At 43.0% G+C, this 72089-nt stretch overlaps 1 protein-coding gene across 1 annotated transcript; it reads right to left on the reverse strand.

The window, feature by feature from the left end:
• Window positions 1–17554: 17554 nt before the first annotated feature.
• LOC144263729 (centrosome-associated protein ALMS1-like) lies at window positions 17555–55284 on the reverse strand. The gene is made up of 3 exons (XM_077814701.1): window positions 55209–55284; window positions 22922–23056; window positions 17555–17936 (listed from the first exon to the last, which is right to left on the reverse strand). Exons 1-3 carry the CDS (start codon window positions 55254–55256, stop codon window positions 17712–17714), a joined length of 408 nt encoding a protein of 135 aa, XP_077670827.1. The 5' UTR covers window positions 55257–55284; the 3' UTR covers window positions 17555–17711.
• Window positions 55285–72089: the final 16805 nt, after the last annotated feature.

The following is a 72089-nucleotide window of genomic DNA, read 5'->3' on the forward strand; positions in this document are numbered from 1 at the left end:
CTCTGGAAGAGAAAAGAAAAGAAAAAGAAAATGTTTCTCTGGTAACATTTATTTTCAACACCAACATTTTCTGCCTAAAAGAAACAAGCTTATTTTCCGCCTAAAAGAAACAAGCTTAAAGATAGGACTTCTACATGAGAGCAAACAACTAGGATTTAGCAACACATACATCTGAAGGTACTACCCAAATAGTTCAAGCAGATATTTTAAATCCTTAAAAACAGGGTAATTTACATTAAAAAAATTATTATTATATCCCTATAAATAATGGTTTGGAAATATAACTACTATGGTTCTAATGAGCATGTCAGTGTTTTCCACCAGTTAGGACCCTCTAACTCTCTTTGTATTCATAGGTCTCATTTTTGTTAATAGTTAAAAAATGTGACAACTATATATTGTTTAGAAATGAATACCCTACACAGTATTCGTTTTAAAAATCTTCCAAGTTAGGACTTCAAATATTTTTCAACGAGGATATAAAATAGGCCAGGCCTGAAATGAACACCAGGGGTTGCAACAGTTAGGAGACTGCCACAGATTTCTTACATTTTTGTCTTCACCCTGAATTATTAAATGCCTTATTTGCTTTTGATAATCATTCTTCTATGAGCTTCAATCCACGGTGCATACAATAGTTCTTCAACATTCATTGGAAGATCAATTCCAGCTGAATCCACAAAGTCTTAAATCACATGTTATTAACCAGTAATGAAACAGTGACACTTGGCACTGGGATACAACATACTTTTTTCCTTCCTCATGCCTGGATTCTTGTGTCATGTAACCTAAATACTGACAACATTGCAAGGAGACTGCATGCATCTATGTCTTGAAACGCACATTTTTTTAAAACAGAGTACACTCCTTACCAACATCACACAAGAAGAATCATTTGTTTTCCTTCTGAACAAAGACTCTCTAGGACAAGAGTTTTAGTGAAATGTAAAATGCAATAGGCTAAAATTTTAAGGCCCCTTTGTATAGCCAGAACAATGTAAACTGGCCTTAGTGAAAAGAGAATTAAGACCTCATCCCTACAACACAATCATAACTGCTCAAAAGTAGAGCTAGCCAAAAACCATTCATTCAGTTTTAGAAAAAAATTCGAAGTTTCAGAATGTTTTGTTTCACATTAGAACAAGAACAAGACCTTTTCTACACTTTAATAAAAAAAACATGAAAGACATCTCCACTCCAGCATAGCCAGTAGCCTAGTGGCCAGGGCACTCACCTGGGATGCGGGAGACCCAGGTTCAAATCCATGCATGGAACTCAGGTAGAGGAGAGATTTGAATCTGGATCTCTCACAACCCAGGTGAGTGCCCTAGTCACTAGGTTACTAAGGAACTAAGTGCCTTGCATAATGACAGGTTTCAGAGTAACAGCCGTGTTAGTCTGTATTCGCAAAAAGAAAAGGAGGACTTGTGGCACCTTAGAGACTAACCAATTTATTTGAGCATGAGCTTTCGTGAGCTACAGCTCTAAGGTGCCACAAGTACTCCTTTTCTTTTTAAGGAACTAAGGTCTCACACACTCACCAGAAATCACATCCTGGACCCAAGAAATATTCCCAATGTCAATTTTCAAGAATTAACATTTTCTGACAAAAAATGTCTTATTGAAAAATTCACAACCAGCTCTACTCATAAAGATTGATCAATCCATATTAGCGTCCATGGGGCTGGAATATCAGACAGGGCCCTGGGGAACGAGAGAGTGCCTCATGCCATTCAACTGTGATTTCTCTCAAATGATTAAGGAGACACAGAATGACTCAAAAGGGGTTTTGGCCAGTCATCCTCAAGAAAGGGGTTAAAATGAGGAGAAAATGGAAGGACCAGTAAAACGGACAGGCTTTTCCCCAAACAGAACTCAAGGATATCTAATCAGATTTTATCCAGTTTCTGTCCTGTCCATCTACTAATGTGATCACTTTAATTCATTGTGCCATTAATACAAACTATCTGCAGCAAATTCTACTTAATAGCAACCTGGATACTAACAACTAGTCCTGTCCCAATGACTTTAATGTTAAGGGATTCGGATATTGGCAACAGCATGTGTTTATTAAGAACATCTTGTGGAAGAAAGGCCCCAACTACAGGCAGATTTGCAAGGCTGCACCCAGCAAAAGAAGTACTGGGATGTGCCTCCCTTGCCTGCAGTCCCGCAAATTTGCCTGCGGCCAGTGCTCAGCAACTCCTGGAGCTTCCTTCTGGTGCTGCAGCCCTGCAAACCTGCCTGTGCAAAGGACCACATAGGAGGTAAGGAGCTGTGGGCTGCAAGGAGACACTGTGGGCAAGGCAATGGTGGGAGTGGGGTTGCAGCCCAGGTGTCAGAATTGCACAGGTTTCAGAGTAACAGCCGTGTTAGTCTGTATTCGCAAAAAGAAAAGGAGTACTTGTGGCACCTTAGAGACTAACCAATTTATTTGAGCATGAGCTTTCGTGAGCTACAGCTCACTTGCACAATTGCACAGTATCTCTCCCTGCCCTCTCCAGGTTCCACCCTGCGGGAGGACTTTACACAGGGAAGGAAGCACTGTGTCGAGCTGACTCCCGACCCCTGGAGAGTCCAGGGAGAGGTACCAGGTAGCTCCATGGTAGGGGTGCCATTTAGGTGGGAACAAGGGGGTGCTCCTGCCCCCCTCTGAGTTTCGTACAGGAGGTATGCTCCCAGGCAGAGCTCTTAACTGCACAGCATTAGTGTGGAATGTGAGTTCTGCAGAGAGGTGCTTCTCCCAGCCTGTGCCCCTGGGGCAGGAAGCCAAACAGAGGCAGGGTGATTAAGATAAGAAAGGGCTGGTAATTAAATTAAAGATCTGGAAGTCTTTAGATGAACCTGTAAAACAGGAATCCCACTGCAGGGGATGGGGGATGCTGAAGAAATCCCCCCACCCCCTGAGTCTGCAGGGGACTCAGAAGAAATACAGCCAAGCCCTCTGAGCCAAGTTTACATTTAGAAAAGAGGGAGATGTGAGGAGCATAGGTGAAAAGAAGGGGCCAAAACCCAGGGAAGGGCTAGCAGTGGTATAGAGAAGTTCCCACTCTACCTATGGTACTTATGTGGCCCCATCACTATAATATCTGAGAGCCTCACATCACAGCCCCTCAGTGAGGTAGTGCTGTTATTCCCACTGCACAGATGGGGCACCGAGGCACAGAGAGACTAAAGGCCAGATTTTCAAAGGTATTTAGGCACCTAGTGGGATTTTCAAAAGCACCTAGGAGGCTTGGTGCTTTGTAAACCCACTAGATGCATCTTTGGGTTCCTAAAAATCTTTGAAACTCTGTGCATAAGGCACTGGCCTGAGGTCATACAGGAACTCCATTGGGGGAGTAGAACCCAGGTCTCTCAGGGCTAACTCCCTATCCACTGACCAGCCTATCTCTTGGCTTCATGCTGAAAAAAGAGGACTCTGATAGATGGGAGCGAAACCAAGGAGGACAGTTCTCCGAGACTCCAGCAATTGGGAAGGATGTCATGGTTGACAGTATGAAAAGTAGCACAGCGGTCAGGAAGGATGAAGAAAAGAGAATGAGAGTCAGATGAGAGGAGAGCACTTACCTGCCAAGGGGGGCAGGTTCTGTCCCATGCTGGGTTGTAGAGCAATGCCTGCTGTGCAATTTTAGATTTTAACTGAAAAGTATTTTGTTTTGTCGTTTTTTGTTCTAAGTTCGAGAAAAGAAAGGAATGAGAAAGTGTCGTATGAGTATCAGATGTGTTTATGCCTCAAATTCTTAGGGTTTCAGCTGTATCCAGGCCAATTCCAGAACAAAAAACAGAAATTGCATCCACGGAGTCCATAAAGTCGACGATTATTGTCATTATTTGTATTATTCACTGGGCACCATCTGTGTGCTCAGCACTGTACAGAATATGCCAGAAAATGTAGTCTCTGAGTAAATGCGTATAGGATGTGTAACTCTGGATAAGATGGCTCAGATATTTAATTACGAAGTGTATAGTTATTGACCACGTTATCACATGTTCACTGTGATGTTAACATCTGTGAGTGGTGGCGCTGATGGCAATTGAAATTTTACTTGATTAAGGACTAGAAGATTTGACCATCCAACTTTTTTTCAAGAGGAAGAGCTGCCCAGAGCACCTGTGCCTATTTATTTTCCTTTCCTGCCTGCAGTGTCCCTGACATACCTCAGGGGTCTCAATTTTTTTCTCAACTTTAAAACGTGGAATTTCTTAGGGTTTGGTTTTAAATATTCTCCTGTGAGAACTGCAACTAAATCACTATAGTGTTGTGTTTAAGAGCCTTCTGGAAAGTAACTAACCTTTAAACAGAAGTGAAAGCAGTGCTGCCAACTCTCATGATTTTGTTATGAGTTCCATGATAATTATTATTTTCCTTGAAGCCCCAGCTCCTGGAGTCGAGTGGATATGTGATGATTTCAGCCATCATTCTTAAAGAAAAATGAAGTTTCTAGCCCTCGTGGCTGTGGAGAAAGCTTCAAAATATGATCTCAGTGCACTCAAAAGGCTCAAAAAGCAGAAGGCAAATAAAAATAATACCAAATCTATTATTTTTACATGATATGATGATTTTAAAGCTAATCTCATGATTTTTGGTGAGCCTGATTCATGATTTTTGAACATTTGGGATTGGCAATAGTGTTAATGTGAAAGTATCAGCTTCACTCCTGTTTAAAGTCAGTTTCTAGTATATTATTTATAGTAGCGTAACACCCCTAGAGCCCCAGGCACGTGCAGTTTAAACTCACGGGGCCCTGCCCTAGTAGGATGTTTCCAAAAGTTAAATGATCTATTCCAAGCTTGGTGAACTTCAAAAAAGTAATAGAAAGTAAGCTAGATTTTTCTATAATTGTTGTATTCAAAAGTTAGTAACAAAGTAAGAATATATATTAAAATTTTAAACCTAACCAATGTCCCTTAAGTGAGTTGACAAGACGTCAGAACATGTTAGTTTTAGAGTCTAATATTTATTTAATTTTCTTTATATAGGAATTAGATACAGTTCTCCTGTCAGATAATAATTTTTAAGTTATTATCTGCAAAAAAAATGAGAGTTTTCAGGTGCCTAAGTAGCCCCTGGAATCACGGTTAAAATGCCCCCCCCCACACCAAAATCTGAAATGGCACCCTGCTTCGTGGGGCCCCTAGCACCCCCACGTACTGTAGAAAGCCCTAACATCTGGGCTGAAGCCTCTTATCCTGCCACTGCCCGGCTAGCAGGCAGGGATGGCACAGCCCAGCACTTCCTTCCCTAGCTGCAACCTCGCAAACCTGCCTTCCACTTATTAGCAATCCCCAGACAATGGTATCTTTTTGCTAGCAACAGAGGGGTTGCTAATAAGTAGATTCTACTGTATCTGGAAATTCGTTGAATCACAGGCACATAGAGAACATATAATGCAGAGAATTCAAACAACACACAGGAACTTCATCCCACCTTAGAGGAGCAAAATCCAGCTCAGTTTGCTGAAACAGGGTATCATCCAAAAACTTCTGACCTTGCACTGAATATGTCATCAGTAGTGGGAGACAGGGAGAGAAGCGACTGTCCTGAATTTCTGTTAAGAGTAAAAATATCATGATGATGTGGTAATAATGCAATAGTCATGGCTTGCTAAGCAACCCCTTACTAATCCAACTGCCCTGCCATCTGGCATAGCTTGCAAGGCTAAAAAATGCCAATTATGGTAAAAAAAATTACATAATCCAGCAATGCTAGTGACTGAAGTAGGTGAATCAAAAAGAAACAATACACATTTCAAAGAAGTTGGTAAGGAAGATCACATTATGATTCTTTATACAGACATCCAATTATATAGATGATGGAATTTCAGAAATTAGATGTTTAGAATCTTAGAAAGTAGAGCTAGAAAAGTACTCATAAATCAATCTACCTACCCACCCAGCATGCCCAATTCTCAATGCAGCTTCAATATCCTGGTCAAAGATCCAATCCAGCTAAATGCCAAGCCCCCTCAATTCCCAGTGAAAGGGCTCAGCACTTTACCAGATCAGTCCCTATAGTAGGCTGATGCTTTGCTTTACTGAGCAACAAAGGACAGTCAAGATCCCACTAATCTTCAAAAAAATAGCATCTATGTCTCTGTTTTAGGATCTAAATTACAAGAAAATACCAAGTTTGACAAACAATATTTAAACTTCTATTGATACAGTCTTCACTTTGAATGATTTCAAAATGCTCTAAAAATTGCACAAAGGATCAGATCACTCACCCAAAACTAATATGCACCCACCTCTGGAGACACTCCGGCTTGACAGAGCACACCACCACCACCACAATACATTTTTGCAAAGGAAAGTAAACAATAGCTACTACAACTACAGGGGGAACTTAGTTGAAGTGAGCTGTAGCTTACGAAAGCTTATGCTCAAATAAATTGGTTAGTCTCTAAGGTGCCACAAGTCCTCCTTTTCTTTTAGTTAGACAAGAGTATAATTACTCAAATTGGAATTTGGCTCAAACAGCAGAGCTAAAGCTCTTACAATTGCAAAAGTGCCATGGGATTGTCAATGATCACAAGTGGACCCAGACTGTACACCTAATTCAAAAAGTCATCTTCCTTGACTGTTGATTTGACCACATGACCACCCCCGTCTGAATCCTTCTAGTGGTACCAGTCCACTCTTGCATCAAATTTAAGCTTTTTGTCACCAAGTTCAAAGTGCTATATATTTTGACTTCTCCTACTTGTCCTCCATTGTTAAGCTTCATGTTTCCCCCACCACCTCTGCTCCAATACTCCCCAGCCTTGTCCACCCATTTGCCAGCTTCTCATATAATCACTTCCAGGAAGCCCCATGGTATGAATTCCCATAGCTCATCTACAAAGACCCTGTACAATCCACATCTGAATCCTTTTTAAATATCCACTTCTGCCACACCACTTAGTGAACTGAGCTGACTTGTATGTAAATTACCATTTATTCCCCTTTCCCTAATCCCTGTCTGTCCTTAGACTACAAGCTCTGTAAAGTTGGGACCATCCCTTAAGTGTTTGGAAAGTACCTAGTACATCAAAGTAGCTACTGTAAATAAATTATAAACATTAAATAGAGGCAGCGGCTACATAAGTCCAATTACCCCAATATTGACTTAATGGGAAGAGAGCCACTGAGGCGATGTTTCCACAGCAACTGGGAAGTGGATTCCCAGCATAGGTAGACAGATTTGTGCTAGCTCAGCTCAAACCAATGTGCTAAAAACAGCAGCATGGACGCTAGGCCACTGACAGGAGTTCAGACTAGCTACCTGGGTGGGAGCTCGGGCAGCTAGCATGAGTCACTGCCAGCGCTGCAATGTCCACACTGCTATTTTTAGTGCACTAGCTCTAGCTGAGCTACCACAAGTCTGTCTACCCGGGCTGCGAATCACACCTCCCACCTGCAGCGTAGACTTCACCATGAGTAAAGGCAACTCCTTGGACTTGCACAATGGTGAGTTTATAAAAAGTAGTACCAAATCACATATTTTTTTAGATGGATTTACTAGACAGGTGGTTTCCCTTCCCCACTCAATCAGAACATATCTGGCCAAAGAGTGCTATCTTGGTTAGTTGTCTCTCTACTTGTATTTAAAGCAGAAAGGGCCAAGTGACCTAGTAGATCTTTTCCATCTCTAACTTTTATGATGTTGGGTTTTAGACTTATTTGCTTATTTGATCCCTTTCTATAAGAAATGGGACTTCTAAACCTCTACTGTAATAGCATAAAATAACCAAAGCCCACAGAATGTGCTAGCGTTAACATCGATTACTATGTCAAGCACTGTTATATTCTCTAGCAGTAAGCGTTTGATTCTCTGGCACATTTGCTTGTTTTATATGCCAATGGTCAGTTTACCCAGTATGAAAAAAACTTTGCACCTATACATTATTTTTCATTAATTATCAACAAAAGCAGATATGGATGTTTTATATCACAAGAAACCAAACAGCATTTTACAAAAGTTACTTATTTATACAGTAGACCAGCAGAGGCCTTTTAAAAACACACACCCATTTTGATACAGGTAATATCTCCCATCTAATATGATAGGTAAGCAGATCTCTGGCATTTCCAAAGTATTAAATTATAAAAATCCACCTGGAAAAAAAAAAAAACATTAAGAACACATTGTATCATCAGTCAGGGTGAGAGATTACTGATTCAAATCCTATATAGTATTTTAGACTTAGTTTGTGGTTTTGTTTATTTGCTAGATAATCTGCTTTGATCTGTTTGCTATCACTTATCACTTAAAATCTATCTTTCTGTCGTTAATAAACTTGTTTTATGCTTTATTTTAACCCGTGTATTTTGAGTGAAGTGTCTGGGAAAAATCTCAGCTTGGTTAACACAAGCTTGTTGTGCATATCTTTCTCACAGAGAGAGGAAGGTGAACTATATTAATGAGCTTACATTGTATAGATTCCTGTGCAGTGTAAGACAATATAATTCTGGGTTTACGCTATAGCAGGGGGTGCAAGCCTGGGGAGCTGGGAAACTGGCTGTCTGTCTTTGAGTGGCTTAGGTAAAGAACTGAGGTAGCTCAAAGAAAAGGAGGACTTGTGGCACCTTAGAGACTAACAAATTTATTTGAGCATAAGCTTTCGTGAGCTACAGCTCACTTCATCGGATGCATTCAGTGGAAAATACAGTGGGGAGATTTATATACATAGAGAACATGAAACAATGGGTGTTACCATACACACTGTAAGGAGAGTGATCAGGTAAGGTGAGCTATTACCAGCAGAAGAGTGGGGGGGCGAGGGGGGAAGAGCGACATTTTGTAGTGATAATCAACGTGGGCCATTTCCAGCAGTTGACAACGTCTGAGGAACGGGGGTGGGTGAATATACATGGGGAAATAGTTTTACTTTGTGTAATGACCCATCCACTCCAAGTCTCTATTCAAACCTAAGCACTTACATGAGAGGAAAGTGATCAGGAACAGTCAGCATGGATTCACCAAGGGAAGGTCATGCCTGACTAATCTAATCGCCTTCTATGATGAGATTACTGGTTCTGTGGATGAAGGGAAAGCAGTGGATCTATTGTTTCTTGACTTTAGCAAAGCTTTTGACACGGTCTCCCACAGTATTCTTGTCAGCAAGTTAAAGAAGTATGGGCTGGATGAATGCACTATAAGGTGGGTAGAAAGTTGGCTAGATTGTCGGGCTCAACGGGTAGTGATCAATGGATCCATGTCTAGTTGGCAGCCGGTGTCAAGTGGAGTGCCCCAGGGGTCGGTCCTGGGGCCAGTTTTGTTCAATATCTTCATAAATGATCTGGAGGATGGTGTGATTTGCACTCTCAGCAAATTTGCGGATGATACTAAACTGGGAGGAGTGGTAGATACGCTGGAGGGTAGGGATAGGATACAGAGGGACCTAGACAAACTGGAGGATTGGGCCAAAAGAAATCTGATGAGGTTCAATAAGGATAAGTGCAGGGTCCTGCACTTAGGACGGAAGAACCCAATGCACCGCTACAGACTAGGGACCGAATGGCTAGGCGGCAGTTCTGCAGAAAAGGACCTAGGGGTGACAGTGGACGAGAAGCTGGATATGAGTCAGCAGTGTGCCCTTGTTGCCAAGAAGGCCAATGGCATTTTGGGATGTATAAGTAGGGGCATAGCGAGCAGATCGAGGGACGTGATCGTCCCCCTCTATTCGACATTGGTGAGGCCTCATCTGGAGTATTGTGTCCAGTTTTGGGCCCCACACTACAAGGAGGATGTGGATAAACTGGAGAGAGTCCAGCGAAGGGCAACAAAAATGATTAGGGGTCTGGAACACATGACTTATGAGGAGAGGCTGAGGGAACTGGGATTGTTTAGTCTGCAGAAGAGAAGAATGAGGGGGGATTTGATAGCTGCTTTCAACTACCTGAGAGGTGGTTCCAGAGAGGATGGTTCTAGACTATTCTCAGTGGTAGAAGAGGACAGGACAAGGAGTAATGGTCTCAAGTTGCATTGGGGGAGGTTTAGGTTGGATATTAGGAAAAACTTTTTCACTAGGAGGGTGGTGAAACACTGGAATGCGTTACCTAGGGAGGTGGTTGAATCTCCTTCCTTAGAAGTTTTTAAGGTCAGGCTTGACAAAGCCCTGGCTGGGATGATTTAATTGGGGATTGGTCCTGCTTTGAGCAGGGGGTTGGACTAGATGACCTCCTGAGGTCCCTTCCAACCCTGATATTCTATGATTCTAAGGATCTACAACCTATCCTGAAGGACGACCCATCACTCTCACAGGTCTTGGGAGACAGGCCAGTCCTTGCTTACAGACAGCCCCACAACCTGAAGCAAATACTCACCAGCAACCACACACCACACAACAGAACCACTAACCCAGGAACCTATCCTTGCAACAAAGCCCGTTGCCAACTGTGTCTACATATCTATTCAGGGGACACCACCATAGGGCCTAATCATATCAGCCACACTATCAGAGGCTCGTTTACCTGCACATCTACCAATGTGATATATGCCATCATGTGCCAGCAATGCCCCTCTGCCATGTACATTGGTCAAACTGGACAGTCTCTACGTAAAAGAATAAATGGACACAAATCAGACGTCAAGAATTATTACATTCAAAAATCAATTGGAGAACACTTCAATCTCTTTGGTCACACGATTACAGACCTAAAAGTTGCAATTCTTCAACAAAAAACTTCAAAAAACAGACTCCAATGAGAGACTGCTGAATTGGAATTAATTTACTGGATACAATTAACTTAGGTTTGAATAGAGACTGGGAGTGGATGGGTCATTACACAAGTAAAACTATTTCCCCATGTTTATTCCCCCCCCCCGACACCTCCCACTGTTCCTCAGATGTTCTTGTCAGCTGCTGGAAATGGCCCACCTTGATTATCACTGCAAAAGGTTCCCCCCCCACCCCCCCGGCTCTCCTACTGGTAATAGCTCACCTTACCTGATCACTCTCCTTACAGGGTGTATGGTAACACCCATTGTTTCACATTCTCTATGTATATAAATCGCCCCACTGTATTTTCCACTGAATGCATCCGATGAAGTGAGCTGTAGCTCACGAAAGCTTACACTCAAATAAATTGGTTAGTCTCTCAGGTGCCACAAGTCCTCCTGTTCTTTCTGCGAATACAGAGTAACACGGCTGATACTCTGAAACCTGAGGTAGCTCAGTTGGGTGTGTGGCGCCACCTGCTGTTGTGTTGATTTTTTGCCAGAAGCTGGGAATGGGCGACAGGAGATGGATCATTTGATGACCACCTGTTCTGTTCATTCCCCCTGGGGCATCTGGCACTGGCCACTGTCGGAAGACAGGATACTGGGCTAGATGGACCTTTAGTCTGACCCAGTATGGCCATTCTTATGTACTTACGATAAAAGGGCATGGTGAGGCTGTCTGAATCTCCACCAGTGAGAGAAAAGGGCCAGCACAACTGGAGGGTTAGAGCCCACAGTGGTTCCCACAGCACCCAGACTGGAACTTGGGGGTGACAACCCATCACAATACATTTTAGAATTGATGTAGGGATTTTAATTTTTTTTTTTTGTGGGGGGGGGGAGAGAAGTGGAGGCAAGGGTGGCTCTATTATGCAGTGAGGAGATGATTATATGGACTGAGATAATTCCACAGCCACAAAATCATAGACCAAAAGCGGCCCAGAATATGGGTCATTCCCCCCATCCATAATAATAATGTGATCACAAAGCAATTTCAAATAATTCATTGCATCTCAGCTGCTGTCTCTACTACGGTACAAAACACTAAATACCTCAGTCCATGCCTCAGAGCTTACAGTCTAAACAGATTAGACTGGGACACCCACAGAAAAGTTCTGTCCTCTGCCCCCTCCATTCTCTCTCTCACCCTAATTTTCAGTATAATGTTAAGAAATACCAATTTTTCTACCATGGTTTACTGTGTATGACTGTAGGAACTTTTGAGATAGCATTTGGAAGTACAGTGGGTATGTGCTTGGTGCTCTTTGATAGCACACAATGCCAGGTGCAGAAGGCAGCTTGAAAGAAGGCAAGACAAGTGTGTGAGAAGGGAGAGGTGATATGGAATACATGGCAGTTAAAAAGGCAAAGGGCATGTAATGACAGCAAAGGATCTGTTTGTGGGGGATCATCAGAAATATCCCAAAACATCTCACCGTACATGTCTGTTTCCCTGGCTTTAAAGTTATTGTGACTAATTATTAAGTCTACAAGCTGGAATACACTTTCATTTTCTTTAAATTGGCCTTGCATTGAGGCATCTCAATTTATTACTATGAGAGGAGTAATAAACAGAAAAGTTTTAAGCAGAAAAGTAAACTCTGTCTTGTTCTCCCTACCTCTAAGTCCTCAACTTCCCTCTCTCTCTCTGCTTCCTACCTCCCCACCCCCTGCCTTAAAGCAGTCGGCCACCTCTGAGCTACTGGCCTGTTCCCTGCATGGAGTGACTCTTCGCTCCATGTCAGTTCTTTCCTGGGCTGGATGACCAATGCATCTCATTTCCCCCATAGGTGTCCAGCCTTAGGGGACTGATGGCAGTGGTCAGTGACCAGCAGCAAACAACTGAGTGGGTCAGGGAGGCAAGCTAGAGAACAAGTGGCAAAGGAAGGAGAAATTCTCAGCAAAGAGGAAGAGGAGCCGGTCAAATTTAGTATAGTCCGATCTTAGAACCATCTTCCAGCACCCTGAATCCTTCCTTCCTCAATACAGTGCCCCCTAGAGGCTAACTGGAAACCAAGGAAGCTGGCTGGTTAAACACGCCCCAAGGGGTTAAATACCTTGCACTAAGTCAGTGTTCTAAGGGTTTAAGGCTACAGAACTAATTCCTTACACAAACACAGTCCTATCAGTTTTAAAAAATGCATCTTCCTCTCCCCTCAGTATTTTTTAAGGTTTTCTAATTTTATGCTGCCTGAATCATCACATTTTTGATCACTTATTTACTTCAGGAACAGAAAGATCATCACTATCATATTCTGGCTGCTTATGATGATTTAAGGGATCATTACACCAAGATGTACCCTAGGTTTTGTGGGCAGAAAAGCAGGTGCATGATGCTCAAAGCAGCAAGTGACGTCAGCGCAACACTCTTTGAGTATCTTGTGTCAAAACAGTAATTCTTCCTGCTGTCACTCTAAAGGTCAAAAGCCTTCTCACAGTTGAATTTACCAAGCAAGCAAACATGGGCATGCTACTTTATCTTACAGTCTACTGACAAATCTGAATGCCAGAATCAAATTGCTGTTCATGGAAGATTAAAGAGAAAGGCAAAAACAAAACAGAACTTTCTTGGCTTTGTCAGTTTGCTCTATATGTAGATCAGGTGACCTCAATACAAATTTCATAATGGCATTTAAAAGGAAGCTGCAAGGCAGAGTTACAGATTCAAAACACTTTTAAAAAAAGAGAAATGTTGTTGTTACAACCAATATTGTTAGAACCAATATTTCCCCCCAATAAAACAATTCTGAAAATTTAAGCTTGTGTGTTGAGCTACTGCTTAACGTGTATGGTATCAACCTATGCACTCTCTACACATGCAGTTTTTTAGTCACTGCTTCCTAAAGTACCTTGAGAGTCTTCAATATCACATCACAATCAAGCTCTGCACTCTCTTATGGACAGTGTAAATAGAAGTAACAGGATAAAATTTAGAAAGAGAAAATTTAGCCAAGTATCAGGAGGTTTTCTTCACGATGCAATAGTCCCCAAAGGTAGCAGAATCTTTGGACATTTATACTGGACAAAGCTCTAGAAAAGTACCAAGAGGGAAATGTTGCATTGGAAAGATGAACTGGAAGGGAAATGAATTGGATAATATAAGCTAATGGGTCTCATCCTTCTCTAACTTCTATGACTTTACAATGAAACTCCATATACTGCAAAATAGAATCGAAGACTAACATGGCTGCTACTCTGAAACCTATATTTATTCAATACATTAAGTTGCAACTTTGGTTATAGTGAACCAGTAATAACGCTGAAAACATATAGCACTTTCATTGTAAGGCTGCTCAAACATTTAATTAAGCCTCACACCATCTTGCAAGATAGAGAAGAGTTTTCTTTACAGAAGAAAAAACTGAGGCAAAGAAATTCAGGTCTGGTCTTCACTCAGAAAGTCTAGAAAGAAAAGGAGTACTAGTGGCACCTTAGAGACTAACCAATTTATTTGAAGTGAGCTGTAGCTCACGAAAGCTTATGCTCAAATACATTGGTTAGTCTCTAAGGTGCCACAAGTCCTCCTTTTCTTTTTGCGAATACAGACTAACACGGCTGCTACTCTGAAACCACTCAAAGTCCATGTTCAGTAATCAGTATAGCTGCATCAATGCCGAGACGTAAGGGCTTACTTACCCTAGGAAATTACATTGCACTAGAATACCATCCTAAGGCGTCACAGTCACTAACAAGAAGTTGAACAGGGCTTACTACACAGTGTGGACACCAAATGCCATGTTTAACATCTTGACAACTGATCATAGTTAACCGTAAGGCACATCAGTAATATACTGAACAAACAAATTACCCTCAGACAATTTCCATGACTCTTCTCCTGCCTCAGCTGAAGAAGACCAAACAAAATATTGGTTCTTCTTTCTACGAAGGATAAAGAGGCAGCCATCATTTTTAAATTTGCTTTACCAGAAGTGTTACAGCTACTGAAGTTAACATAGTACCAAGTTTTATTTGTCAATAGCAGATAGTCTCTACCTTACATCCATTTAATGGAAAACTTGGGTATACTGAATACCCTAGAGTTAAGCCAGACCAACTGACACAATGTTAAACAAAACCATACTTGTTGACAATGAGTGCTAAGTTGTGTTCATCATTACATTTATTTACCACTGCTCCTCAAGGTCATATTCTAACATGATGTATTTTCTCAGTGTAGACCACCTCTCCGTGTAGGCAAGGGCAAGCTGAGTTTGCACCATGAGAGCTAATTTTACTCAACTAAGCACTTTTAGATCCCTGGAATATCACAAAAGTGGATTCTTTTAACATGTCATCCAATTATGATAAATGTCCCTCTACCCGCTAGCACACAATATATTTTTTTCATTGAATGTACTCTTTTACATCCTTCATAATCACCGCATGATTTCTGATGAGATGCTTTCCCCCTAAACAGGTGTAAGTTATTTAATGACAGGTTTCAGAGTAGCAGTCATGTTAGTCTGTATTCGCAAAAAGAAAAGGAGGACTTGTGGCACCCCAGAGACTAACAAATTTATTTGAGCATAAGCTTTTGTGAGCTACAGCTCACTTCATCGGATGCATTCAGTGGAAAATACAGTGGGGAGAGTTATATACATAGAGAACATGAAACAATGGGTGTTACCATACACCCTGTAAGGAGAGCGATCACTTAAGGTGAGCTATTACCAGCGGGGGGGAGGGAGGGAGAGCGGGGGGGAGGAATAAACATGGGGAAATAGTTTTACTTTGTGTAATGACCCATCCACTCCCAGTCTCTATTCAAACCTAAGGATCTACAACCTATCCTGAAGGACGACCCATCACACTCACAGATCTTGGGAGACAGGCCAGTCCTTGCTTACAGACAGCCCCACAACCTGAAGCAAATACTCACCAGCAACCACACACCACACAACAGAACCACTAACCCAGGAACCTATCCTTGCAACAAAGCCCGTTGCCAACTGTGTCTACATATCTATTCAGGGGACACCATCATAGGGCCTAATCACATCAGCCACACTATCAGAGGCTCATTCACCTGCACATCTGCCAATGTGATAGATGCCATCATGTGCCAGCAATGCCCCTCTGCCATGTACATTGGCCAACCTGGACAGTCTCTACGTAAAAGAATAAATGGACACAAATCAGATGTCAAGAATTATAACATTCAAAAACCAACTGGAGAACACTTCAATCTCTTTGGTCACTCATTTACAGACCTAAAAGTTGCAATTCTTCAACAAAAAAACTTTGAAAACAGACTCCAACGAGAGACTGCTGAATTGGAATTAATTAGCAAACTGGATACAATTAACTTAGGCTTGAATAAAGACTGGGAGTGGATAGGTCATTACACAAAGTAAAACTATTGCCCCCCCCCCCCCCCCCGCTGTTCCTCAGATGTTCTTGTCAACTGCTAGAAATGGCCCACCTTAAGTGATCACTCTCCTTACAGTAAAAAGAAAAGGAGTACTTGTGGCAATTGGTTAGTCTCTAAGGTGCCACAAGTCCTCCCTTTCTTTTTGCGAATACAGACTAACACGGCTGCTACTCTGAAACTTCTCCTTACAGTGTGTATGGAAATACCCATTGTTTCATGTTCTCTATGTATATAAATATCCCCACTGCATTTTCCACTGAATGCATCCGGTGAAGTGAGCTGTAGCTCACGAAAGCTTATGCTCAAACAAATCTGTTTGTCCCTAAGGTGCCAGAAGTACTCCTTTTCTTTTTAAGTCATTTAAGGAATTCATTTGAGTGTATTCTTCTACCATAGCAGCCTCTTTGATTGCATGCGTGCAATGACTGAGTTACTAGCAATAGGATATGCCTTGAGGTGAGCACCGCCTGGGTACGGTAGCCCAAAACCCTTCCCGTGTCCCAACCCCCTGCCCTGAGCCTCCTCCCCCACCCAAAGTCCCTCCCAGAGCCCATGCTCCACACCCCCTCTTGCACCCCAACGCCCAGCCCTGAGCCCCCTCCCATACTCAAACTCCCTCTCTCTTAGTTACCTGGAATTTTTGACTTACTGGCATGCCCCACTCCCCCAACATGCTGGATAACAAAGCTTTTACTGTATATCCAAGAGGAATCATAGAATATCAGGGTTGGAAGGGACCTCAGGAGGTCATCTAGTCCAACCCCCTGCTCAAAAGCAGGACCAATCCCCAATTAAATCATCCCAGCCAGGGCTTTGTCAAGCCTGACCTTAAAATCTGATACATTCAAATAAAAAGACTTGTATAAGTCTTACCATGATAAGGTATTTCTAGCTAAAATTCTTGAGAAATAATTATTATTCAGATGCCTTTTGTAACTGAAAATAAAAATCTTATGCAACATTAAGTCATTGACCTAGCTGAAGCATGATAACAACTTATGTTTATACAGCACCTTTCAACGAAAGTTTCAAAACACTATAAATGTAGATTATTTTTCCCACCAGTGAAATGTATTACAACATTGCACAACAACTGCAGAGAAAACGAAGAATACTTTACCCACTTCAGAAGAGAACGATTTTTTACATAGGGAATTATATACGCTTATCGCTTAGTGGTTTACGTTATCAAAACACTATACAAATTGGACTACTTCATCTTCAACCTTGCTAAGGATTACTCCCCCTTTGCAAGTGGAGACAGTGAGGCAAAGAGGTTAAGTGACTTGCCCAAGGTCATAGTGCAAGCCACTTGCAGAAGCAGGATTACAACTCATATGTTTTTAAGGCCTGCAGGAACCATTATATCATCTAGTTAGGAACCCCCAACTCTGAGTTCACTAAACTATACTATCTTTGCCTTTCTAATTATAGTTACCAAGACTGGAATTTTGTTCAAACACTAAAGATAACAGGTTCTCTTGCTAAAGTAAGATACAAGCGGTCAGGTTCCTCATTCCAAAGATGGACCTTGACAACAAAACTACATAGGATTTATTTTGAAAAACCATTGATCAGAGCTGTAGTAAATTAAATCCATGCTAAGGATTGTGAATGCTCAGTAAGCAACTAAGCTTATCTTGTTAAAAGATTATTCAATATACCCAATAGCGGAGTGTGTGCCATGTCGCCTGTATGCTGCCTTCCAAGCTCTTCTGTCGGAGTCAACAAGCCTTCCTCCAGAGTAGGGAACTCTGTCAAGTCATTTCCACCACCAGTCAGGCCCAACCTCATCCCTGATGTTGCCGCTAGATGGCTGACATCCATTTCTACTGGAAGCTGATACCATGACTCCATTCCCTACAACAATTTGGAAGAAAAAGTCTTTAATTTTTCATTAGTCTTACTTTTGCTTCCAAAATCAAAAGTTTAATAATAAGCTATTTGTATTATTATTGCATTAAAATGTATTTTATAGTATAAACAGACTGTTCTTCTATTTAAATGTCTTGAATATATTCCTATCTACTCAGGTATAAATAAAGGCCCCAACCAAAGCAAGACAGTTAAATCCAAATGTGGTAAAGAGAAGCATGCAATATCACTGGTGCATTAAAAACAGACTTCACTCCGATATAAACTTTGAATGTGACTCAACAGCATTACAAATATGGCCCTTGTACCAGCCAACGCTGGTCAATTTCCTTGCAGGATGATTCTTTAAGAGAAGGAAAGCCCTTTTGGGATGTCACATTTTCAAAAGGATCTCCCAACTGCACAATCAAGGATTACAAGGTGAATGTCCTACCCTTTAAGTGTGGGTAACAGAACGCACCAGAAGTCTGACAAAAAGTCACCAACAATGTTCACTCATAATTACTAAAGCGTGCAATGAGCATTGTACTTGGTAGAAGACAGAGCCTCCATAGGGCTAAGACAGAAGGCAACATGAATTGCAGAGGAGGGAAAGGGGTTAAGAAAGGCCTTCAACCAATGTTCCCTCTAATTTTTTACATCCATGTGCGAATGAATTTTGTTATGTGCACCAATATGGAGTTGATGTGTGGCAGGGGTGGGGTCAAGAGGTTCGGACTGTGGGAGGGTGCTCACGGCTGGGGCAGAGGGTTGAGGTGCGGGGTGGTGATGGCTCTGGCTGGGGGTGTGAGCTCTGGGGTGGGGCCTGGGACAAAAGGTTTGGGAGTTGCGAGAAGGGGCTCAGGGCTAGGGCAGACGGTTGTTGTGTGTGGGGGGTGAGGGCTCTTGCTTGGGGCATGGGCTCTGGGGTAGGGCTGAGGATGAGGGGTTTGGGGTGCTGGAGGGGGCTCAGAGCTGGGGCAGAAGGTTGGGATGGGGTGGGTGAGGGCCTCTGGGGTGGGACCGGAGATGAGGAGTTTGGGGTGCAGGCTGCCTGGGGGCTGCAGCAGGGAGAGAGGACTCTCCCCAACCATCTCTCGCTGCAGCAGCCCGGGGCCAGGGGAAGAGGCGCCTTTCCCCGGCCCCAGCAGCTCCGGAACTGGGGCCGGGGGAAAAGGCACCTCTCCCCGCCTGCATGGCCCTTGATAGCCGGCTGCGTGGCCACACAGCTTACAGGGAACTTAGCCTTCAACCCCTTACTGCTAGGTCCGCGGTTTAAGAAAAGGCATGGGAGGTAAGTGCGGGGAACAAAATATTGAGTGAGCACAGGGAACCTGAAGATAAGGGAGAGAGGAACAATAAGTTTTCTTCAAGTTTTCCATCTGGATAAAAGCCTCCAATCCTCCCCAATGTCCAGCATCCCCGTATTCCACTAAGGTACAACTCCCTCCACCAACATACCTCCTACAGATTTGCAAACATTTAGAGGACAGCACCCTGCTTTGATGGGCCACATATTACCTGACTGAGCAAAGGTCCCCTCCAGCAAATCTTGAATGCCAGCCCAATTTAAACAGTGGCACTTTTTATTTTAAGAATCCAGGGAATTTTGTAAACCAAAAACTTTTGCCCCCAAAAAATTAAAGGTTGAAAATGTGTTTCAAAGGAGCCCAGTTAACTCTCCCCCTCAAATACACTTTCTACACAAAAATACTTTTAAAAAAAAAGTTACAAAACCTGCAAATGAACAGTTGAAGTATCCAGTCATTTCCCCCACTACCACAAGTCTCTCATCACTCAATATCACCCACCCAAACTGAACTCTGCCTCCAAATAAAATTTGAAAAAAAAAAAAAAAAAAGCAAAAGGTCAAAAAATAAATTACTGGGGGATTATAAATCTTAATTCTTATTCAAGACATCAATTTCTAATAATTTGTTATTTGACCCTGGCATATAGTTTTGGATATATTTTATTGGAAGGCAACGTTAAGTTTGCAGTGTAAATCAGGTAGGACGGCAGTAAGTGATGGAAGACTATATCGTCTTGGGGAACTACCTGGATTCTTTCTTGTTAGAGGCTAGCTAAAGTTCCCCTGTGATTGAACACACCCCTGTATTCACATCCTACAGACTACCATAATCATCTTTGTACAAAATAGGCCTTGTGAGGTACCACTTGAAAACTCATAACTCACTGATAAATAATATCATGATGAAATATATATAGCAACATTATATGTAAAATTAAATCCCCCTGTATGATGTTATTAGCACATGTTCAAAACCACACAGCCCTGCATGGCTACAACTACACTACATCGCCAACGGTTATTAATCAGATCTGTCCTAAACAAAGTACTGTGTATTTACCTCAATTTACATATAAGTAGTAAACAGGGCCAGTAAGACAGCAGGGGAAGCAGAGCAGATCAAATATGCATTTTAGCAAACAAGTGGGGAGAAAGAGCATGGTGTTTCCTTGATCATCATACTCCATGTCGCCTTCCTCACTGTTTGAATGAACTTTGCTTTGAGAGGTAATCTTCAGAAGAATCCACTTCAAAGTTTCACTAGACTAGCTCGTCAATTTTTCTTGTAACCAATTCTGATTTTTATGTCTTATTACTTGTATTCACTTAAAATCTCTCTCTTTATAGTTCATAAAGTTGGTTTAGTGTTTTATCTAATCCAATGTGTTTGAATGGAAGTGTCTGGGAAACTCAATTTGGGGTAACAAAGTGTGCATATTATTTCTATTAAAGAAATACAGACTTTATATGAATTTGTATTGTCCAGGAGAGGGCTGGGCAATACAGGACATACATTGCTGGGGGGAAATCTAGGACTGGTGGTGTGTTGGGGTCACCATATTATAACCAAAGCTGGTAAGAACCAATGTGTGGCTGGCTACAGCACACACTCTGACATAGCTGGGAGTGACTTGCATGTGGGAGGCTGTTTGTGAGCATTCCAGACTGGAGGCTACAGCAGCAAAGCCGTGTAAAGGGCACCACAGTTTAGAGGGCAGGGGACACACAGGTACTTATTAGTCTGGATTGTACACTGGGTATGTCACAGAATCAACAAAAAACCTCCCCCACCTGAACACCACTATGGCTTTGCTAAGGAAACATACTACAGTAAAAGCTATTTTATCTGGCATGTTGGGGAAATGGGGGGTGCCAGTAAGTGCAAAATGCCAGTTAATTAGGAGGGAGGGAATTTGAGTGCGGGGCTGGGGGGTTTGGGTGCAGCTCTGGGAGGGAGTTTGGATGAGCAAGGGGGCTCGGGGCAGCGGGTTGGGGTGCCAGATGCAGTGGGCACTCACCTCAGGCAGCGACCTATCCTGGCTGCTCCTAGGTGGAGGCATAGCAGGCAGCTCTGCACAGTGCCCCCGTCCTGCCCCAAGCACTAGCTCCACAGGACCCATTGGCTGGGAACCATGGCCTTGGGAGCTGTGGGGGCAGTGCCTGTGGGCGAAGACAGCGCACAGAGCCACCTGCCACACCTCTGTCCAGGAGCAGCTGGGACAGGTCGCCACTTGCAGGGAGCCCCCTGAGGTCAGCGCCCCCACCCCAGATCCAACAGCCTGCACCCCCTCCTGTGCCCAAACCCACTGCCCTGAGCTCCCTCCCACACCCAAACTCCCTCCCAGAGCCTGCGCTCCACACCCCTCCTGTGCCCCAACACCCTGCCAGACCTGTACCAACCGGACTATAAACTGGAATTTCAATGAAGATCAGAAATGCCTGTTTATAGAGTTTTCTGGTTGGCAAAGTGCCAGATAAAACAGTTTTTATTGTAATATGCTGCATGAAACAAACAGCCAGCTCTGTAATAAAAAAAATTCCACATGATCTCTCAACTGTGCAAGCTGGTCATCACCTGACCTATCTGAAACTCCAAAGCCACTTTTGACATCTGTAGGATCTTGACTGACATATGCACAAATGAATAAAGTAGGAAAAAATATTTTTGGATGGCTATCTAGATCATACCTCTAATGGCAAACATTAGAAAAAAATTATTGCTTTTGAAAAATTAGTGTTTTATTTTTAAATTTAAAATAGGGACTTGACAGAGATATTTAAGACATTGCTGTGTTTTAATGTAATACTCACCATACCTACTCTAACAGAAGTATTAGGCTAATGTATTGAGTAATTTATTTTAATAAAGTAAAATTACAGACTTGCCTTATAAATCAAAATGTCCCTGATAAAAATTAAGAGTTTTTTTGGTGTTATTCCTTTCTTTCTATTTATCTTATAATTTACTACAGTTTTATTAACTGTTTTCTACTAGTTCATGTAGTTCTTTGGAAGTAATCATATGGCATTAAAGTGTGTTGCTTTAAAGACTGTTGCATCAATCCACCAGCAAAAGTCTGAACTCAAAGAAGGAAAGAAGCAGAGGGGAAAAAGCTGAAGTTGATTCCATCATGGTAGAATGAGTAAGTCTAATCCAAAAGTCATATTTAGACCAGTGGATGCCCTCCTTTGTGAGAAATAAAAGCTGTAAGTAAGAAAACTAATTTTCTTATTATTTGTATTGTGGAACACCCAGAGGAACCAATCAAGAGTGTACTTGGTACTCAACAAACACTTAAAAACATCATGCTTGACACGAAGAACTTACAAACTAATTTAAGATAACTAAAAACTAAAAATTAACCATTTTCTCATCAGAAAACCCCCAATAGCCAAAAATGGGCCTCTATCCTACAAATACTTATGCATGTGCTAAATTTTACACAGTGAAGAGGACCATTAGTTTCAATGGACCACTAGTTTCAATGGACCACTAACATTATGTGAAGTTAAGAACATGCATAAATGTTTGCAGGATCACAGTCTTTGGCTGTATTCCCAACATGTATCAATTGCATTACAGATCTCTCACCTGGATACACAGGATTTCAGGTAAGTGAACTCCTTGTCTGATTCTATTTGGATAAACAAGGATCTACTAAAGGTATATTTGAAATACCTGATTAACGGCAGATCTCTGTCGGATTGCTTCTCCCAAGGAGATCCCACTGGCAGTTGAAATCTGGGTCCCACTGCTGCTTTGGCTTAACAACTCTTCCTTCCATCCACGGTGTGGTGGTGTTGTAGCAATAGGCTAAAATCATTTTTTTAAAGAGAGAAGTAAAAATTTATTTTCATGATCCTTTGAGGTACAGAGCCATTTAAGTTGTAATGTACTATGCAATATCAGTAAAAGCAGGTAGTTGCTGGCCCAAACTAATGAGATAAGAAACACATGCTGTAGCTGGAGGTGCAAAGGGGGAAAGTTAATTTGTGCATAACATTTCTAGTTTTACACGCTAAAATAGTAGCAATGAAATATCATGTTCTGTGCATAAGACGATTACTTGCATGAGTCAGGAGATTATCTTTCCCTATTCATGCAGCATTGTGCAATTCACAGAGAGCTAAGGAAGCATTGTTCTAAGTCAGCCATAAAAATGTTGGCATACTATGGGGCCATGCGGGTACCCATAGCAGTACCGCTGACTTGAAGGTGTATATAAAGTCCCCAAGTGTGAAATAGTTATGGGTGAGGACAAAGTCACAAAGGTCAGCCACCAGGTTTGCCGCGACATTATCGGGGATACTGTTCCCGATGGCTTGTAGTCCATCTGTGTGTGGAATGTTGGTGTAGAGGAAACTACAATCCATCGGTGATCTTCCAGAAAACACCGCATGGCCCCACAGTACGCTAACATTTTTATGGCCAACTTAGAACAACGCTTCCTTAGCTCTCGTTCCCCTAACGCCACTACTCTATTTGCGCTACATTGATGACATCTTCATCATCTGGACCCATGGAAAAGAAGCCCTTGAGGAATTCCGCCATGATTTCAACAATTTCCATCCCACCATCAACCTCAGCCGAGACCAATCCACACAAGCGGTCCATTTCCTAGATACTACTGTGCTAATAAGTGATGGTCACATAAACACCACCTTACACCGGAAACCTACTGACCACTATACTTACCTACATGCCTCCAGCTTCCATCCAGGACACACCACACAATCCATTGTCTACAGCCAAGCTCTAAGATACAACCGCATTTGCTCCAATCCCTCAGACAGAGACAAACACCTACAAGATCTCTATCAAGCATTCTTAAAACTACAATAACCACCTGCTAAAGTGAAAAAACAGATTGACAGAGCCAGAAGAGTACCCAGAAGTCACCGACTACAGGACAGGCCCAACAAAGAAAATAACAGAACGCCACTAGCTGTCACCTTCAGCCCCCAACTAAAACCTCTCCAGCGCATTATCAAAGATTTACAATCTATCCTGAAAAATGATCCCTCACACTCTCAGATCTTGGGAGACAGACCAGTCCATGCTTACAGAGAGCCCCCCAACCTGAAGCAAATACTCACCAGCAACTACACCCCACACAACACAAACACTAACCCAGGAACCTATCCTTGCAACAAAATCCGATGCCAACTCTGTCCACATATTTATTCAAGTGACACCATCATAGGACCTAATCACATTAGCCACGCCATCGGGGCTCGTTCACCTGCACATCTACCAATGTGATATATGCCATCATGTGCCAGCAATGCCCCTCTGCCATGTACAATGGACATACCGGACAGTCTCCACGCAAAAGAATAAATGGACACAAATCTGACATCAGGAATCATAACATCATAACTGGTAGAACACTTCAACCTCTTTGGCCACTCAGTAAAAGATTTAAGGGTGGCAATTTTGCAACAGAAAAGCTTCAAAAACAGACTCCAACGAGAAACTGTTGAGCTTGAATTAATATGCAAACTAGATACCATTAACTTGGGTTTGAATAGAGACTGGGAATGGCTGGGTCATTACACATATTGCATCTATTTCCCCATGTTAAGTATCCTGACACCTTCTTGTCAATTGTCTAAATGGGGCATCTTGATTATCAGTACTAAAGTTTTTTTCTCCTGCTGATAATAGCTCATCTTAATTAAGTAGCCTCTTACAGTCTGTATGGCAACTTCCAGTGTGTGTGTGTGTGTGTGTGTGTGTGCGCGCGTGCGTGTGCGTGCGTTTTCTTACTGTATGTTCCATTCTATAATCCAATGAAGTGGGCTGTAGCCCAGGAAAGCTTATGCTCTTATAAATTTGTTAGTTTCTAAGGTGCCACAAATATTCCTGTTCTTTTTGAAGTTTATATATGTAACTGTAGGACCCTGAAAAATGTTTAGGATATTTCTTGGGGAAAAAATAAGTTTGCCTTGCGCCTGCAAAAAACACCTGTCACAGGGCTTTTTGCCTTCATGAGACACCAGATGAAGCTATTTTGTGGTTGGAGTCACATTTCTTCTCTATAATACACCAAGAGGGAATCCATGCAGTTGTCTAAGCTCCTAGTAATCCTGGAGCCAGCTTCACAGGCGAGGCAGCCCGTTCCAATCACACCAGCATGAAAGTGTAAAATGAAATCTGTAGTGTATTATACTGAGATTCAACTGAAACAAAATTACTCCCTAAGACAAGAAAAGCACTCGTCCAGAAGAGAAGCATCAAACCCAAGCCGATCTAGACAGAGTGTATTGGGGTGCTGGGGTAGCGTAGGAGGAGTGCTGTTGGAGAGTGTCTGGGGTAGCTGAAGTGCATGTCTGCTGTCTAGGTGTTGCTGGGTTCTTTCTGGGTTAGGGAGGGGCTGAGACATCTGGGAGAGCTAGTGTAGGTTGATAGAAGCCATCTGGGAGGGGAGCTAGGGTCTGTCTGGGAAGCAAGGTTCTGCCAAAAGGGCAGTTGTTTGGGGTCCAGCTGGGATCTCTGAAGGACTGGGGATTGGAAGGAGGCACTCCCAGTGGAGGAGCGGGGCATGTCTCTGGGGGTTTAGGGTCTGGCTGAGGTCTCTCTGGGACTAAGATAAGGGATCTGAGGTTCAGCTGGGAGACAAATTTGGGGATAGTACTGAGACCCCTCACCTACTGTCCTCACCAGACACTGACAGCAACTCCTTTTGTTGCCGCTGATGCTTCAATCCATCAGTGTCAGTAACCAGAGAGGAAGCACACAGGCATCCAAGGGTGTCCAAAAACCATATGTCACAGTGGTCTCTAGTTTCCAGAATGCACAGCTGCAGCTCCTGCCCATTGCTTAGCCCAGCAGTTCTCAAACTTCATTGCACGATGATCCCCTTATGACAACAAAAAATTACTGCACAAGCCCAGGAGGGGGGACCAAAGTTTGAGCCCTCTGGAGCCCCACAGCCCTGGGCAGGAGGGGGCCAAAGCCGTAGCTCAAGGGCTTCAGCCCCACGCGGTGGGCCTGTAAACTGAGCCTCACTGCCCAGGGCTGAAGCCAAAGCCTAAGCCCTGCCGTCCAGGGCTGAAGCCTTCAGGCTTTGGCCCCAGGCAGTGGGGCTCAGACTTTGGCCCTGGGCAATAGGGCTTGGGCTTTGGCTTCAGCAAATCTAAAGCCTGTCCTGGCGATCCCATTAAAACGTAGTCCTGACCCACAGCTTGAGAACCAGTAGATTTAGCCAAATGTGTGACATTCAGGCTGAGCCAGGGCTTGAGTAATAGGGCTGCCAGATGAGTGACAACTGGTACCCAAAGCTGCAAAGAGGCTGAAAAATGCTAAGTGGTCATTTCATGGCTTAGCAGTGAAAAAAGAATTCATCCCATCCTCAAGAGTAGGAGAAGAAATGGCTCCTGATGCAGCACGCCATGTAGACTACGTTCCAAAAACAAAAAGGAAATAACACTGTTTGAATTTGATTCTCTCCCTAGTAGGCTGCAACGATACTGGTTCTGGTGGAACCCAACTGAGAGTGCCAATTCAGAACAAATTGTTTAGAGCAGGGCAGTTACAGCTCAAGGTTGAGGTTCCTTTGCACACCAAGGCAAACCAAATGAGCCAGACAGAGAGGACTTTGGTTTTACTCCACTGGCTAACCGTAAGTCACACAAGCAATTCCCTTAGACGCTCCAGTTTCCCAGTATCACCACCAGTGCCATTCATTATGGGGACAAATGGTTATGAAAACCAATACCCCCATAAAAGAAAAAAGGTTCTCCCTATCCCAAAGGACCAAGCCCCAGACCCAGGTCAATATATTAATCAGATCTTACCCACAAATCACGCTGTTGCCAATCCTTTAGAATCTAAAATCTAAAGGTTTATTCATACAAGGAAAAAAGATATAGATGAGAGCTAGAATTGGTTAAATGGAATCAATTACATACAGTAATGGCAAAGTTCTTGGTTCAGGCTTGTAGCAGTGATAGAATAAATTGCAGGTTCAAATCAAATCTCTGGAGTACATCCACAGCTGGGATGGGTCATCAGTCCTTTGTGTAGAGCTTCCATTTGTAGCAAAGTCCCTCCAGAGGTAAGAAGCAGGATTGAAGACAAGATGGAGGAGCTGCAGCAGCTTTTTATAGTCTCGTCATGGGGCCTTTCTTTCTTTGTTCCAAAGACAATCATTCCAGCACATGGCAAAAAAATACCTTAGAGTTCTGTCCACAGGCATGTCCCTGCATACCTTGCTGAGTCACAAGGTGTATCTGCCTTCTCTCAATGGGTCAGTTGTATAGCTGATGGTCCTTAATGGGCCATCAAGCAGGCTAGGCAGAGCTGACACTAACTAGTCTGGGGTGTCACCCAGAAGCATAGAATAAGTTTGAAATACAGACAGTTTAGAGCCAATATTCATAACTTCAACTACAAAAAAGATACACATATACAGATAGCATAATCATAAACAGCAAATCACAACCTTCCCACAGACACCTCACACAACAACCTTTGTACAATATTTGCTGCAAATATATAACAGTGGTTGCAACAGTGATCTATACGGTTAGAGATTCTGTCAATAACATCACATAGGCTTAATCTCAAAGCAAGAGTTATGGCTGACCTAAGTCCTGGAAAAGGTAATGGAGACGTGTTACACCGATTCTGAGAGCAGTTCATTTACATTAAATGTCTGTGAAACAGTTCTCAAAAACAATGTTAATTTAGAGCTACTGGTCATATGGACAGGGATGGCCTATATGCTCTTTTGTGGCTTCAATTTCTCTTTCAATATCCAAAGTGATTTTCTTTGCTTCTGAAGAGATAAGTGAGTCTGCCACATAACATTTCAGCTGAAAGGTAGGGAGGGACAGTGAAGCTCTGTAGTAGCATTTACTAATTTATTCCGGGTCGAGCAAGCCTGACTTTTCTCTGCAACCGACAGTAGGAAGAAAAAAAAGTCACCTGATATACCAGGGGACAGCAGAGCAGATGCTTCCTACTGGTAAGATAAAAACGCAAACACAAGCTCTCAATGACCTTGTGGAATCTTATAAAGTGCCCTTATGAGAAAATGTCTAAAGAAAGTGCCAGAAAGATGGGGAAAATTGCAACTCCTACAGAAACTTATATGTTATGTAAACATTCAGGACCAAATTCACCTCTGGTGTAACTCAAGTAAAGAATTATTCCAGGGATGAAACTGACCTAGTCTCTTCATTGAGATTTATGGGAAATGGGTTGCGGGGAGAGGAGGATAAACACCTCCACACTAAGACAATCAATTATAACCAAGGAGAAAAAGCTTGTAACTGACTCTGCAGTGAAATTCACAGCTCTGCTCTGGAGCCATATTCAGATACTGTTCTTCTCTTCCCCCTGGCTCCTTTTACTGTAACTGCAGAGATGGGCACAACAGCAACTGGACACAACTCTAGAGTGACACCATGAGCTCCACTATTGAAGCAGATTTTCCTTCCAACCACCCTCTTTGGTTGTTTTCTGAGGAATAACAGCTCCAACAAAACTTGCAGGAATGAGATTCCTGCTTGTGGAAGATGAAGCCTGTCCCCTATCCGCACTCGGGATCAATGAAAGGATGTCTTTCCAAATTCCCAATATTCCCCCATTTCTCTCCTCCATAGTCTGCCATAGCCATTCCCATCTCCTCACTCTCAGACTTCAGTAATGTAACTCCTCAGCTCCATCAGATACAGGCCACCTCGGCACCAGGAAACGATCTTCAAAAAAGAGAGAACCAATGTTTCACATCTTCAGCATGGCATGGAGCACCCCGACTGAGTGTTAGGAGTACTACTTGAGGGTCTGAGGGACTACAGCAATAGGGAATTGTGCATGGCATCTCCATCCTCCTTAACCACCAATCACTGTTCACTCCATATTTTACACCACCACAGAGTATATCAAGTTTCAGAGTAGCAGCAGTGTTAGTCTGTATTCGCAAAAAGTATATCAAGTATAACAAGAGTATATCAAGGAGGTCATCTCTGCCTATCACCCCATCCTCAACCATAATCCTCTTGTAATTATGCCATACCCCCACACCCTCAAGCAGGGCCGTCCTTAGGATTTATGAGGCCCTATGCAGTATTATTAAACTGGTGCCCCTATGCCCAATGGCAGCCCAGGCTCGCATGTGTATTTTAGACAAAGGTAGTCTTTTGAAGGATTTATTTAAAAAACTATATGTCTGAAGAGCCAAGCATTTAAGGCTAAAGATGAATACTCAGACTGTGCATCTAAAAATCTATGCAAGGATTTTTTAGAGATGTGATTTTATAATCTTCAGTAATACACTAATGAAGTATTTTTAAAGCAAGTTTTAAACTAAGGTCCTGTAGACTAACATGTTCTGAGTAAATATTACAGTAATGCACAACTGTTTTTGTCAGTAAATTCAGAAACTGACCGTGTACACCTGGGGGTTGGCAAATGCCTGTTAAATGGCTTCATTATCACTTGACAGGTTTCAGAGTAGCAGCCTTGTTAGTCTGTATCCGCAAAAAGAAAAGGAGTACTTGTGGCACCTTAGAGATTAACAAATTTATTAGAGCATAAGCTTTCGTGAGCTACAGCTCTAATAAATTTGTTAGGTGCCACAAGTACTCCTTTTATCATCACTTGAATGGTTCTTTAACAGTTTCAATGTTGTGCTAATAGGTCTGGCAAGCTGGTGGCTTTTTCACTTTTAAGTACTAGATCCCCTCTGGAGGAAGACTTACCAGGCTGCAGCAGCCAGCTGTGATGGGAGCCTGCAGGAAGGGTCAGAACAGGGATAGGAATAGGTGGGGGGGGAAGGGGGGGGGAAGGGGGGTGGACATGAAGACCCGGGGTGCCCCAAATTTTCAGGTGCCCTATGCAGCAACGTATGTCTAAGGATGGCCCTGCCCTCAAGCCATCTTTGGCTTGTCAGGTCTATGCTCATTCTCTCCACCTGTGCTTTGCTGTTTAAAGAAGATAGCTGTAGAGCAGGTCTCGTAGCTCCATTCCTCAAGCAGCTTCAGGGAGAAGTCCTCTCTCTCCCACCCAACTACTACATGACACATGACATGTTGGCATATGACGGATAAAGGAGTAAGTACCTCTGTCTGAAACTGCCTGGGGAGCGGCACTGCCAGGCCTGCTTACATACAGCTTTTCTAGCCTGCTTCACATTTAATTAAGTCTATGTTCAATTTTAAACTTTTGAAAGACCCACCATAACATTTTGTTCAGAGTTACAAACAACCTCCATTCGAGGTGTTCGTAACAGGTTCTACTAAAATAGGGAATGGATTGGTAAAGGAGTAGAACCAACGAGACACGAAACCTACTACATATGAGATCCTTCCTTGTAGACGAATTACAATAGTTTTTTTAGGGGCACAATATAGCTAAAAATCTTCCAGTGAATCATTTTTATAGACATTTCTATAGTCATACATAACCTATTCCTGGTTTTCACTTGGAAAGTTGTACTTAGTTGCATAGATCTGCATAAATTGTGGGGTATTTTCCATTTACCTTTATATGAATCGCAAAAAATGCTATGGCAATTTCATAGAGAGTCTCTGTACCCCAACATGTGAGGTAAGGCATTCAATCTTGGCAGACCCCACTCCAGAATGAAGATTTGATGTCAAAAACAAATACATGAAATTCAGTTATTTAGATTCTGTAAGTATAAAATAAGAGTCAGTCTAATACAAAGGTTGAGAATTTACCCTAGCTGATGCTTAAAATAAAAATTTAAAAATTTAAAAATTTTTTTTTAAAATTTAATGTAATAAATGCAGTAAAACAAAAATCAAGCTTAAAAGGAGACTTATGTTGTAACTCATTAAATAAACATTTTCTTACCTACGTAACTAATTGCATCTTATATTTATTAGATCTGAAAAACTTAAAAGTGGAATCTATTTTTCCCTTACGTTGTTTGTTTATATTTTAATTTCTCTCATACTGGCACTCATAACAAGTATTTTCAGTTCATCTAACAAAGAATTTTAAGTTCAAGCACATTTGATGGTTGTTTATTTTTAATAATAAAAATACATAAGTGCATACACAAATTATGTATTTCTAATGCTCCTGGCAAGCCATCAATTCAGGCATAAAGATGAGGCAACCTTGATGAAAGAGGCATTCAGGGTTCAATAATGGCATAAAGATCCTTTCAATTGTAGGTCACACTTCCAGATATGCCCCAAACTGCTAACAAATTGAAATTTGTTGCCATCCAATGGCTGACTGCTGGCCTATAAGAAATGAGTTTAGGGTCTCAAACTAGTTCCCAATGGACAGAGGTCTACATCACAAAAGCCACCAATACATTAGACTCTCATTACATTATTGGCCGTAGTTTCAACTGACACAATGAAGTTTGAATGGATCATAAAGAGTGAATTCCCCTCTCGCCCTTAATGGTGTTCTCCTCAGGTTAGCATTGGGACACAATGGCAAACAGCACTGGGAAACCTGATCATCTACACCGCACATCCCATCTGTGAATAAATGGAAGAGGTCACTCTCCTGGGATGTAAATCACAACCCACTTCACTTTTAAGAATGGCAAATTTAATTTGGGGCTTTGAGTGCTCAATGGCCCCTTAAAAAAAGCCGGCTTGCCCAAATGGCTGATTTTAAAGAGAGATGCCACCAGCACCACACACCCACATTTCTTCAGCACCAGTTAAAAAAAAAGCCACTTCATGAATTAATTTCAGAAATCTTAGGTCTGGAGGCGTAACAATAGAGCCAAAATTTGCTCTATTGCTCAGTTTGCCTTCCTCAAGTCTTCCAGGAAATCAGATCACTGAAATATATACATGATGTGGCTGTTCTTTGGTACTGAACAACTGTGGGTGTACAACACAGGAGGTCTCTTCCTTGAAAATAGCTGTTCCAAAGCTGTCGGTTGAAACCAGTTTAAAAGCATCAGTATTTGTAAAAGGCTAATGGCATCATTTTGAAAACCTGCGCTGTGCTACCTAGAGCTTGTGCATGGAACAATGTTGCTAAGACAAAGGCAAACAGCTTCTAAGAAAATTATTCATGTCACTCAAAACAAGATCTAAATGTTTATTTAAACTTTTAAGCATTCATAGACATTACTGAATAATTTTTTAAAATCAAACTTTCATATGCTCAACTGATAGCAGGCAATCTATGCAATAAAATCATTCTCTAAAGCAGTATTTAAGTGTGGATGAAATTCACCCACAACAACAGGGGCCACTTAAAACTGGTAACAGCAGAACAGCTGTTGCAGCAGCTGTTCTGCTGCACAGGGGAAGGGCAGCTAACATAGTAGGTGAACAGGGTGACTCTCTACCCTCTGAAACCAGTGGAATGATTATTCTGTGTAACCCATGCATAGGAACTTTGAGGTAGGCCAGGACAAGGCCACTGAATCCGCAATTAAATAGACCAGTGGCCATGAACCTCTGCACAGCAGTGTGTGCAACGGTCACCGCACCTGTTCAGTCCAGATGCCGGAAGCACAGCAACAGATACAATGAGAAGCTGCTCCATGCTTTGGCTACTGGTTGGGGCTGAAGTCCGTTCCAAACACCCTTACGTGGCAGTTTGCTTCGGATTTGTGCTAGGGCAGAGGAAATTAATTTTATCCTGTATGCATATGTTCCATTATTCATATTAATCAGTCATTAGAAGAAGCAACACTAGTTGACAATGGTTTTGAATAAAAACACATTCCAGCAGCTGTCTGATAATTAAATAAGGGACCTTTTATTTAAAATTTAGATTTTGAAAAGGTTACAATTTGGTATTATAATATACATCTTCAATACAGGGGAGTTTTTATTAATCCCACTGGAAATGAATTTTCTTGAGTATGGGACACATATTGCCCTTAGGAGGCTAATCAAAAAATGATTATGAGAAATGTAATGAGACATGAGCAAAATAGTACAAATAATTAACGAAGCATTAAATGTGATAGATATTGATTTTATTTAGATATGTTAAGTATGGCTAATTGGCTGGGTGTTCTGAATGGTACTAGAACTGATCAGTAACAAGGGCATATGTTAAAGATACATGTAATGAATAGAGTAAGATGGAACAAAAGAGCAGTGGTTGTGATTCTCTGTTTAATTTAAACTTCCTATGTCTATGGTGAAACTTGTTACTTTTTGAAGTTATTTTATTATTTATAAATATGTCAGCCTGGCAGCCTTGAAGACTTTGTCTATAGATCAAGTTGTGGAATTGCAGATTTCCTTCCTCCACATTCTACCACCCATAACCAGAGAGGAATCAACGGTGGGGGGGGGGGGGGAAGAGAGGGGAGAGAATTCAGGGCCAGATCCACAAAGGTAGTTAGAATCCTAACTTCCATTAAAATCAATGCAAGGTAGGAGTCTCCAAAGCCCACTCATTCATTGCCCTCTTCGAATAAGTGGGAGTAAGTGCCCCTTTCCCCCACCCCCCACCTTTTGGGAGAACTGTCCATTAAGAATTGGACCAAGGTCATCAACTCATTTTTTCAACCACGCCCCTGGGAAAAGTTTTGAAAAGGGGAACATTCCAATTCAACATGACTAAAGCAGAGTGGTTAAAAACTTACGATTTCTTATTTAAATCAGATTTTTAAATTGTTATTGAAATGATTATACATTTTTCTTTTTAAAAACATATCTGTTTCAAGTCAAATCTGAATTTAATACAAAATATGTTGAGACTAAACTTGTTATAATCCCTTAAAATACTTAAATAAAAAAAATACATATGCTGAATCCATGAGCCTCTATCAAAAACCTTGAGTGAAAGGCTGCTATTCTATATCAAGAAAGCATCAGGGGGAAAAACATCTTACTTTTGAGGTCAAGCTTTATAAAAATTATAATAGGTCATGCGCTGTATTAAGGGCTTGATCCTGTGGGGGATCCGAGGACTGTGCTGCTGGGTGCAAGAGACTGGCAAAGTCATCATAGACATTGGCACCATGCCTCTGACTCCAGGAGACACCAACATGTATAATATTGGGACCATCCACTGAGCCCACTTTGGTAGTCTCATACTCCTATTTTAAAGCTCTGCGGATGTCAAACTATGGCTCATGACCCCAAAGTGAGTCGTGACGCCATTTTAATGGGATTGCAAGGGCTGGTGTTAGACTTGCTGGGGCTGGGGCTGAAGCCGAAGCCCGAGCCCCGCCACCCAGGGCCGAAGCACAAGGGCTTCAGCCCTGGACAGTGGGGCTCAGGTTACAGCCACCCCCATCTGAGGCTGAAGCCTTTGGGCTTTGGCTTTGACCACACCTGCCTGGGGCAGCGGGGCTTCGGAGGGCTCAAGCTTCACTCCCCCCTTCTGGGTTGTGTAGTAATTTTTGTTGTCAGAAGGGAGTCATGGTACAATGAAGTTTGAACGGCTGTTATAGCTTCTCCCTACCTGAGCTCTGATTGGTTCAGTTCTCAAATTATGAATATTTCTGACTCTACCTACCATGGAAACTGACACTCCAGATGATGAGGAAAACACTTTTTGGCCCAGTAACTACAAGTACATGCTTCTGGATGGTTCTGGGGCCTCCAAGTAAATGACTTTGCTCTGTCTACTTGCACGTGTACAGGCAGAAATATAAAAAGAAACCCATTAATTTCTCATTAGAGTCCCTCTCTGTCTCTCAATAAAATACTGCAGTGAAAAAGGCAGGTGGGTTACACGAGCAGAAGTCTTTGATTGTTGTTAGTGCTTTTTTTTTCTGGGGGCGGGGGAGCTATGTAACAAGGAAAAAAGACAAACATGTGCAACCAAAAAGGAGCAACTCTGGAGTCATAGCAGGACACCATGGGGAAAAGGAAGGGACAACTTTCTTCAGAGTGAAGCCTCTATCAACACATGGGAGCTGGAGGGAAAACAATCATGGCCACAGGCCGTAAAAAGGACCTTATTTGGGAATATTTTTAAGAAATTCTTGTACCTCTGGGTAAAAAGGGAACACGTGCCAAATGTACGCAGTGCAACAAACAGAGGTAAGCCTGGTTGTCGTACTGAAACGACATTGTGAAAAATGCTGTCAGCTGTCAGCCCTGGAGCTATTAGTTTGTTGTAGGAGTATTTATCAATTGCATTTTTACTGTTACTCCTGGACTTCTGAAATGAATGATTATATTGAACAATAAAACAAACATCCTAGGTCAAGACTTCCTGTTAAAAAGTAATTTTATTAGGTATTTATGAATTTAATCATTTAAACTTTTTTCAAGTTGTTTGGTATGTTGCTAGAGATAAGGGTTTAAATAGGTTTGAATAATCCTTACGATTTATTATTTTCCCTATAAAACTGGGTCAAGAATAAATTACATCATTTAAACAGTGGTACAAACAGCTGAAAAAAAAGGAATCTTTCACTTACAGTCTCAGTTTTTTCAAAGCAGTGCACTGAATAATATTCAGTGACACCATGACTTTTTACCACCATTTTGTTTCAGAATCAAGCTTAGACATAAGGGATTTTATCAACGTCCAACATCTGCAATGTCTACAACTTCAGAGTCTTCTGCTGGTGCCACCAGCAATGCTGCAACTAATATACATCAGACATTAAATTACCTATACCAAAAAAAAAAAAAACCGACTTTCTTCTTCATCATCATCCAATCAAGCCATGGATGAGTTCGTAATCAGAACCAGTAAATTCCAGCAAGATTCCATAAACAGATTGCTCGGTTCATTTATGCAAAAAATTCTCCCTTTCATCTTGTTCAGAACAAACATTTCATTGATATACAGTAACTCCTCACTTAAAGTCGTCCCAGTTAACGTTGTTTCGTTGTTACGTTGCTGATCAATTAGAGAACATGCTCCCTTAAAGTTGTGCAATGCTCCCTTATAACATTGTTTGGCAGCCGCCTGCTTTGTTCACTGCTTGCAGAAAGAGCAGCCTGTTGGAGCTAGCTGGTGGGGGCTTGGAACCAGGGTGGACCAGCAGCCCCCTATAAACTCCCTGGTCCTCTAAGTTCCCTATGCGGCAGCCGCCCAGCAGGCTATCAATTGCTGGCAGTTCAGCTGTCCCTCCCCCAACTGCCATGTGCTGTTCCTGCCCTCTGCCTTAGAGCTGCTCCCGGAAGCCTCCTGCTTGCTGGGGGGGGGCGGGGGGAAGGAGAGGCTAATGTTAGGGTGTCCCCCTGCTCCTGCACCCTGCTTACCCCATCTCCATAGAGGGGGACGGGATGGGACGACAGGACAGGGCTCAGGGCAGAGGGAGCTTGCTGGTAGCAGCTGCTGTCTCAACTTCCTGATCTACTTAAAAAGGCAAGGTACATAGAGTGCGGTTGGTATATTTAAACGGGCAATGCGCATCTCTCTCTCTCTCTCTCTCCCCCACACACAGGGTATGTGTCTCTGACTGCCATGCTTTCTCCCCTCCCTCCATTTGTGCTGCTTTGTAGAATGTGAAGCTACATTAACAACAGTGTGTTAACCCTTGAGGGCTCAGCCGAGTGCTAGTTCATCATTTAGCTCTAAGGCATTCCCCAGGAAACCCCTACCCTCTGACTCCACCACCTCAACCAAGCTTCCCAATCATCATTGCTGTGTACAGTATTAAATTGTTTAATACTTATACTGTACATACAAGGTAATTTTTTTCACCAGACAAAAGACTTCCCTGGAACCTAACCCCCCCATTTACACTAATTCTTATGGGGAAATTGGATTCGCTTAACATCGTTTCGCTTAAAGTCACATTTTTCAGGAACATAACTACAACATTAAGTGAGGAGTTACTGTAGTTCAATCGTTACAACCAGGCTACACTCCATCTGACAGATCACACACTGCTGGAAGAGTGCTGGATACAATGTATGAGAAGGAAACTGAACAGTGTGCATGTAATCGGACATACCTGCTATGCACTGGTTCAGCCGGGGTTAATCACATTCTGTGGACCGAGGAGGCCACATCCCCTCGTGCCTGCTGGGCATACTCCAGCTGGAACCAGGATATAAATGGAGCAGCTCAGCTCAGTCTGGGCTGACCACCGAAGGAAGCAGAGGTGCATTGCAGGCTCCTGCAGAGAGACTGCCGGCACTCTAGGACATAGAGGCCATCCAGGCTGCGGCTCCAGTTGAACCCCAGCCACCCAATGCCACAGATGGAGGAGAGACTGCAGAACCTGCGAGACTACCAGCCACAGAAGAAGGGGTAAGAAGTAGCCAGGGGGACTAAGCACTGCTCTAGTTGAGGTACCGGGCTTTGACTCAGTGGGGATCCTTCTGAAGCACACTGAGTTGGTAGCAGATATCCCTGCTCCAGCTGCTGCCCACCCCGCTCTAGCCACTAGATCACACTGCCCTGCTGCAGAGGGTGGCTTTATTGATTCTGGCCACTAGGTCGCACTGCCCTGCCGCAAAAGGTAGTTCTACTGATTTCAGCTGTTAGGCTGCACTGCCGTACCTAGAAGGGTAGCCCTAGTGACTCAGGCCATCAGCCCATGAACCCTCATCAAAGGGCTACTACACATTGACCCTCACCATTAGGCCACACTGCCTTAGGAGCCAGGGCTGCTGTGGTGGCTGGGAAGACTAGGCTATTTGGGCCACCCCAGTTCTACTTCAATTCCTCCACAACTCAAAACCCCCGACGGAGTGGGCCTACCCTGCGACAGTGTAAAACACACAAGGGGAAATTTGTTAATCTGAATCTTGATAGATGGAGCACATCCAATGTACACAATGATCCAGTCCAGTAATGGATGCTAGTGTGACAGAAGATCGGGTTGTCAATCATACAGAAACAACTGATAAATCAGGAAATGCTTATACAGCAGAATACTTAAAAGTAGCAATAAAAGCTCGAACAAACTGTGAGCAAAATTCAAGTGTCAAGTGCATAGCTTTGTCACAGACAATACTGCAAATGTAGCAAAGAGAAAATCTAGACGATGATAATGGAGGGAACCTAAAACTTTTGTTTGCTCATTTGATGCATCTTTTAATCAAAGGTTTAAGTAAAACTCCCGAAACCAAGGAAAATGTTGAAATTGTTAAAACTTCCATAAACAATCACTTTGCTTCAGCATCACTGAAGAAAGCAGGAGGATCCGAACTATTTCTCCCCCAAGATGTACAATGGAATTCAGTGGTTGACTGTTTTGATATTTATGAAGAACTGGCCCATTCTGATCACAATTTTTGAAGAAAACCATGACAAAATAGATGAACTATCATAGCCAAAGTAGTCAACATGGGACTGAAGAGAAATGTAGAAGATATGCCGAATATATCGAAACTTATTTCCATAGCCTTGGACAAACTGCAGAGAGATTGCTGCTGTACTGCTGATACCACTGAAATTTGGAAAGAACTTCAAGAGATATTGAAGAACGAAATGCCCAACAACAAAGGTAAATTGCAGGCAGAAAAGAAGCACTTACACCACCTCATATTTTTGCCAATACGTCCAACCCAAGGTACCAGGGTAGATACCCAATTGCTAAAGAAGATGCTGCTGCTATGACTAATGGACATCTAAATCATTCAATCAATCATGCCAACCATAATAAATTTCAAGGCTAGAGGTGAACCATTCAAGCAGCACATTTACTGATGACGTTTTAAAGAAAGTCACACCACTGAATTGGAGGAAGTCACTAACTAAGCACCTAGAACCAGAATTTGTTGAAGTGCTAAACCAGCTTTTGACAGCAGTAGCCTCTTCTGCAGGCACAAAATGAACATTTTTCTTCATGTGGACTAATTCATTAAAGTTGAGAAATCGATTGGGAGTTGAAAAAATAGGAAAATAGAAGTTACTTACTTTGTAACTGGAGGTTCTTTGAGATGTGCGGTCCCTATTGGAATTTTACTATAGGTATGCATGCACTCCATGCACCCAGAGTTGGAGAATTCTTGAAAGCAGTGTCCATTGGTCTGGTTTCTTTGTACTTCCAACAGAGGAGACAAAGGGCGGAGTGGACTGACAACTTCTCCATTTCCTTCTATACCACAAAGAACTGTCCAAAGCAGAGGGGAAGGAGGGTGGGGAGTGGAATGCAGATAGGGACCACATATCTTGAATTGCCCCCATTTACAAAGGTAAGTAACTTTCTCTTCTTCCTCCTCCTCAAGTGCTGGTCCCTATTTGTATTCCACTGGGGGTGACCAACAAGCTGTAGTCAAGTAGGAGGTAGGTGCGAGGATGCAGGTGGCAGAGCCATTTGAAGGACTGCCATCCCAAAGCATGCATCAGCAAAGCAGCCTTCACTAAAGCACAATGCCTTCCAAAATGTGTGGATGGACCACCACGTAGCTCCTCTGCAAATGTCAATCAAAAGTACTTCTTACAGAGATGCCACTGACATCGCTGGTCCCCTTGAGAATGAGCCCTTGGCCCCAAGTGGGGGAAGAATGTTAGATAGCTTACAGCAGAGTATTCAGTCCAATATCTATTGAAAGGAAAGGAGTACTTGTGGCACCTTAGAGACTAACCAATTTATTTGAGCATAAGCTTTCGTGAGCTACAGCTCACTTCACCGCATCCGATGAAGTGAGCTGCAGCTCATGAAAGCTTATGATCAAATAAATTGGTTAGTCTCTAAGGTGCCACAAGTCCTCCTTTTCTTTTTGCGAATACAGACTAACATGGCTGCTACTCTGAAATCTGTCAATATCCATTTAGAGATCCTCTGAGAGAATACCGCTTGACCTCAAACTCTTTCTGCTATGGCAATAAACAATCAGACTTTCAGATTGGCTTCATCCTTTGCAGGCAAAAGGCTAGGGCTCATTGCATATCAAGGGAATGAAATCCCCTTTCTTCTTCAGATGTGTGGACTTTTTGGAAAAATCACAAGTAATTTAATTCACTAGTTCTGAAAAACTATTCTGGGGGTGAATTTCGGATGTCAACACAATGAGACTTTGTCTCTATGGAATACAGTATAAAGTACATTTGCCATCAGTGCTCCAAACTCACCCTCCTTCCTGTCTGAGGTAATGGCCACCAGGAATGCAACATTCATAGATAGGAAAGACATATAACCAGCAGTTCAAAGGGAAGCTGAGTGAACACCAGAAAAAAAAGGTTTAAGTACCATTGAGGAATAGGTTTCCTTACCGGCAGAAAGGTTCTGATTAGGGCCTTCCAGAATATGCTACTATGTTGGTGAATGAAAACAGGGTAACCACGTGAAAATGGGTGGTATGCACTGATTTCTGCCATGTGAACCCATAAAGAGCTGATGGGGAAAGACCCACTGTTCTGAGTGAAAGACGACATCTCCAGAGGCTGCATGCTGGACTAAGTTTTTGTTGTGCCCAGATAGAGAAATGCTTCCACTTGGCTGCACAGCATTTTCTAGTAGAGTTTTTTCTACTATTAGTAACAACGTTTTGCACAAATTCAGAACAAGAATATTCTAGAGTTGATGCACATCCAAAAACCAAGTGCTGAGATGGAGTATTTGGGATGCTTGAATCTGTCTTTCCACTGAGTCAGGAGATTGAAAAAAGGACTGCATGTTGATCAGCAACCATGATGACATGAGAAGATCTGGGTGCCAAAACTACCGGGGACAGTTGGGGGTGATGAGAATGACTCATGCCTTATCTTGACAAATTTTCATAAGACCCGAGGTAGGACTGGTAAGGGAGGGAAGATATAGTTCAGACGGTCTGACCACAGGAGGAGGAAAGTGTTGCCCTGAGAGTGAAGACTTAGAGTCCTTCTGGAGCAGGATATGTTGCACTTTGTTCTTTGAAGAGGCAAACAAATCTCTTGTGAGGATTCCCCAGAGAGCAAAAATACCGTCTATACTACTGAATTGTGCAACTCCCACTCGTGGTCAATAGCAAAGCGTCTGCTGAGAGTCAGACAGCATTTTCTGATTCCCTGAAAGATACGTTTCCAACAGGATGATTTAATTGCTGATGCACCAATTCCACAGGGTGACTGCTTTTGCACACAGTGAAATGGATCTCGCTCCTCCATCCTTGTTGATGTAAAAGACTGCCATCACACTGTCCAACATGATGAAGACATGGTGACCTTGAATTAATGGGAGAAAGGCTTTGCAAGCTTCTCAGACTGCCTATCATTCCAGAATGTTGATGGCATCCTGGTCTCTCAGGAAGTCCAAATGCCCTGTGCTAAACGGGACGAATCCATAAAGATTGTATACCATAGTACAGATGAGGTTACTTTGCTGGACACAGTTACTATAGCATTCCTGGATTGTTTGCTTGGTGAGTACACTGCCTGAAGCCATGCTTCCAGACAACAAAGACAGTCTGGCAAATAGTGTGACATAAGTACTTGAAGCCATATATCCCAGGAGAGAGAGAAATTCTAATTGGAGTTCGAGGACTCATGATCTGATCTATGAAGGTGTTCATCATGTGGAATCTGTTCCTGGGCAGATAGGCCCCTGCCATGATTTAATTTAGGGATACACCATGAATTCTAAAGTCTGCACTGAAGTGAGTACAGACTTTTCCAAATTTATGCTGACTCCTAGGGAAGAGAGGACTTGGAGTGCTGACGAAATGGCTTTGTGAGCTTCTTGATATGTCCTGGCAACAAGAAGCCAGTCACCAAGATAGGGAAAGACTGTGAAGCCACCATGTCTGACACAAGCTGCTACTACTGCAAAGACCCTGGGGGGGCAGAAGCAAGGCTGAATGGGAGCACTCTGTATTGAAAATGGTCTGGGCCCACCATGAATCTGAGGAAGTGTTTATGAGTGAGATGAACGTCCACATGAAAAATACTCATCCTTCATATCGAAGGTTAGCACTGAAGAGGTATCTGTTCTATTGTTCCTTCCTGCAAGAGGGATTCTACTTCGTGTTTGAGAATCTCCTCATGAGAATAGCCCCTGAAAAGGAGTGGAGTTGGGAATTTAGAGGAGCCAGGGAGGTAAATTCAATTGCATAGCCAGAATAGATGATGATTAGTACCCACTTGACTATTGTTACTTCCAGAGGTGGAAAGAGTGCTAGATGACTCTCAAGGGATATGCACAAATCAGAAGGCACTGGCATCATCATTTTGATGGAGGCTGGGATCAGGATGATAATGTTGCCACAGAAGGTACAGGGAAATGGGACTTCTGAACCATTTGTCTTTTACAGGTGCCTCATAAGATCATTTGTGGTAAAAGTTGTTGAGCCATTAGCCTAGCTTTGTATAATTGCCTGTGGAACTCTCTTCAGGGCAGGTGTATATATTCCCAGGGAGCAGAGAGTGGCCCTGGAGTCTTTTAAAGTATGTACAGATTCATCTCTGTCTTCTGGTTGAACAGATGAGTTTCATCGAAAGGCAGGTCCTCCAGACTGGTTCTTGACCTCCCTGATAAACCCTGAAGTGTAAAGAGATGATTCACAGCACAATAGCAGTAGACACTGCCCTAGAAGATGTATCTGCTGCATCCACCACTGATTGAAAAGCCGTCTTGGCAGCCAATTTGCCTTCCTCAATGAGAGCCTGAAACTGGGCTCTATCCTCTTGTGGAACAAAGTCTGTGAATTTAAAATAGTCCAGGCAGTCATATCTAGCCATCAGTGCTTGGTGACTGGCTATTCAAAACTGAAGGCAAGTAAAAGTGAGTATTTTCCTCCTCAATAAGTCAAGTCATTTACCTTTTTTATTGACTGAGTAGAACTAGGGTGCTGCTGTCTAAATCTCTCAACAGCAGCCTGGATGATCAAAAAATTCAGAGCAAGATGAAAAAAAAAAAAAGAAATTCCACCCCTTGGCTGAGACAAAATAGCATTTTTTCACCCCCTTATGGGTAGTGGCACAAGCAGCAGGGGTATGTCAGACTGTTCTAGCTTGTTCCAAAATGGCATCACTAACAAGAAGTGCTACTTGGCTGGAAACACAGGAATGGAGGACATCTGTGTGTTTGTGTTTGGGATCCTGAACTTCCTCAAGGGGGATCTGTAGCTCCTCTGCAATCCCATGTGACAGTTCCTGGAATTGTCTTGGGTGATCAGGGGGAGATGGAGACACTGGGGCAACTGCTTCATCAGGAGATGACAAAGACACTCTCACCAGTACTAGCAAAACTGCCAGATCTGACTCATACTCTTCACCTTCCATGGGGTCAGGAGGAAGCTCTGGCTGTCCTCTTGGAGAGGAAAGGTGGGCTGACCCCCTAGTAGATCATGCCAACTCTGCAAGGTGGAACGGGTCCCATAGTCCCCAATGCTGTATCCATCGACATTACCAATAGTCACACTGGAGGGAAACCAATGCTCGATAATTGACTAGGAGCCAGACTCCTTCCAAAAGTTGAATCTTCTAGTGTGGTCAGGACCTCTCTTGTAAGGGACGGAACGGATGAAGGTGGAGATTGGGGATCCAGGAGAGCAAAAATGTCATCAGGTGGAGCATCACATTCTGTTCTCCATGGAGTGCAAGAGATCCTGTCTGCCTGAACGGAAGGGAGTGGATCAGTTACTGTTTGTACCACACTAGGGCAAGGCAGACCCAGCACCATCAATGGCTGAGGCTCTCGATGGCTGCCTTTTTGTCAGTGCTGGTGGTTCTCGGAGCTTAGGCTCAGCGGGTGCCAGAGGCAGTGCTGCAACCAGAGCACAGCATAGTACTGACAGAGCCCCGGATTTGTGGGTTTTCTTGTTGTGACCCTGAGACTTGGGACATTCCAAGTGCTCATGGGCTGAGCAGGAAGACTTGTTTGACTTAGGCAGGGCTAAATACAACTTTTTTGAAGTGGATTTAGAGGAGGATTTGCTATCCTGTTTATGAAAATGCTCCTACCCTCCCAACAAAACCCCAAAGGGGGATTTGTGGGGGTAGCTTCCCTCACTCCTAAGTTGGACCGCATGGCAGGAGATGCACTCCTGAGTCAGGCTGACATACTGGGGCTGGGAATGGGGGGGTAAAGGAGGGAAGAGGAAGGGAGGTGTCGTCCCCGGCCTGAAGCCAAATGCAGAGTTATAGTCTTATCAAGTGCTTCTTGAGGCAAAGTTCCCACCCTTCACAGGTATGGCTGGGTAAAGAACATGCACCTTGGCATGACATGCACTTCCCAGAGGCAGTACAGATAGCGCTGATGATCGCTGACCAAGGAGCATGGACAAGAAGCACAGATTTTGAAGCCTAGTCCTGGGCATAGTCCAATACCTATAACAGGGTACCGGGGAGGAGGAGGAGAACACAGGGATTCCCCTGGATAGGAAAACTATTTATCTATCCATCCAACCAGAAAAACTTAGCTAAAAATTACCAGATAAAATTCTACAACTATTTACAAAATATGTACACATGTATTTTCAGACAGAAGAATAAATTAAGACAAAGCTCTGACACAGGCCAGGCAGTGATAAGAAGGAATTGGACAGGTGGTCGGTCCACTCCACCCTTTATTTCCTCAATTGCAGACATGAGGAGAGCAGGGGCACATGTGCAGACCAACATACACGGCTTTCAGGAATTCTTTCACTCCAGATGCGTGGAGCACACGTGTACCCACAGTGTAATACACATAGGGACCAGCACTCAAAGAAGAACTTGTCTCTCTCTTCCAGTCTATGAATAAAAAGGAGGAAGGAGGGGATGAGATCTACTAGGTTTAAAAATTTGAAGAACAGCCGAAGTAACTTAGAATACTGTCTCATTTTCAAGAGACTGAGGTGAGTAGGACCATAGTAAGCTCCAGTCACTTTCACTTAGGCATATCTGAAAATTTTTCCACGCTGACCTGAGATCAGTTTAATTCACTGACTACAATTGACTACTCTGTTTCTTTAATAAATTATTTAGTTGTGAATATGAAACATGTTTTGATAAGAGACGTTTATGTATTCAAAACATTTAAGGTTTTGCTTTATATAAATGTTACATGTTGTTTTGTGTTTAATTAAATTTCAGTAACTATCCTAATGTAGCTTGACACAAATGTAATAAATAAGCAATGTATCATTCACCATTTTCTAACCCACTAAAAATGTACAAGAATCTGAAAATATTAAGCTATATAATTGCTTATATAAATATATATAGTTACAGTGTGCCCACCTATGTAGCAAAAAGATTACCAAATCTTGTATAAAGGCTATATTTAATAAATCAACAAGTTTTAATGATTAGATGAACCAATGAGAATGCACCTTTCAGAGAAAATAACTGAAGTACTAATGGAAAAGTTGATTAAAAATCGAGGTTTTCCACTTTGTGATTTCAATCACAATTTAAATCAATTAACCCTGGCAGCGTATGCCACTGGTAAGTTCAAATACACGATTAGACCTTTTTATTTTTTTATATGTTTTCTCTGTAAGGCTTTTATCCTAATATAAATGTATTCTGTTTTGAAAGAGCTGTTTGGTTATTTGTAATTGTTGGCATACACTGTTCATAGCCCAGGGACAGAAAACAAAGCACAGGTGCTGGACTTTGGGGCTTGTCTTCACTATGGGCTAAATCAGCCCTGCTGCAATCAATGCAGCAGGCATCGATTTAGTGGGTCTGGTGAAGACCCAGTAAGTCGATGGGAGAGCGTCTCCCGTCGACATAGCGCAGTACAGACACCGCTGTAAGTCAATCTAAGCTACGTTGACTTAAGTTATGTATTTTATGTAACTTAACTAGGGTAACTTAGATCCACTTACCTTGTTAGTGTAGACCAGGCCTTAGTCAGACCTGCTGGGAGAATCACAGCAACATGCAAAGGGACTTCGAGCCTAAACTATGTGGTCAGGAGGGAGAGGGATGTGGGTAGGAGGCCTGAAAGGGCGTTCTTTGCACAGACCAAATTGGGAGACAATAGGAGGCTCAAAGGTACAATTACCCCAAAACTGTGACAGCCCCAAAATAATGCAAAAACTACATAAAAAACAAAGAGAATATAGAAAGATGAAGCATATCTGAGTTCTCCATTTGGAGCAAAAACCGAAGTAACTGAAATTTTTATTCCCCAGGTACATTATTCCTCTGAGACACACTAATCTCAAATGAATGGTATGGAACTTGGAATAGGTTAGTTTGATCCTGTACAGTGGGGAAAAATAGAGTGAAGCTCAATCAGAGATAGATGCACCATGGAAAACTGACATGTTTGTCAGCTAATATCAGATATCATATTGTTTACTTTGATACTTAAAATTTATACATGCTGCTTCCTCATGGAAGTGGAAATAGAGGAGAAAGCTCAGTGAATTATTATTTGCTTACTACAAATACCCATAGTAGCCTATAAGAATCACAACTGGACCCAAAACTAAGGAAGGCGATAATTTTAGAAGCTTTAACTTGAGGAATGAGATTAGTAATACATTAAGACAAGACATTAATAATAAAGAATACTTACACAGAGCCTTACATCCAAGGATCTCAAAGCATTTCACAGACATTAGGCTTCATAATACACTTTATGGGGTATATGAGTATTATCATCCTCATCTTACGGATCAGGAAACTGAGGCACAAAGGAGGTAAATTACTTGCCTAATGTGACACTATGTGAGCCAGCATTAGAATCTAGTTCTCTTGACTTTCAGTACCCTGGTCTAACTATTAGATAGTACTGTATTCCTTATTTGCATTTCTAAAAAGTTGTCTGTCCTTTTGCCTTAGGTGTCCAGGAGAGGGGGACAAGCCAGTAGAGAAGCCTGGGAGCAGGCAAAAAGAGATGAAAGGATAAGATGGGAAGAGGAGATCAAATGAGCAGAAGACAATGTGATTAATTTTTTTCAAAAAGAACAAAATACTTATTGAATTAAAGATAACTGAAGTGTACAAAAGAGTTCCTTAACTTTAATATTGCATGTCCCAATTGCTGTATATATAACTGTATATGTAACCATGATGTTATGTGATTATGAATGGGAGGAGAAGTGGTCTGCTCAATGATGAATAGGAGAAAAGGTGTTCACAAGTCAATCTTTCACTGGATGTCAAACATAGTGAATGGCAGTGAAAATGAGGTAAAATTAGAGGTGAAAATAGGGAAAGAACACGTAAAAAATTACTTAAACAAGTTAGATGTCTTCAAGTCATCAGGGCCTGATGAAATACATCCTAGAATACTCAAGGAGCTGACTGAGGAGATATCTGTGCCATTAGCGATTATCTTCGAAAACTCATGGAAGATGGGAGAGATTCCATAGGACTGGAAAATATAGTGCCAATCTATAAAAAGGGAAATAAGGACAGCCTGGGGAACTACAGATAATACTTAATCCTGCCATCTGTGCAGGGGACTGGTCTAGATGACCTCTCAAGGTCCCTTCTAGTTCTGTGACTCTGTGATTCTCTATTAAGATATGATCCACATTGTGAAACAATTTGAAAATTCCCAATTTAAATACAAAACATACAAAAAGGAGGAGGGGGAGGGAAGGGAGGAGCAAAAAAAAAAAAAAAAAAATTGACAGTACAATGGCATCCTCCACCCATCTTGCTAATTCCACAGTTTCTGTTTGGATTTCCTGCTCCGATCCCCTTCCACTTTAATTTCAATGTTTATGATTTCCAGTTACCTGTTTAGTAACACTTTTCTGCAGAAGGCCCATAAACCACAGCTCTTTTTGAAAAATGTGCTTTAAGGAAGGACTTCAATGAGAAGAGAATAAAGCCACATCACACTGAGACAGGGAAGCTTTAAAAAATAGATTTGTTAGTCTCTAAGGTGCCACAAGTACTCCTTTTCTTTTTGCGAATACAGACTAACACGGCTGCTACTCTGAAACCTTTAAAAAAATAGAGTCATCAAATTTGGGGAATTGAATTAATACTGACTCACAGAGAAGAGCGCCGCCTACTGATCACTACTACTTCCTGCAGCATTAGGTTTTTCCTGAGAAGCCTCCCAGCCTAGTACGCTAATTAAATAGTCTCATAGGGTAGCAGCTGGAGAAATCAAAAGAAACAGGCAAGATAACATTCTGGTTGTTTCAAAAAATACCAGATACCAGAGAGCAACACTAAAGTGATCAAGAAGCTCTACCATTTGATACCAGTAATGTGTAAAGCTAATGTCATCTTAGCTGTGATGCACAAAACAATCACTTGATTATCATACACATTGTAAGGAGAGTGATCACTTTAGATAAGCTATTACCAGCAAGAGAGTGGGGTGGGGGGAGGTATTTTTTCATGCTTTGTGTGTATAAAAAGACCTTCTACACTTTCCACAGTATGCATCCGATGAAGTGAGCTGTAGCTCACGAAAGCTTATGCTCAAATAAATTGGTTAGTCTCTAAGGTGCCACAAGTACGCCTTTTCTTTAAGCAGAAAATAAATTTAGACTAGAATAGTTATCTGAGGGTTTGTTCAGATCAAGGGTGGAGGAGAAAAATTGTCAAGTTTTCATGATTTCCCTTTCTCTCCACATTGAGAAAAAAAGAAAGGGCTCAGTAACTGAACTAATGCATCACATCTGTGATGATTTGTTTGCTAGGGAGAGTAACTTCTGTTGAAAGAAAAGGAGGACTTGTGGCACCTGAGAGACTGACAAATTTATTTGAGCATAAGCTTTCATGAGCTACAGCTCACTTCATTGGATGCATTCAGCGGAAAATACAGTGGGGAGATTTATATACCAACTTCTGTTGGAAATCTGTAGTGTCTGCTACATTTTGTAAAAGGAAAAATGGCACCAAGGAAACTATTTCAATTTGGTTAGGTAATAAAACAAATTGTATAGATCCTTGTTCTGAACCAGAGTCTACTGAATGAAACACAAACAAACAGAAAAGAGCACAACAAAGAGAGAAAGCTAGAGGGACCTAGCCAGAATACAGTTCCCAGGTGAAGTGTTCAAATTTCAAACAGTAAACAAGTGCATCTCCCAGAACATCAAAAATCAGGAAAGACTCTAAAAGAACTCAGTTTAGTTTGTCTTTATTAAATGCATAGTGCTATGGTTGGATTTTAAAACCACATCTAGAAATCCAAAGTTATCATTCCTATAAAATATGGAATTATGTCCCTTGATTTTATTGCATTACTGGAGATGGGGTTAATTTTATGCTTTATTATAATGAAATACGCATTCATGTAATATTTTGTGTTTTATTTCCTTAGGCTTGGGGGAGGGAGAGAAGAATGAATTCATGTACTATGTAGGGACATATTAATTGTGACATCACAAACACAATCACATTCAGATAAATGCAAATTTTGAGCATTTACTGCAAATATATGTATGTAGAATGTCAGATTTGAACACAGATACAGGGAGGGACCAATCTTGCAAGCCGTGCATATGCACATATCTTTTCATGTTTAATCCAATTCAAACAGACACCCAGCATGTATGTTTTTGAATGTGTGATCACTGAGTGAATGTGATTCATTTCCATTTACCTGATTTCAATTTACAGTACATCAGACACTTGTCCTCAATGAGGACTAAACCTATCAGAAATCTGCAGTTTAAAAAGAAGCCCATTTATATCTGGGCATAAAACAGAACTTTTCTTAACTGCTACTCTATTTAATGCTTTAAAAAAAAAATCAAAAGTTGCCATACTCAAAAATTTTATTAAACTTTCTAAATATGACAGTGCTTCAGCTCGGCTGTGGAAAATCCTGCAGAATAGGGAAGAGCTGATTGGCAGTGTTCTGGGAAAACCTGTATATATATAGAAGTGAAATACAGAACTCACATCACTTCGAGGCAGAGGGTATGTCTACACTACAGCACAGCAGTGCATCTGTGCTACCACAGTGCCATACTGGGGAGACATCCTACATCAACGAAAGGGATTTTTCTGTCACTTTAGTAAACTCACTTCTCCAGGAGGCAGTAGCTAGATCAGGGGTTGGCAACCTTTTAGAAGTGGTGTGCTGAGTCTTCATTTACTCACTTTAAGGTTTCACGTGCCAGTCATACATTTTAACGTTTTTTAGAAGGTCTCGCTCTGTAAGTCTATATATTATATAACTAAACTATTGTCGCATGTAAACAAGGTTTTCAAAATGTTTAAGAAGCTTCATTTAAAATTAAATTAAAATGATGATCTTACGCCGCCGGCCTGCTCAGCCCGTTGCTGACCTGGGGTTCTGTTCACCTAGGCCGGCAGCAGGCTGAGCGGGGCCTGTGGCCGGGGACCCCGGCTGGCAAGGGGCAGGCAGCCAGAACCCCAGACTGGCAGTAGGCTGAGCGGGGCCAGCGGCCGGGACCCCAGTCTGGCAGCGAGCTGAGCGGCTCAGCCCGCTGTCGGTCTGGGATTCCGTCTGCCAGCTCCTGCCAGCCAGGGTCCCGGCTGCCGGCCCCGCTCAGCCCGCTGCCGGTCTGGAGTCCCGGCCCTGTCCACATAGAATAGGTACCTACCTTCTCCCTGGTTCTAGCCATTCTCTTCCTCTCTCTGCACTGAGGTGAGGGTGGGAGTGTCCTGAGAACAGGGCTGGGGGTGAAGGAGCAGGCTGGGGGTTGGGGTGCAGGGTCTGGCCAGGAGCTAGAATGAGGGAGGGGGCTCAGGATTGGGGCAGGAGGTTTGGGTGTAGAGCGCTTACCTGGGCAGCTCCCATTTGGTGCGAGGGGTGCAGGTGGGAATGTGGGGGGGGGGGGAGAGAAGGAGAAGATGTGCAGGAGCTCCCGTTTGGTGCTCAGGGTGGGAGTGGGGATGTGGGGGGTGCAAGAGTCAGGGCGTGGGGTGTGGGGCGTGCTGGGTATGTGTGGGGGGTGCAGGAGTCAGGGCAGGGGATGTGTGAGAAGGGTTCAGGGCTGAGGGCGTGTGAGGGGAGTGCAGGGGTGAGGGCAGAGGGCTAGGGTTGTGGGGGCGGTGCAGGGCTCACAGCAGGGGGCTGGAGGGGATATGCCCTGATTCCAGCCCCTTCCCCAAGGTCCCCGGAGCAGAGAGCACCCTGCGGCTCCGCTCTTACCTCTCCCCCTCCGTAGCAAGGGTCGTCAGCTGATCGGCCACAGGGAGGGAGCGGAGGAGGGGCAGGAACCCAGCATGCTGGGGGAAGAGGCGGGGGGAGGGGGAAGCTTGCCTGCCCTGCAAGGAGAGAGCAGTGGGCTGAAAAAAGCGGGCCGGGCCAGGCAGGATTTTTAGTGGCAGGCTGCTGTCTGCCCGAGTCCAGCAGACAGCAAAGTGCCATTAAAAATTGGCACGCGTGCCATAGGTTGCCAACCCCTGAGCTAGATCAATAGAAGCTGCACCTACACCAGGGGTTAGGTCGACCTAACCACAACACTCAGGGTGCGAAAGTTTTCACCCCCCTGAGCATGGATCTAACTTAAGTAATAGACTAAGTCAGAATCCCACTGCCACAGGAAAAAGATTTTTGTGGATATGGGAGAACAGCCCCTTTCTGAAGAACGAACATGAAGGAGCAGGCAGCTGTTAACTCTCAAGAAAATTTAGGACTGGCAAACAGGCCTCAGAAGATTGAGGAAGGATGAGGGCCCTCAGGAGTCATCCCTCCTTTTCCAGAAGACGAAGTTAGTCTTTCCCTTTAGCTCGAGAGAATATTTAGAGGGGGGGAAAACCTTGTTTGGCAGTCTCTTAGATGGTATGAAAGATGGTAATAACTGTCCTTTGGGGTAAAAGAAGAAGTTAGTTGCAATTTTTTTATAACATTTATTACTGAAAATAGCTTGACTTTTTAAAAATTTATTATAGATATTTTATGAATGTATATATATTTATAATTAAACTTAAAATAAATGTTTAAATCAAATCTTTACAACAGTGCTCTACCTATCCTGTCTTCAGAGCAACAGCCGTGTTAATCTGTATCTGCAAAAAAATAAAAAAGGAGGACTTGTGGCACCTTAGAGACTAACACATTTATTTGCGCATAAGCTTTCATGAGCTACAGCTCACTTCTTTGGATAAATTTGTTAGTCTCTAAGGTGCCATAAGTGCTCCTTTTCTTCCTATCCCATCTTGTTATAGGTGCTAAAGGCCTGCTAGCAGTCAGTTTCTTTGGATGAAAGGTTTCAGAGTAACAGCCGTGTTAGTCTGTATTCGCAAAAAGAAAAGGAGTACTTGTGGCACCTTAGAGACTAATCAATTTATTTGAGCATAAGCTTTCGTGAGCATCCGATGAAGTGAGCTGTAGCTCACGAAAGCTTATGCTCAAATAAATTGGTTAGTCTCTAAGGTGCCACAAGTACTCCTTTTCTTTTTGGATGAAAGGTATCCCTAAAACATTATGCAGATTATACATATGCAGAGAAATCACTTTGCTTCCACCTAAATGGCTGCACTGCAGTGTAACGCAGCAGTACAGGAATAAGGGTGGCAATGTGAAAAGTGGTATTTGTCAATATCACTTTTCACAGAAGACTTAGTGCCCCATTGCCACCCTTACTTCTGTGCTGCTGCTGCCACCCGGGGCTGACAGCCAGAGCCCTGCTGCCTCCAGGTGATGGACTGGGGGAAGAGTGGGGAGCCTGGGTGGCGGGGCTCCGGCTGTCAGCCCCAGGGAAGTGGGGCTCTGGCTGTCGCCTTTATGCTCACCTCCTGGGTGTGCACAGCCACTCTGCGTGAGTCCCAGTGATCCAGGGCTGACAACCAGAGCTTTTAAAAAAAAAAAGCACAAAGCTCACGCCTCCCTTGACACATTCCTGCACCTTCCTTGCATTGCCCGCCCCATAATTTGAGAACTGCTGCTCTAAATAACCCATCACCACAGCCTCTAACCTCTTGATACAGTAACTTCATAAAGCCGCAAACAGAATCATAGTGAACTCTGTTCTTTACTACTCAGAGATGTTAGGAGACACTGCTTAAGCAAGTTTTTTTTATTAATTATTATTATGTATATGAGTTCGTTCCCCTTCATCTTTGCTTATGGCATGAAGACTATGGCCAACAAGTGGATTAAGCATTACATAAATTGTGAAATATTACTATTAGTGCTATCAATTAATCAGTTAACTCAAGGTCCCTGTATCATGTCTCAAGTGAAATAGATAATTCATAATGTATTAAGCCATAGTCAGCATGCCCCCAACACCTTAACACATATACCAAATATTTATTCAGTGCCAGAAAAGAGATCCATATAGAATGTCAGTGTATATTGAATAACTAACTGCTGTAAGAGCATCATTTCATATCTTAAAAGAAAAATATGCAGCAGCCGTAGCTTCTACAGTTAAGATTACAACCTACTATCTATTCTAGGAGGAATAGTTTAGGGAAAGCTCCCAAAGTAACAGGTGAAAAGTTACATATTTCTGCCCCACAACAATTTTACCTATCTTTACTGGCCTCTGTTCTTTGCCAGACCCCTGGTCTACTTCACTCTGTGGTTGTCTATGGCTGACTGCTGTAATATGCCCTGATGCTCAAAGTATGCCCAAAGCTTTATTCAGTGCTCCATACTCACCGATTTCAAAACGCTCTACCTTAAAAAAAAAAAAAAAGTTGACTGAAAAGGAGTTCTGAATAAATGAACCATAGGTGTTTAGCACTGAGCTCTCAGTCTAGAGAATGGATTGCTGCTGTACTAATCCAAGCCCAAGCATTCTGATCTCCACTTTTAGAAGATCTACTACAGTTTTCTAGAAACCCTACTGCTCCTCACTGGCATAACTGCCACAATCCTATAGTATAATAGTGGGTAACCAGAACCAACTGTTTACCTATTTTTATCTCTGCTTGTTCCAGATACAAGCAAACTTAAGAAAAGAAACTGTTTAGGACTTTAAAACTACCTGTTTCAGACAGACAGATATAGCCGGTTATTTTTACTCCCATTCAAAAAGCCTCTAATTGCTTGTCTTTCAGATCACAACTCCAACAACAACAAACTCCAACAACAAATACCAACATGTTTGGACTTCATTGTCCTTTTTACATAATGAAACAAGCCTATAACTTCTTTAGTTTATTTATATCACTCACACTTAAACTAAAAAATAATGCTTGTCATCCTACCCTAGTTGCCCTCTTCCTTTGGGCAAATGCTCACTCCTCTCTCCCCCAGACCCAAAGTTTACACTGGGATTAAAATTAAAGGAACATTGGTCAGATACCTTAGGACCCAAATTTAGGTTTTGTTTTTAAAAAGTTACAAAACCAAACATTAAGAGAAAATGTTTTCTTCAGGATTTAAACATCACCCTGCAGAATCTGCAGCCCAAACACTGAGGGTTCTTGAGCCTGCAAAAGCATGCAACTACTCAGGTGCATAAATGTTTGAAGTCTTTGCAGAACAGGGCCCTATGTGATCCTCTTATGTGCATGAGAGACAAAGTGAAATTCACGTATCTATTTGCACTGGCCAAGCTGAAAGGAACATCAAAAGTAAAACACCATGACAGTGAAAAGTAAATTAGATTTTTAAAAGTTTCTTGGATTGTAGCAACCTAAGGTGTCATTTAAATCTCTTCTTTGCAGGCTAAGTTTCTGTGCAATAACAATCCCATACAGTAATAAATGTGGATATACCCATCCACAAACACAGATGCTGAAGTTTCCAACAGCACCTATGGATTATGGGTGCCCAATCTGAGACACCCTGGGCCCGATTTGCTGTGGTTCTGAACCCCACTGACTTCAGCTTGAGTCGTGGGTGCTCTGCACCTCTGGGAACCAGGCCTCAGATGTCACAAGTTGGGTGCCCAAAGACGGAGGCGCCCCAAACCAGCAGCCGCATTTTGGCCACGCTGCAGCCGCTGGTTATAATGCTGTTGCAAGGACGGCCTCCCAGATCCACCCGCCTGGAGGCTGCAGGTGCCGCACTTCCCACAGGCCCATCCTCACGGCGTCTGGGCACCACCCGGGAGCCCGCCACCTCGTGCTGGGCCAGGAGGCTCCACACCACCACAGCGGCCCAGCTCCCGGCAGCCTCGCTGAGCAGGGGGGCACCTCGCAGGGGCAGCATGAGGCCAGTGCTCAGGCCATGGGTCAGTGCTATAGGCTGCCCTGTTACGCAGGAACCCCAAGCGTTTGCAGGGGACGGTTGGCAGCGACGCTGGTTGTTGTGTTGTGTTGTGTGCAACCCCTCCCCCCAAGCCATGGCCCCCAGCCCAGAGACCACTGCCCTGCCCCCAAGCCAACAGGGCCCAGCAGGGCTGAGCCTGGCTCGCCCTGTACTCACAGGAGCCTGGCCCGGCCGTTCCGTCCCCTCCTCCTCGCCCGGCTCCATGCTGCTCCGTGCTCCCTCACGCAGCGGCCCGCTACTCGGGCCACACACAGGCAAGCAGGCGGCAACCAGCTGCGCATGCGCGGCCACCTCCCCAGCCCGTTGTTAGGGACTCGCTCAGAGCAGAAGGGGGGAGCGGGGACGAGCGGCGCGAGCGCCGGCGTCAGCGCAGGAGCCGTTGAAGAGAGAGAGAGGGAGGGAGAGAGAGAGACGAGCGCGCGATTCTGTCAACAGCGCGAGGAAGAGCCGTTGGGCGCGCGCGCGAGGGTTCCGTCCCTGCAGTGGACTGAGCGTGCGCGCGCCGCCGAGAGGGTCGAGGTGCGGAGGCGGCGGTGGCTGGCGCTGCTGTTGAAATGCCCGGATGTCAGTGACGGCCGCGCGCAGTGGCAGTGCCCATGGCCCTGCTGGCACAAGGGCGCTCGCCCCGTCGGCCTTGCCAATGAGCATCTGTCCCCTTCGCAAAGCCCTGGGGCACCCAGCCTGGGGACTGCGCGTCGTGCCCAGTGCCGCCCTGGCAGCGACACGGCCTGCCCTCGCCCTGGGTCATGAGGGTGCCACATGGTGGCGCTTCTTAACCTGGCGCCACGGGACGACTCCAAGGAGGCCAACAAAATTTGAAATGTCAACTATTTTTTTCTCCACAGAAATTAAAAAAAAAAAAAGAAAAAGTCACAAAGGAACGTCACCGTTTTCCACCCAAGCTTCGGCTAATTTGGGGTTGTCGACATTCTGTGCAGCCGGGCTAACCCCACACCTTCAAAAAATCATGAGAGCCAGCAGAAAAATGATAAGATTTTAATAATAAGAGTAACTGTTGGAGTCTTTGGTTTCTGAGCCGTTAGGGTGCTCTCAGGTCACATGGACAGGCCTTGTTCCAGAAGTGTTAGAACGAAAATATTACTCCAAAAAGCAATAGCTGAAATTCTCAGCGCTAGGTGCTTGACCTTTAAGAAAAGCAGTAAATAGTGTGAGACTCGTGACTGACATTTTTGGGATCACCCAGACCACTAAGAGGTCCTGGCACCATCTGCCTTGTAACTTTGGATGTCCTGATGTTCACATCCCTGACACCATTAGCCAGCCTACAAGCATAAATGTCTCTCAACCCTAACTTTCAGCAGCCTAGTTGCTCCTTGCAGCGTGACCCCACAGCCCCTTTGGTCCTGAGTCCCCCCCAAAATCCATCACCCTGAGTTCTCAACTGCCAGACACAGAATTTTTCTTTCTGGATCCTCACCCCCGAAGGAGTAAAACCTGGCACCAATTATCAGTTCACTTTGGGGGACACACTCCCACAGTTTGCACACCAGCGGCCTGCTTAGGGAAAAAATAAAAAATTTATTTAATGAAAAAATCACAGATTCAAAGATGAAATAGTAAGGAAGAGCGAATATACAAGATACACAGAAAATAAACAAAGATGCAATCTCAGCTTCACATTTCTATAGTAGCTAAATTCCGTTTTCTAATACAAGTTGCCTATTGCCTCTGAACAGTTTCCCTGTGTGCCCTCTGTCCTAAAGGGGGATCCAGTGTTTCACAAACAGCAGCCTGTGTAGATGCTGGCCCTCAGTTTCTAGACAGCCATCACTCCAAACCTGTTAACCTGAAACTCAGAGTAAATAGGCCAGCTACAATTCTGGTTTCAGCAGCAGGATCTTTTCATCCCTCAGGATCTATCATATGGGGTTAGATAGAAGTTGGTGTGCCTCCCACCTCCCTTGTGTGTGTAGTGGACAAAAGAGATAGAGGATTTTTCCAAAACAAAAACAGAAGATTTGTTTAAGAGAAGTAACAACAGGAACAGGGAAGAATCATGAACTATAACCAGATAACAAGTGAGTTGTGGTTTAACAGAGGTGAGTATAAAACTCAGGCGCCAACTAACCCAAACTGTGGCAACAACTAAACAAAAGAGAACAAAAGAATACCCCAAGATACTTTCCTGTCTCTAGGTTTTCTTAACCAGCAGGAATGAGGTTAAGATGCATTTGTCTTCACAGGTGATCCACGGGCTTACAGGATCTAGAAGCTGAAGTAGTGGGGCCCAAAGGTGAGAGCCCTCAGGATCCTGGCGACTGGTCCCAAAGGGAAGATGTTGGAACTCAGGAACACCACGATGTTTGAGGTAAGTGACTAGTTGTTAACAGTCTTTAATGTCTTTACAGCTGCTGGTGATCTTGATCCGATTGCCTCATCCAGTGGTCTTGATCCGGAGATCCGACGCCGCACAAAAAGACTGCACCTTGACTGTCTCTATAACAGAGAGCTCCCTAGCAACGGGTGCTCAGACTAATTTAATTTTTTTAAAGACGCACACGCCTAGGTTCGGAGGTAAGTAGCTCTACAGGAGCCAGTTGGAACTAATTCCAAATGTCCATTGGCTTCTTTCATGCCAAAGTTCCGTAAAGAAGCTTCCCCAGTGTGGCATCTGAGTTATCCTTCGCCTCGGATGCCATGATGGACACCTGAACTCCGTTTTGGAAAATACTGTAATCTGTCTAAAATGTACTACTAACAGTAAATGTAATAACAAACAGCTAACAGTGCATAGAACATTGTGATAAACATCATAAGGACTATATTGAGCATGAAATGAACAAAAAAACATGCAACAAACCCTCTTCCCTTTTAACAGGGTTTCCAGTTGTTTCCCCCTCCCCTTTTTCTCACACTGGTAATTCATGGTTACACAGTCTTAATTCTCCAAGACTGGGGTTTTCTTTTCTGTTTTAACGTCTTTTCATTACCTTTAATGGTCCACCATTGTCTTTCCTTAGATTACAATGCTAGTTGCTTGCAGTTAGTTTCCTGCAAACAGCTAGCCTGAGCGGTGCCCCTCCCTGCCTGATTACTTCACTCCCTCCTCCTCCCAGTTGAGAGGCGATGCTATAGTTGCACCACAGTTACAATTACAATTTTCTACACATACATTCATAAACATAACCTATCAGAACTTTACAAGCTTTCATAAAAGACCTTACCTGACATAATTATACATGATAACATTGTATAAAACCAGTTGAGAGTCAATTGCTTATTCTTTAGGATTCAGATCTCCTGTTCTCCCCTTGGGTTGTCTCGATCCTGATTGTCACAATGATAAAATCACAATTTTTGGCAACACTGTTGCATATTGGCATTGCAAACATGGTCTTCTCATACTGCTATTATTGCTTTGTGGTGATGTTTCAGAATCAGAAACATGAATTGGTGCCCTGGTATGCTAGACACTGTACAAAGATACAGTAAATAACAGTTCATTGCCCCCAGAGACACTACCTCATGCTATCTGATGATGTTTTGATATAACTCATTCATGTTGTACTACTATCATGTAACAAGATAATGCCAGGATGCAATGTGGCAAAATTCTGCCAGGAAGCCGACATGTTACATCTCTGTGGGGTGTTCTGACATTACATGACAATGTTGCACTAAAAAGTCGCACTTCGTTGTGATATACCAATATTGGGTGAAAAACATGGGAATGCCCCTCTAAGCAAACTCAAACCTTAGTGGAGTCCCTGTTTTTCCTTCCAAATATCCCTATTAATAATCTTTTTAAAAAAAAGTAGAGGTGAACTTAGTGAACAGTGACACGTGAGTGAGTTTGTCTGGCTGTTTGTGTTTTTCCTTCTCTTTCAGGTTATTTTAGTTATTTTCAGTTATTTCAGTTACTGGTCAGTTGGGAATGTGTGTCTGGGGACTGTTTGAGCCTTTGTTCCCTGGATAATCCTCCATCATCTTTGATCAGCCTCAATCAGCCTTGTGATCACTCTACCCCTGTGTGATTAATGAGGGGGTAGGGCTGACCTAAGAGAGAAGGCCTTAAAAGCCAGAGGCTAAGTGACCAAGGGGAGCTAGCAAATAGGGGACCAGAAACAGGGGAGTTTGTGGGAGGGAGACATAATATAATCGCTATGGTTAGGAAGGGCAGCATTGCCAGTGCCAACACTGCTCCTGTCTCCTCCACCTGCACCTGTATCCAGACAGACAACATAACCATGGATGCCTCTACCCCGGTATGTATTTGCAGAGGCTGTGGCCTATAATTCCCACTCACAGAAAGCCAGGCTGGGGGGACCATCCAGTGTGAAAGGTGCCTGCTGGTGGAATCTCTCAGGAAGCAGGTGGGAGAGCTACAGGAGGAGGTGGCTCAGCTGAGGAGCATCCATGCCCATGAGGAATTCCTCAAGAATATTCATATGGAGACATCCAAGGCTGAGGAATCTATCCAGCTGCGGAGGATTGCAGTCACAGCACCAAGGAGGAGGATATGGCTCTGTCACACGGAGGACACTGGCAGCTGGTTACTTCCGGCAGCAGACAGTGCTCCACCCCTACTCCCAACCCACCCACCATGATGATGGAAAACTGATATACTGCCCTGGCGACAAGCAATATGGAATCACCCCCAAAGGTGGAGAAGGAGAAGCCATGTACCCCCAAGGCTGGGAGGATCACAGCCACCACTCCCAGGAGGAAACGTAAGGTAGTGGTGGTTGGTGACTGTCTCCTGAGGGGGACGGAGGCATCAATCTGTCACCCTGACATGGCATCCCAGGAGGTATGCTGCCTGCCAGGGGCCCGTATCCAAGACATTACGGAGGGATTGTCGAGGATCATCTGGCCCTCTGACTACTACCCCATGCTACTCATCCACATGGGCATTAATGATCATGTGAGGTATGACCCCCAGCAGATCAGAAGTGACTACAAAGCTCTGGGACTAAGGGTGAAGGAGTTGGAAGCACAGGTGGTGTTCTCTTCAATCCTTCCAGTCAAGGGTAGGGGCCCAGGCAGAGACAGATTCATCCTGAAGGTGAATGCCTGGCTGTGAAGATGGTGTCACCAGGAGGGCTTCGGCTTCCTGGACCATGGGATGCTGTTCCAGGAAGAAGGATTGCTAAATAGAGATGGGGTCCACCTATTGAGGAAGAGGAAGAGCATATTTGGATACAGACTGGCTAATGTAGTGAGGAGGGCTTTAAACTAGGTTAGAAGGGGGCAGGTGACCAAAGCCCACAGGTAAGTTAAGAACATGGAAACCTGGGAGAAATTTCAGAATTTGAGGGGAGCATGGGCTGTTATAGCAGGTAAAAAGGAGAGACAAGACAGAACTTGGGAGGCGGGGGAATCAAATCAGTATCTTAGATGTCTGTATACTAATGTGAGAAGTATGGGGAATAAGCAGGAAGAACTCAAAATGCTAGTAAATAAAAATAACTATGACATAGTTGGCATCACAGACACTTGGTAGGATAATATGCATGACTGGAATATTGATATAGAAGGGTACAGCTTGCTCAGGAAAGTCAGGCAGGGGAAAAAGGAAGGAGGTGTTGCCTTATTTATTAAAAATGTATACACTTGGACTGAGGTTGAGATGGAAATAGGAGATAGACTTGTTGAAAGTCTCTGGGTAAGGATAAAAGGGGTAAAAAACAAGTATGGTGTAATGGTAGGGGGTCTACTACAGACCACCTAACCAGGAAGAAGAGGTGGATGAGGCTTTTTTTAAACAACTACAAAATCATCCAAAGCACAGGACTTGGTGGTGATGGGGGACTTTAACTAGTCAGACATCTGTTGGGAAAATAACGCAGCAGGGCACAAATTATCCAACAAGTTCTTGGAATGTGTTGGAGACCATTTTTTATTTCAGAAGGTGGAGAAAGTTACTGGGAGGGAGGCTTTTCTAGATTTAATTTTGACAAATAGGAAGGAACTGTTGAGAATTTGAAAGTGGAAGGCAGTTTGGGTAAAAGTGATCATGAAATGATAGAGTTCCTGATTCTAAGGAACGCTAGAAGGGAGAACAGCAAAACAAAGACAATGGATTTTAAGAAGGCAGACTTTAGCAAACTCAGGGAGTTGGTAGGTAAGATCCCATGGGAAGCAAGTCCAAGGGGAAAAACAAATGAAGACAGTTGGCAGTTTTCCAAAGAGACATTATTAAGAGCACAAGAACAAACTATTCCACTGCGTAGGAATGATAGGAAGTATGGAAAGAGACCACCCTGACTTAACCAGGAGATCTTCAATGATCTAAAAATCAAAAAAGAGTCCTACAAAAAGTAGAAATTAGGTCAAATTACAAAGGATGAATATACACAACTAACACAAGTATGTATGGACAAAATTAGAAAAGCCAAGGCATAAAATGATATCAAACTAGCGAGAGACATAAAGAGTAACAAGAAAACATTCTACAAATACATTAGAAGCAAGAGGAAGACCAAGGACAGGGTAGACTTGCTACTCAATGCGGGGATGGGGGGAAATAACAACAGAAAATGTGGAAATGACGGAGGTGCTTAATGACTTCTTTCTTTTGGTTTTCACCGAGAAGGTTGGTGGTGACTGGACATCTAACATAGTGAATACCAGTGAAAATGAGGTAGGATCGAAAGAGGCTAAAATAGGGAAAGAACAAGTTAAAAATTACTTATACAAATTTGATGTCTTCAAGTCACCAGGGCCTGATTAAATGCATCCTAGAATATTCAAGGAACTGACTGAGGAGATATCTGAGTCATTAGTGATTATCTTTGAAAAGTCATGGAAGAGTGGAGAGATTCCAGAAGACTGGAAAAAGGCAAATAGAGTGCCAATCTATAAAAAGGGAAATAAGAACAACCCGTGGAATTACAGACCAGTCAGTTTAACTTCTGTACCTGGAAAGATAATGGAGCAAATAATTAAACAATCAATTTGCAAACATCTAGAAGATAATAAGGTGATAAGTGACAGCATGGATTTGTCAAAAACAAATCGTGTCATACCAACCTGATAGCTTTCTTTGATAGGGTAACAAGCCTTGTGGATAGGGGGAAGCAGTAGACACGGTATATCTTTACTTTAGTAAAGCTTTTAATACTGTCTCGCATGATCTTATAAACAAACGAGGGAAATGCAACTTGGATGGAGCTACTATAAGGTGGGTGCAAAACTGGTTGGAAAACTGTTCCCAGAGAGTAGTGATCAGTGGTTCACAGTCATGCTGGAAGGCAATAATGAGTGAGGTCCCGCAGGGATCAGTTCTGGGTCCAGTTCTGTTCAATATCTTCATCAATGATTCAGATAATGGCATACAGAGTACACTTATAAAGTTTGCAGATGATACCAAGCTGGGAGGGACTGCAAGTGCTTTGGAGGATAGGATTAAAATTCAAAATGATCTGGACAAACTGGAGAAATGGTCTGAAGTAAATAGGATGAAATTCAATAAGGACAAATGCAAAGTCTTCCACTTAGGAAGGAACAATCAGTTGCACACATACAAAATGGGAAATGACTGCCTAGGAAGACATAGCGGAAAGGGATCTGGGGGTCATAGTGGACTGAAGGGTTAAAATCCATTGCTGATGTAATAACCCAGTATATGGATTTGTGTACAGGACCAAAGTCCAGAGTTTGGTCAAGAGGTCAGAAGCCTAGCAATAGCTAAGAGAAAGCAGAATAACCAAAGATAATTTTGCTTTTGCTAAAATATGCCTGGTCAGCAAAACACCAGATGTTGGGGGCAATAATTGTGCCTTATTCAAAGTTGCAAATAGAACAAAGAAGCCCTGTTTCTGTTGTGTTAGTTTCTTCTGTAAGGAGATGTTCTTCCCACACATCCAACCTTGAGTTTATGAAAGATTCAAGCATGTCAGTATAAGATATGACCTCCTCCCATCTCCCTTTCCCAGAGACCAATGCATGCCTTAAAACACAAATGAACAACTTGAAAGACAATCTTTATTGCCATATACTTTTACTGTTTCTTTGCTTTTACCCCTAGATATGTATCTGTTGGACAATCAAAGGAGCTACTTCATTCCTATGGACCACAAATCAGAATTCAACATATATATTTTATACTGATACATTTATTAAAGTACTAGTTAAATGTTAAATTGTCAACTTGAGACCATGGGCGGAGACATTATGTAACCTTTGACCATTGGCTACTGTGCTATCATGTCTTGCTGGTAGACCTATCCGGGGTTGTGGGACTGCCTACCCCATCACTTTCCCCCGCCCATGGAAAATCCATATGTTCCATTGTAATCAATTGATTGACAGTGTCTCTGAGCCTAATAAGCAAGGTGACACTCTGTCAGCGCTGTACGTAATAAACTCCTGTGCTTGACCTCTACACGGTGTGGATTTATGTCCTTCATGGACCACAAGCTAAATATAAGTCAACAGTGTAACGCTGTTGCAAAAAAACCAAACATCATTCTGGGATGTATTAGCAGGAGTGTTGTAAGCAAGACACGAGAAGTAATTCTTCTGCTCCACTCCGCTCTGATTAGGCCTCAACTGGAGTATTGTGTCCAGTTCTGGGCACCACATTTCAGGAAGGATGTGGACAAATTGGAGAGAATCCAGAGAAGAGCAACAAAAATGATTAAAGGTCTAGAAAACATGACCTATGAGGGAAGATTGAAAAAATTGGGTTTGTTTAATCTGGAAAAGAAAAGACTGAGGGGGGACATGATAAGAGTTTTCAAGTACGTAAAAGATTGTTACAAGGAGGAGGGAGAAAAATTGTTCTCCCTAACCTCTGAGGATAGGACAAGAAGCAATGGGCTTAAATTGCAGCAAGGGCAGTTTAGGTTGGACATTAGGAAAAACTTCCTAACTGTCAGGGTGGTTAAGCACTGGAATAAATTGCCTAGCGAGGTTGTGGAATCTTCACCATTGGAGATTTTTAAGAATGGGTTAGACAAAAACCTGTCGGGGCGGTCTAGATAATACTTAGTCCTGCCATGAGTGCAGGGGACTGGACTAGATGACCTCTCAAGGTCCCTTCCAGTCCTATGATTCTATCCTGACAGCCCTGGAGAATTAAGTCCTCTTTTTATCCATAGAGCTTGTACATAGAGCTTGGGAATTGGTCCTGCTTCGAGCAGGGGGTTGGACTAGATGACCTTCAGGGGTCCCTTCCAACCCTGATATTCTATGATTCTATGATTCTGTACATCACAGGAAATAGCAGTGCATGCTTTCCTCGTACTACTCTGCCAATGTGCTTCAGCTCTGATCTAGGGATCTCTTCTAGGTATGGGGCTGTAGTTTAGGCCTGATTCAAAGCCTGTTGAACGTAATGGGAGTCTTTCCATTGACTTCAATGAGCTGTGAATCAGGTTCATACTCTCCAAGATAATTGCATTCATGCCTTTTTTTCCTATGCAGCCGGCTGTGATGTTGATGTAAGTGACGTGTGCAACTGTCCACTAGAAACTGGACTTAAACTAGAAGGTTTAAAGGTGAAAGGCTCCCAATCCCACTTCCTGTCTTCTGAATCATCTCATTTCCCCTTGGTATATGTTGGCATCTGAGTATATGATATGCCTGCCAATGCAATATGTGTCCATTTTATTTATGTATGTCCTAGAATAAGTTGGACATTACTATTATTCTACAGTGGGTAGACCAAAAACACCAAGTTTTATACAGGACAACATTCCTTAAAAGAATTACAAAGATAGAACTAGCTGACATGACATTTCATCTTTACAGTTGAACCTGTTTCTTTTAACAAGTGAAAATAAATTTGCTGGTCCATCCTATCCTAGTCCCTGTTTATACACATCATCCCCAAAACCATCACACAATTAACATTTAATATCAAACACTTTGTATTTAACATCCTGTAAATGCTGGCCGAGCGGTTGTAGGATGTGTGGGGTGGATCTCACTCAAATACAGGCATCAAGCTTTATTTACAAACAAACTCAGGCACCCTTTAATGGATGGAAAATTATATCTACCACTCGCACTCAGTTTTTGTTTCGTCTGTGGTCCTTCTGATCTGTCAGGTAGTCACATTGCTGTGTGAGGTTTTTCTATGAGCCTCTATTAAGGTATCTCAAAACATTCAAAGCAAAATACCTCCTCCAGAGGGGGAATACGGTGATGCAGGAACGCTGTTGTTGAGGGGCTGCAGAGGGAGTCTAGTCTCAAGTTGTTTCTCCTGAAGGTCGACCAGACGCCTCAACATGTCTTGTTTGTTCCTTCAGAATCCCCAGCATCTGCTGCAGGCCATGCTCCTGCTCCTGGGCTTCTCTCCTGCTTGCAGTATCCATGTCCAGTTTTTCAGAGAGAGAAATCCTTCACACTCTCTGCTTGGTGTCGGCTGGCCCAGAGGCCTTCATAATCTCATTAAACGTGTCATCACATGTTCTCCTTTGTCTTCTTCTAATCTGGGACAGCCTCTCCACCGATGTGGAGGATGAGGTGAAGGCCACACTGTCAGCTATAAAACATCGAAAGCACAAAGCAATCATTGTCAGTGCATAACCAAGGTCTAGTGCACAGTTGATATATAAAAATCACTCCCCTTACTCCCCTGAAGTACAAGGCAGAACATTTATACAAGGTATTCATTGAGCCAGCTTGCTGTACCCGGCATGGTGAGTATGGCCTGGGGACACGGGTGCCAGATCATCTGCAGCATTGGGGAGCAACCCGCAGCAGGAGCACAGGGGGCATTGGCCCCCTACCCTTTGTATATAAAGAAAGAATCAGGGTAAAATCTAATTTTTGAGGTCATGCTTAATAAATGTGGCACAATAGGTCATGCACTGTATTAAGGGCTTGATCCTGCGGGGACCCAGGGGCTGTGCTGCTGGGTGCAAGAGACTGGCAAAGTCATCACAGGCGTTGGGAACCAGCCTCTGTCTCCGGGAGACACCAACATATATTTCATTGGGATCATCCACTGAGCCCACTTTGCTCCTAAACTTCTTCCCAGAGCCTGCACCCCCTCCTGTGGCCCAGTCCTGAGCCCTCTCCCGCACCCAAACTCACTCCCTCTTAGTAAACCAGAATTTTTTTACTTACCGGCACCCCACATTCCCCCAACATGCCAAATAAGAAAGCTTTTACTGTCATTTGAAATGCGTCTCCTTACTGTGCCATTGATTTTGAAGCAGAACTTTTCATTGACGTGATTAGTGCAAATTACAAAGTTTCCATAATAAATTAAATAACCTATTTCAAATCCCGTGGTGAGCACCGCCCAGATCCGGCATCCCACACCGGCTCCTGCACCCCAACCCCCTGCCCTGAGCCCCCTCCCACACCCAAACTCTATCCCAGAGTCCGTGCCCCACACCCACTCCCGCATTCCAAAACCCTGGTGTCCGCTCCGCCACCTAGGAGCAGCAGGGACATGTCGCCGCTTCCCAGGAGCCACACGGAGCCAGGTAGGTAGCCTGCCAGCCCCACGGCACACAGACTTTAAACCGGACTTTCAATGAAGATCATTATGACATTATCTGATTAAAATATGGCCATGTAGATCACTGTTACTACCCCTGTTATATAATTGCAACAAATCTTATACAAAGTGTGTCACGTAAGGTGTCTATGGAAAGGTTATGATTTGCTGAATATGTTTATGCTATTTCTATGCCTGTATCATTTTTGTATCTGAAGTTATGAGTATAAACTATGTACCTGTATTTCAAATGTTTGCTCATGTGGAAACACCAACAAGGTGTTTAGCCAGCACATTGTGAAGGAACTATTCAAGTTGAATGGCCCATCAAAACACACTTGACTCTCAGTGGACCATGGAAGATGCCTATCTACACTTAATTGACTTTCCTGTGAACGTTCTAATTGGAGTACGGGTAATGGCTTCTGCTATGACTAAGCAAAATCATGCATGGACATGTGACTTGCCCATGTGACTTCAAACACCACCTTGTTACCTGTAATTTTCCACAGTGAGAACAGTGGGATTCCCTTCACTTGGCAGAAGCTATAAAAGGCCCTTGAAACATCTCCATTTAGCCTCTTTCCTGCTCAAACCTCTGGACTATGGACTTACACTAATGGGAGCATTCGAACCAAGGGACTGAGGACCTTCCAATGATTTGGAAGCAACCAAAGACTTAACAAGACCAGCAGTTTATTCCATCACTGCTACAAGTCTGAACCAAGAACTTTGCAATTGTTGTATGTATTTGATTCCTTTAACCAATTTTAACTTTCACCTTTCTTTCTTTCTTTTTATAAATAAACCTTTAGATTTTAGATACTAAAGGATTGGCAACAGCCTGATTATTGGGTAAGACCTGAGTTATATACTGACCTGGGTATGTGGCTGGTCCTTTGGGATCAGAAGAACCCTTTTGTTTGATTAAATTGGTTTTAAATAACCACTCATCATTAAGTCTAGTGTTTTTTGGTGGTGATACAAGACTGGAATGCCTAAGGAGACTGCTTTTCTGACTTCTTGTTAGGCAGTGTGGTGAAATAGAAGTTTACTTTTGTTGCTGCTTTGGTATATCTTATGGGAGAATAACCACCAGTTTCTCAGCAGTTTGTCCTGAATTAGGTGACCCATGGGAGGCATGGTGACAATCAGAAATGCCAGTTTATAGAGCTTTCCGGTTGGTAAAGTGCCAGATAACACAGCTTTTACTGTACTGAAGTTTGCAAAGGAGCGAGTAAGCAAAAAGAATTCCCCAACCCACAGCAGTCACTAAATCTTCCCCTGCAATCTAGCCATTTGGGAGAGAGCCTGAGTGATCCGAGGGTTCTCCAATGTGTCCTAGAGAGGAAGAAGAAGAAAAAAAGAGCCTGCAGGAAAAAACAGAGGACGCATATTCCAGAACTGAAGCCCCTGACCCTGTCCCTGACGATACTAATCTGTGGACTGCCAGCAAGACAATGCCATCTCATCTCAACTCTCCACTCACCCCCGGAACCAAGACATGAGACATCATTCAAAGATTGGATAGGCTTTTGAAGTTGATGCAAAAGGAGCCAGGGGTGATGGTTCATATCGACACTTAAGATGCTACATTGTGGGATATCTCACAGCTAGTAGCGGACTTCAGAGAATTTTGAAGTGTGCTGAAGAAGAATGTCTAAGCGATCTTCTCTGAGACCCTCCTATCCCACAAGCAAAGGAAGACAGAAGGCAGAAGATTCTGGAAGTGAACTGCTGGCTAGCTAAGTGGTGGAGAGTTTTGGTTTCATCTTTTCATGGAACATTGGACCACCTTCTATGGGAAAGCAGTGACTCTGAAAAAGATTTGGGGATTGTGGTGGATAATCAGCTGAATATGAGCTCCTAGTGCAACAGTGTAGCCAAAAGGTCTAACACAATCCTTATATGCAAAAACAGGGGTGTGACGGGATCCCCAGGGTGCAGTGTGGGACCATGGGACCACTGTTCCCCCTTAACTCTCTCCTGCCTGGGTTGTCTCTCACAACGCCTTGCTAGTGACAAGCAGAAAACCCATCCAGGTCCTGTGATCATTCAGCACCACAGCATGTGGAGCCCCACACCCAGCTAGTTTGCATGAATGCTCCCAGAGCCACTCATGAATCACATAGAGAAGGGCACCAGCCAAATCCCCCCACTTTCTATCACTGTACCTCAGGAATATACCATCTTGCACAAATTAATTAATTGGTTCACCACTTCATCAATGGAAAGTGTATATACAGCAGCCTTTGCAAACCTGAGCAGATTTACCACACACTTCAGGCAAACTCACTGGTAAAGATAAACAGTTAAACAAATTTATTGACTACAAAAGATAGATTTTAAGTGATTATAAGTGATAGGGAAAAAGTCAGCGTTAGTTACGAAAAGAAAACATAAAGTATGGAGTCTAAATTTTCAACCCTATTAGACTGGGCAATATCTAGATTAAGCAGTTTTTCTCACCCCACTGGAAATTTCAGTTCATAGTATACAGGTTTCACCCTTGAAACCTGGGCCAATCCCATCTGTTGGAGTCTTAAGTCTTCTCAGTGTCCTTGTTGCTTGCAGCGTAGGTGGAGGCATGAGAAAGGCCAAGGTTGGGCCCCATGTTCTGTTTTATACCCTCAGTCCCATGTGCTTGGAGAACACAAGTCTAGGCAGGTCTGGTGGGCGTTGCTGAATCCCAAGGCAAGGTTGAGCAATTCCCCTGGTGTGGCCTTATGCAGGTGAGTCATTAAGTTGTAACTCCCTTGCTGGACAATGGCTGTTGATGGGTTGTTTGACACCCCACCTGGGTGTTGGTTACTTTCCTTGCTGTTGCCTCTGGGGAGCTAATATCTGGCTAATTCCCCAATTTACAGCATGTTTTGGTGACAACCAAACAACAAAATTCTCATAACTTCATGTGCATTAATGATATACATATTTAGATAGAACAGTGACTTTCAGCTGATCATAACCTTTTCCCTGATATCTCACATGGCATGCTTTATATGCAATATCACAATTATATACAAATGAGGAATATGGGGGTGACAAGATGCTCCCCCAAGGTATAGTATGTAACAAGGGGAATCTCAAGTAGGAGCAGAGAGGCTGTTTTACCTCTGTATTTGTCACCAGTGTGACCACTGCTGGAATACTGTGTCCAGTTCTGGTGTCCACAATTCAAGAAGGATGTTGATAAATTGGAGAGTGTTCAAGAAAAGTCCATGAGAATAATTAGAAGATTAGAAAACATGCCTTATAGTGATAGACTCAAGGAGCTCAATCTATTTAACTTAAAGAGAAGGTTAAGATGTGACTTGATCACAGTCTATAAGTACCCCTACATGGAGAACAAATATTTAATAACAGGCTCTTCAATCTAGCAGAGACAGGTATAACACAATCCAGTGACTGGAAGCTGAATCTAGACAAATCAGACTAGAACTATGGCATATATTTTTAATGGTGAGAACAATTAACCACTGGAACAATTTACCAAGGGTCGAGGTGGATTCTCCATTACGGACAATTTACAAATCAAGATTGATTGTCACTCTAAAAGATCTGCTCTAGGAATTATTTTGGTGAACTTCTATGGTCTGTGTTATACAGCAGGTCAGACTAGACGATCACAATGGCCTTGAATCTATGAAAGATGGCGCTCAATGCACAAGATAGCCAGACCCAAAGCCCATATAGGGCTTAATAGAGCAATGTCAACAACTGAAAATACAGCTATAAACAAATTGGAAGCCAATGCAATCAACAGAGCACAGGCATAATTTGCTCCATATGAGAAAAAACATGCTAAGCAAGCAGACAGCCTTAGCGAGCACAAGATGAAGTTTCTGAATGATCTTGAACACATTGCAGCAATCCAGTCTGAAGGTGACAAAGGCCTTGTTAATTCATGTGAGGTATGCAACCAAGAGGTAATTGTTTGGGGACATTACCACAGAATACTGACTTACTGTTTTAACAAATAAATTTGTTAGTCTCTAAGGTGCCACAAGTACTCCTTTTCTTTTTGCAAATACAGACTAACACAGCTGCTACTCTGAAACCTGTTTTAACAGTGATCAAAGATACCTGTCAAGACAAAAGGGAGGGCTTGAATGCTGGACACTTGATTCTCAGACATTTTCTTGCTTTTATTGTGCTCATAAAAAAATAAAATAAAAACCTCACGTGGGAATTTAGCAGAATTTCTTAGAAGTAAAGTTACCTTCCATCTCAAAATTGGTCAAAGCATCTCCTGTATTTACAAATCATGACAGACAATTTGCTCTCTGAAGAGTTTTCCTTTATTCTCAGACACGTACAAAAAAGGATTGTCCAGTATAAGTGAAAATGTACTGCAGTAGTGTAGTCTAGCGATCACAGCACGGGCAGGGGCCAAAACTCCTAGGTTCTATTCTGAGCTTCATTCATGATTCACTATGGGGAATTAAGTAATTCACTTCATGAATCTGTGTCTCAGTTCCCTGTATGTAGGGAGGACTAATCTCTTCCTCACATTCATACTGTGAGAATTAACATTTGCAAAGCTTTGGATTTCTTCATGGCTGGAGGGATGAATTCTCAGGCCATGATCATGGATGCTGGCATAATACTTAGAATTGAAAATGTTGACCCCTGATTGCGTGCAAAAGAGATTCTATAGAGGTTTTTCCCGGTGACCAAATATGCATGCCAATATCCTGGCTCCAAAGGCTTGCTATTTCTTCATTGACATTAAACCAACATCTGATAACACAGCTCCAGTGATTGTTCCAATGACAGATTCAAGCCAGATATCTTGAGTCACACATTATGCAATCTTTATCCTCAGCAGGATGCTAGTAAGAGCCTATTAAATCTGCCCACACAACATGTCTAATGCTTAAGCAGAAAGTGTTAGGAAATTATGATAGATTTATAGAGCTTTTCTCCAGATTTCACATGAATTGGAGAAAGTTCTGTATAGAAAATGTAAAACTAATTGTGAATTTTCCTGCTGAGATAATATTTAAAGATATAAGTTTTTCCGAAATGAAATCAGAGGTTCACAACTCAAAACTGACATTTCTGGCAAGCGTCTCTAGGGAATAGCCTGTGAATTGGTAAATCAGTTGCCTTACTAAACCTCCTGTCAAGCTAAAACATGGTATTCTTTGGGTTATGCACTAAGTTTAAAAAAAAGAAAAAATAAGTGAATTTAGTGGAGGTGAAAGCTGTCTGATTGGCAGGTCTGGAAGATGAAGTCATTCCTTTACCCAGAGAATAAGGATAGCAACAGCAGTGCAAGCATCTGCCATGATCTACCAGTCAGCTTAACTACTTTTTCCCCAGAAAGATAATGGAGCAAATAATTAAACAATCAGTTTGCAAACATCTAGAAGATAATAAGGTGATAAGTGACAGTCAGCATGGATTTGTCAAAAACAAATCACGTCAAACCAACCTGATAGTTTTCTTTGACAGGGTAACAAGCCTTGTGAATGGGGGGAAGCGGTAGATGTGGTATATCTTGACTTTAGTAAAGCTTTTGATACTGTCTCGCATGACCTTCTCATAAACAAACTAGGGAAATGCAACTTGGATGGAGCTCCTATAAGGTGGGTGCAAAACTGGTTGGAAAACTG

Source organism: Eretmochelys imbricata, chromosome 4 (genome assembly GCF_965152235.1).
Source record: "Eretmochelys imbricata isolate rEreImb1 chromosome 4, rEreImb1.hap1, whole genome shotgun sequence".
NCBI lineage: Eukaryota > Metazoa > Chordata > Testudines > Cheloniidae > Eretmochelys > Eretmochelys imbricata.

What these genes read in the sequence shown, in the direction of transcription:
- LOC144263729 (XM_077814701.1), bottom strand. Translation starts at nt 55,256, where the DNA reads ATGGAGCCGGGCGAGGAGGAGGGGACGGAACGGCCGGGCCAGGCTCCT. An exon ending in AACGGCCGGGCCAGGCTCCT is followed by an intron (nt 23,057 to 55,208) that starts GTGAGTACAGGG and finishes AAATGATTTTAG; the next exon opens with CCTATTGCTACAACACCACC. An exon ending in AGAGATCTGCCGTTAATCAG is followed by an intron (nt 17,937 to 22,921) that starts GTATTTCAAATA and finishes AAATTGTTGTAG; the next exon opens with GGAATGGAGTCATGGTATCA.